Here is a 72,089-nt window from a genome sequence, read left to right as displayed (position 1 = left end):
TACGGCATGAGGATGGCATTAGAGCAGCTAAATTTAATCTGAGCATGTCGAACTTACCTCTAGACATAAGAGAATTGATTATTGAACTTCTTAGGTTCACATTATTCCATAATTTCTTTGTTTTTAAGGGGTCTTTCTTCCTGCAGCTCCAGGGGACAGCTATGGAGGCTTCTTTTGCCCCTGCATATGCCAACCTGTTCCTGGGGCTGTGGGAGAGAGACCTCTCCCTGCCGGATCAGTCGTCGCCAATGTGCCGTGTCCTATCTTGGACGCGGTACATCGATGACATTTTACTGATCTGGCAGGGTACATTGGATGGGTTGGAGAGATTTATGCCATCTCTCAATGAAAATGAGTAAAACATCTTTATCACATATAAATACCATCCACGGACCATTGAATTTTTGGATGTTTCAATTTGTAAAGATGATAGAGGTGAAGTGCAGACAAGCATTTTCAGAAAACCAACATCGACCAATATGCTACTACATGCCACCTCATCTCACCCTGGCCACATGATTCAATCCATTCCCATAGGCCAGTTCTTACGATTACGTAGATTATGCTCTACAGAGGAGGAGTTTTTCAAACAAGCGGAAGATCTGAGCGATGGATTGAAAGAACGTGGTTATAGTAACCGCATGATTAAGAAAGCCTTTAATAGGGCTAAATATTCATCTTGGAATAGCCTTCTTTATGATAATAAATGGAGAGGAGAGTCAAATATTGTAAGGTTTGTAATGGATTTTCATTCACAATTCGCACAAATGAGGAAAATTATGAATAAATCGTGGCATATTTTAAAGGCGGACTCTGCGATTTCTAAATTTATCCCTGAGAGAGCTGCCATCTCGGCTAGAAGATCAAGAAATTTAAGGGATAGGTTGGTACATAGTCACTACACACTGTGCCAACATTGATCGGGCTGACTCATTTCTTAGTCAAGATGGCTCCCGCGAATTTAAAATCAAGAAACGCATTCCTTTCGTGAGTAAGAATGTAAAATATTATGCGGTGTGCCCATGCCATAAGATCTACGTTGGCATGACTACTAGGCAACTCAAGATATGTGTCAGAGAACAGACACCAAAGGAAAGACAGCCCCCCACATGTATTGACGGTGAAGCAAGATGAAAACACAAACAAAGGCAGAAAAATAGGCTGAGCAAACGATGGGGCCAAACTAACTTGAAAGGACAGGAAAGGAAAGATACTGTCTGCAATCTGCCAAAAAACCCTACCCAAAATAATGTCCAACACTTCTGATAACAAAATTAACCCTGAAGTCACTAGACTTCTCCCACTATATCAGCACTCTGAAACATTCTGAGACAGAGCAAAAAAGAGGCCAATCCAATAAAGGACAAAAAGGCAAATTGGCAAATACAGATAAATAAGAGTGGAAATTCAGCACAGCCCAGCCGGGCTGGCTGACCACACAAAAACTGAGTTGACCAACAAGAGCAAGTGTGAACATTAACAAAAACAAACTTAACTTGAGAAGACTGGAGCAGAGCAGAAGTCCAAGACCTGAGAAGCAGACTGAATCACCAGCACCAGGATAGGGCGTCGGCTGTCTTATATCCAGTCTGATACTCCAGAGATCCAATCATTATCCTCCTCGTCAGGTGGCAGACCATTACCAATTAAACCAACCTCACTACCTCCTGTCACCACCAGAGGGAGAACGGAAGGAGAACTCCCAGCTGGTGGAGCAGAAAATGAGCTCATAACAGTTCTTGGTATAGAGGCAGCAGCAACCGCCGATGATGTATCATCTTTAGAAACAATCCCCCGCCACTTTAGAAGATATCATAGCTGCGATGGGAGTCTCCTTAGTGTTAGAGGTATTGATATGCTTGAGGCAGGTATATGTGGCGGTTGTGTTTCCAAGAGATTGGCCCAGTTGGAGTCCAGATGTATATGGATACTTGGAATGGTCCATCCATCTGGACTCAATGAAAATAAAAGTTATGCCCCGTTTTTGTAAAATTCCCCATAAAAATTTTCCCATCATGGTTGGTATGATGCTTGTTGCTTATGAGCCTCATTTTTTAACTGTTTTATTTTTAATTTCACTAGTTCATTGCATGACTGTTCTGGCATATCTGAACATTCTACGGCGGAGTCTCCTCTGGCGGCCATGTGTATTACATTGAAGAAGAATTACATGTTTAAAATCATTATGATAATAATTTTGTGATGCCTATGATATGCGATTTATGCATGTGGTTATTAGCGTATATGCTGTGCTTATAATTATATATGCTACGCTTATTGATGTATGTAAAGATACCCTGTATGCATTGCATGTCATTATAAGTAACTGGTCACATGATGCATTTTTTAATGTATTTATGCATTTATACGTGTGTATTGCACATGTTTTTATTTATTCTATGTCTTGTCCATTGTTGTATTGGTCTTTTCCTTTTTTTTTTTCTTTTTCCTTTCTTCTTGCAAGGGAGTGACTCCACCAGTGATTTGAGGGCTTAGTTGTCTGCCTCTTTGATTATACACATGTGTGGAGTCCCTCTGCTGATTAGGAATGTTTATAATCATTTTGTGAACTGTTTTGTTTCATGTCTCTGAGGAAGAACCTGGTGTAAGGTTCGAAACGCGTCAGGCGTGGGGGGTCTGTTTTCCCCTTTATGGTTTTATCATGAAATTATGTGAATAAAACTTATCGTGGATTTTATTAAGTCTCCAGTGCCGGATCTTCCTTCTCTCTTCATGTTTATAATTATATATGCTACGCTTATTGATATATGTAAAGATACCCTGTATGCATTGTATGTCATTATAAGTAACTGGTCACATGATGCATTTTTTATAATGTATTTGTATTATCTGTGTAATACTATTCCATTGATTCTGATTATTAGTGCGCCAATCTTATAGTAATTTTGATAACTCTATGGGTTGATTGCCCCTCGTTAGGTCTAGATAGCACTGGATGGTGTCTTTAGGATTGATTGTTTGGCTGAATGCATGTGTGAGTTAACGTGTCTCTGCGCCTCCCACCCTGTACGCGCATGTTGCTTTGTCACTGCGGTGCCCGCTGGCCCTCGGCATCTGATGCTGCTGACTGGGCCTGCCCTGGCCCCGCCCACAGTGTGATGCCGACGCCCGCCGGCATCACCGCTGCTTGGCAACATAGCACATCACATCCGGGTGGGGGAACGCACTTCCGGTCGCGCGTTATTGTACGCTGTGACCGGGGGATATTTAAACATGGAGACATGATCAGGATAGCAGGCCCCTTGAGAAAGGAGTCCGAAACACGCGTTGGGGCGGACGCGCAGGTCCAGGAAGCGGCAGCACCTTGCATCCCGGTTACCCACTAGGTAAATCTACCATCTATTGTGCTATGTGCGGGCTATTGTAATACTGCGTAATAGGGTGGGTGCCTTTATTGGTGGCGCTTTTCCCTGCACTTAACATGAAGGGTAGCTACTATGTGAGGTAAACATACTCACAAACAGGGTAATTGTTCTACCCATGTGATATAGGCAGGTTGCCTAAGAGGTGATGATATTTAGAGCCAGTTATATATTGAATTAATAAATCTGAGGCTGGACAGGAGGTGTTAATTACCCTATACTACTATGACTGGCAGTTTACACAGGAAATTATATGCGATTGGATATATTAAGGGTATTATTTATTGAGGCCTCCTTATGTAAACATCTGTGGTAGCCTATTTCTTATACACCTTTTCTAATTGTGGATTATTGTGATGGTAGCAGCCGTTCCCGGATCCGGCGTGTCACATGAGTATTGTGAGTGACGAGTGTCTGGTATTATGCTATCCTATTAATGTTTGTCAGTATTATTTTAACACTGTTGCTCTAATAAAAATTATTATTTTTCATAATATTATTGCCTTTTGATCATCGTTTTTTCTATGATGCTATATGTGCCCACATTGCAGAATTGAAGCAGATTTTTCCTTAGCAAATCCGCACCCCCTTGCCTGGAAAAACGCATGCAGATTTGATGCATTTTGGCGCGTTTTTGACTAGTTTTTCATGCGTTTTTCATGCATTTTTTTCTAAGCTTTTTTTTAAGCGTTTTTGAGCACAAATACAGTTAGGTAAAAAAAAAAAAAAGCTCCTATGAGCTGATTTTGCATCAGGGGTCCCCATTTTTATGATCCCATTTTCCATTGACAGGACCCAAACTGTGTGTGACAGCTGCCAAACATAAAAACCCGCTATAAATAGTAAATTAAACCCCCCTTTATCACCCCCTTAGTTAGGGAAAAATAAAATAAAAAAAATTTTATTTCCATTTTCCCTTTAGGACTAGGATTAGGGCTAGTGTTAGGGTTAGGGCTAGGGTTAGGGCTAAGGTTAGTGTTAGGGGTGTGTTGGGGTTAGGGTTGAAGTTAGAATTGGGGGCTTTCCACTGTTCAGGCACATCAGGGGCTCTCCAAACGCGACATGGCGTCTGATCTCAATTCCAGCCAACTCTGTGTTGAAAAAGTCAAACGGTGCTCCTTCCCTTCCGTGCTGTGCCATGTGCCCAAACAGTGGTTTACCCCTACATATGGGGTATCAGCATACTCAGGTTAAACTGCCCAACAACTTTTGAGGTCCAATTTTTCCTGTTACCCTTGGGAAAATAAGACAATTGGGGCAAAAAGATCATTTTTGTGGAAAAAAATATGACTTTTTTATTTTTGATGGCTACGTTAAAAACTTCTGTTAAGCATATATTATCTTAAGCATATACTCAATTTTTTTTAGAAAAAATGACCACAAACAGTTTTACTAATAAATCTTATTTTATAAATATTACATACAGTATGTAGCTAACATATAAACCAAACCTTCATATAAACCAAACGACTTATATATATAATTATATAAATTAATTTTTGCTGACAAACATTGTCAAAACTGCTGGTACTCCAGCTCATACCCATACCCCGAGAACATGTCTTGATGGACAATTGTTGAAGGGGCTGGTGGGTGGCCATAATTGTAGGCATCAGCAAAGTGGGGCCTGTATGCTGCCGCCTGCCCAAAACGCTGCGATGCAGCTGCTGGTGGTGGTGGAGGCACAATTTGTTGATTAAATAAATTAATTATTCTCATCATTATGGCTGGTGATGGGGGTATAGGGGATGGGGCGTCAACAGCCATTAGCAGAACGTTGGCTGCTGACATGTATATGTTCTGCCTATCCGGCGGCATGGACCTTAGGCGGCCGGCTAACCATGAGCCGAATTTGTCGAGCTCATCTTGTTTTGATGAGTTATCGATCAGACGGATGGTTCGACTAGTGAGTGTTTCAATCGCACTAGTAGAAACCTCTTTCTTTTTTCCCTTCTTGGGTGCCGCCCTTCTCAATGCCTAGGGACGGGCAGAACCAGCCCACATTCCAATGGGCCTTGACATGCCATCAGCAGAGCTAGACACAGCACCAGACGCAGGAGCAGCATCAGTAGACCCCGACGCCACTTCCACAGCAGCCCGAACCTCCATCGGCACAGGACGATGCCGAATCAGCTTCAGAAATACCGGAAGAAGGACTGGCATCCAGAGGATCTGGCGAGGAGCAGAAGGAAAAGTCCTCTAACTTCTCTCCTAGTCCATGCTCTGGGCTGTTGCCATCATGGATGTAGATGTTTCTCGATCTACAATGTATAAGATTACAAGTCAAAAAATTTAGTAAAAAAATTGTGGATTCAAAATTCAAAATATTATATCGTTCTATATATACTGTAAATTTACACAGATATATACATATATATATATACACACACACATACTTAAACACACACGCAAAACCGATGTAGATATGTATGAATCCGTGTAGACATTCGCGCACACACACACAACCCTCCCCCCCACACGGCTCTTTCAACAGAATCTCCAGTACGAGTCATGATGAAATTTTCGACACATACCGGAGACACTGATAAACACATAACCAACACATAACGGCCAGACACGACGCACAAAGCAACATTTTTTTGTCCGTTGAGAAATTATCTTTTTGACCCCGATTTTTCCCAAGGGTAATAGGAGAAATTGGACCCCAAAAGTTGTTGTGCAATTTGTCCTGATTACGCTGATACCCCATATGTGGGGGTAAATCACTGTTTGGTCGCATGGCAGAACTTGGAAGGGAAGGAGCACCATTTGACTTTTTCAACGCAGAATTGGCTGGAATTGAGATCAGACACCATGTCGCGTTTGCACCCCCCTAATTCTAACTCCAAACCTAACCTCAACACACTCCTAACCCTAATCCCATCCCTAACCCTAGCCATAACCCTAGCCCTAACCCTAACCCTAGCCCAAAAATCATTACAGAACCCGACATGATATGACATATGGTTTACATACAGTCAAAGCGATTTATTTATGTCAGTGTTTAATCAATTTAGTAGCTTGTGTTATCAAAAATTAGGAACTCTAGGGGTTAAATTTAAGGCTATAATCATGTAAAAAAATTGTGTGGGCTCCCACGCAATTTTCTCTGCCAGAGAGGGAAAGCCAGTGAGGGCAGAAATTAATAGCTTAGAGACGGACCATTGTTTTTGCCCCCCCCGGCTAAAAAAAATCTGCCCCCAGCCACCCCAGAAAAGGTGCATCTGTAAGATACGCCAATTCTGGCACTTGCCTGCTCTCTTCCCACTGCTGTGTAGTGGTGGCATATGGGGTAATAAAGGGTTAATGTCACCTTGCTATTGAAAGGTGACATTAAGCCGGGTTAATAATGGAGAGGTGTCAATAAGACACCTCTCCATTATTAATCCCATAGAAAAAAAAGGGTTAAAAAATACTCACAGACATTAATTAAAAATTATTTTAATGAAATGACAGACACTTTTTGACAAATTTAATAAACAGGCAATCCAACTGAAGCCATCGATCCCCTGTAATAGAAAAAAAAGAAAAAAGCAACAATATCCATACCTCTCCGCAGTACCGTCAGGTCCCATGTCGTAAATCCATCACAAGGGGTTAACTAGTTTACAACCGGGATCAATGCTAATGCGACCGGCCTGGCTGTAAACCACTGTAGAATGAATGTAATCATGTCTACGCAGGCTCCCAGCTGACCGGAGATGAACTGATTAGCGTGGGAAAATTTACCATGCTCCTGAGTTCACCTCAGGTCAGCCGGGGACTCCACGCAGCTGCACTGACTACCGCTGACATCTTCGGGTCCGCAACGAGTTCACCCGAGCAGCATGACCTGCATTTGGGTGAACTCATTATACAATGAGTGGGGTCGCTTTACGGCCCCGTTCATTGTATCGGCGGCGGCGTTTTAGAGCAGCCACATATTATGTGGCTGCTCTAAACTTTAGATCATCGTGGGACACTCAATTTAAATTGATTCAACAGAGGGTAGGTATCTTTTGTGGTTTGTTATTTTTCTTTTTTTTTTCTTCCTTTTCCAATTTTTGTTGAACATTTAAATACAAATAAGAAAGGAGGGGAGTGGGAGGGGTGAAGGGGGAAGGGTAATAACAAGGAGAGGTGTTGTGAGTTCATTCTCTGGTTCACCAGTTGTGAGTTCTCCTTCCAGACTCCCTCTGGTGGTAACAGGAGGTAGTGAGGCTGATTTGATCGGTGGAGATCTGCCACCTGAGAATGAGGATGACGATTGGACCTCAGGAGTCTCAGATTGGATTTAAGACAGCCGACGCCCTATTCAGTTGCTGGTGATTCCTTCTGGTTTGTCAGCTCTTGGTTTTCAGCTCTGTTCCAGTCATCTAAAGCTAAGTTTTTCTGCTAATGTTCACACTTGATTTTGTTGGTCTATTCATTTTTTTGTGTGGTCAGCCAGCCCCGGCTGGGGGCTGTGCTGAATTTCCACTCTTATTTATCAGTATTTTGCCAATTTGCTTTTTGTCCCTTACTAGTTTGGTCTCTTTTTGCTCTGTCTCAGAATATTTCAGAGTGCTGATATAGTGGGAGAAGTCTAGTGACTTCAGGGTTAATTTTGCTATCAGAAGTGTTGGACATTATTTTTGTAGGGTTTTTTGCAGGTTGCAGACAGTGTCTTTCCTTTCCTTTCTAGTTAGTTTGGGCCCCATCGTTTGCTCAGCCTATTTTCCTGCCTGTGTTTGTGCCTTCATCTTGTTTCACCGTCAATACATGTGTGGGGGCTATCTATTCCTTTGGAGTCTGCTCTGGGGCAGTTAGTTTTCCCCTTTTCATGCTTCAGGCTTATCTAGTCCTCCGGCTGTGACGAAGCGTCTAGGAACATCGTAGGTATGCTCCACGGCTGCTGCTAGTTGTGTGGTAAGATCAGTGATCTGCAATCTGCATAGTTACCAACCTCTCTGGTTTTCTGTGACTTAGCTTGTTTTGCTTTTTTCTCCTCGGTGACCCATTCATAACAGAGAGGACCACAAGGTCCGAACAGACTCTATATAGCGTCTACATTAAACATATAATCATATAGTCATACAATCATACAAACATGTAATCAGATGGTTTGAAATCGGTTTGTGCACATTAATAATTATTTTCCTTTTTTTAAGGTGAACGAGGGTTTCGGGGAATTAGGTGTCTAGGTGAGTATATGCTATATATATTTTTTTATTTTATTTTAGGTGGCGATCGGTGGGGACAGGTAATTATAATTTATTTCCACAGGTAACCACTGGCCACCAATGAAATTTATTTTTGGGGACAAATTAAAAAAATATATATATATATAATGTATATTGTGTTTTTTTACAGCAGGAACAGTTCGATGGAAAATACTGCTCTCATCGAGCTGCTCCTGCTGCCACTAGTGAATGGGGAACAGACATAGGCCGATGGGAGTAGTTGTCTCATCAGCCTATGTCTGACAACACACATACACCCCAAATACACCACACACATAGACAGTCACACACACACAGACACACATATAGACACTTACCACACTTATCATGAACGGCACATCCAGGTCCATGCGGTCACACCATTCCATGTTAGCAACCATCATCCATGAAGACGGGAATGATCTGGGATTTTCATCTTCCTGGATTATGGGAGGCTCACGGGATGGCAGGAATGCCTCCCATGATGTCACTTCCCGTTTGCTGCGATTTTGATTTACAAAATCGCAGCAAATGCGCTTGAAATCCGCAAACATTTTTCCTATTTGCGGACTTCAAGCCTATGGCGGCGGATTCTCCACGATTCCTCAAAATTAATGATCATGCTGCGTATTTTACCGCAATGCGATTCCGCTGTGGAAAAATACGCAGCATGGGCACTGCAATTGCGGAACGTAAATAAAATTAATGGGATGCGTTTTGTAAGTGGTTTTTAAGTGTTTCTGCAGCGGCAAAACCGCTGTGGAAACGCTTAAAAAACGCAACGTGGGCACACAGCCTTACTGTTGCATATGGTGTTACTTATACCACTCGTGCGACTGACACTACTGTGTCTACTCTGACTCTGATGTTGTTGTCTGTTCTGATGCTGCTGCTCCATAACCACAATGGAAAGGAGAGCCAGAGCAAGGAAGGAAAGCAGAGCCCACACCTTTCCGGGCACATGACAGCTGCTATATACAGCTGACATGTGCCCGCAATAGCCATGGGAGGAATCACAATCCACCCGCAGCATTGCTAATACCGCCCATCGGTGATCCCATCACGTGATCGCGGGTCACCAATGGGTCAGTATGACAACCAGAAGTCTGCAGCAGACATCTGTGGTAGTCGTTGCCAGATTGCTATGAGCGTCGCCCCGTAGTCGGCGCTCATAGCAAGTGAGCATTTCTGCTACACACAGGCAATCTGATTATCGCCTGTGTGCAGCAGAGGCGATCAAAGTATTGCAGCTTCTAGTCTCTCATGGAGGCTATTGAGGAATGCAAAAAGTAAAAAAAAAGTTTTAAAAAATATAAAAAAATTAAAGAAATATAAAAGTTCAAATCACCCCCTTTCATCCCATTCATAATAAAACACTAAAAAAATCAAATATATATATTTGGTATCGCCAAGTTCAGAATCGCCTGATCTATCAATATAAAAAAAGAATTAACCCTATCGCTAAACAGCGCAACAAGAAAAAATTTGAAACGCAAGAATTACGTTTTTTGGTCACCGCTACATTGCAATAAAATAACAATACTGATCCCATAGTAAATATACCACATGTAGATCAAGAAGTGTTATATAGATTGAAAAGTATTTAAAACAGGTTATTTTATTTCAATAGCTTTAAAACATACACAGATTAATTAAAAAAAAAACCAGAGTGCCTCAAACCGTAGAACACACACAAGGAGGTTGGCTGGAGCAGTATGCGTTTACACACAGGAACACGTGTATGCATGGCCAAATATATCATATCAATTAATATAGATAGATAACATTCTGAAATGATTTGCAGCTATGGTACATCAACTGTTCTAAACAACAAGGATACAATGAACATGATATATCTGCACAGAAAAAAATCAATAAATATAATGTTATTTCTTTACACACCACCATATGAATAGTAGAGCTTTGTGTATGCGAAACTGAGGCCAGGGCGGTAGTCATGGCTGATGGTGGCAGTACTGGCACACCCTGGCTCCCAGCCACATTAACACATTGTAGTCCACTCATTTGCAAGTCAGGGTCCGTTCCAAACTGCTGGGGCTCCTTTTCTCTTAGCACCACACAATGATAGTCAGAGTCCAAGTTCACTTTCAGAAAAACAATTTTACTCAGCTCGTCCAGTTTAGTCACAGAAACAGCACAAGATTCTTCGCAGAATATAACCATTCCTTTCCTTGTACTGTCCCTCACTTCTCCAAGAATATCACATTTCCGTACCGTATCCGCCGGTACCGCAGCTTCCTGACTGGTCAGACTAACCCACTTCAGGAGTTCCTCTCCCGCTTCCCGCTCCGAAGTTGAAGTTAAAGGATGGCTCTTCCATTCCTTTCACGGCCGTAGGCCTCAGACGTTAAGGGTTGTTCCCACGAAGTTAGCTGCTACCATTCTTGTGCTTCCCTAATATTCCTCCACCACCATGTGACTGTCAGCTCTTAGGCCCTGGACTGCTGGGCTCCTCTGCTTAAACGTTCCCCCGGACACGACTACACTGTCCTTGCTCCCGGCTCACACTAACTAACTCCAGGAAGCTCCCCCAACTACTCTTTCTTAGCCCCTCCTAACTAGACAAATCCTATTGGTCTAACTAATCCCTATCCTATTCTATTGTGCCCCCCCTACTGGTCTAAGTTCTACCCTATCCCAATATCTTCACAACACATAAACATAGGTACAATGCAATACACAATATATCAACATTACACAACATATGGAATATACCGCTTTTACCAGGAACATATGCAAGGAGTGTAGGGCATTAAACTAGCCCCCTGTACCCCTTACACATGAGCACAGGATATACCTGTAACTATATAGACAATAAGGTGACCTGCAGTGTTAAAGTGCGTGTGCAAGGGGACGTGAATTTTACAAATAGACCAGGGGTCAGGAGTGATAGCGTGCCACTTGGCATCCTACTCGTGGAGGCAGCGCAGACCCAGGTAAAATGTATTGGGCTCGGGGTATTGGTCTTTTGTTATAAAATGTTGCTAGTATGGGTACACTGACAGCAATTGCTATCATATTGTTCTATATGTAAACACAGGTCTATTTGTAAAATTACTGTCTCCCTGCACACACACTTTAACACTGCAGACCACCTTATTGTCTATATAGTTACAGGTATATCCTGTGCTAATACACAAAGCTCTACTATTCATATGGTGGTGTAGAAAGGAATAACATTCTATTATTATTTTTTTTCTGTGCAGATATACCGTGTTGATTGTATCCTTGTTGTTTAGAACAGTTGACGTACCATAGCTGCATATCATTTCAGTATGCTTATTTATTATGTGAAGTGTTGCCCACTCCTTGTTTAAGGAAAATGGGCATGGGTAGTATGTTTACCATTGCAATAAAATGCAATAACAAGTGATCAAAAGATTGTATCTACAACAAAATGGTATCAATAAAAATGTCAGCTCAGCAAGCAAAAAATAAGCCATCACTCAGCCCCAGATCATGAAAAATGGAGATGCTACAGGTCTCGGTATATGGTGCCATTTTTTATTTTTAACAAATTTTGAATTTTTTTTTCACCACTCAAACAACAAAGAACCTATACATGTTTGGTGTCTGTGAGCTCGTAATGACCTGGAGAATCAAAATGGCAGGTGAGTTTTAGCACTTAGTGAACAAGATAAAAAAAAAAAGTGTGCATTTTTTTTTTGCAATTTCACCGCACTTAGAATTTGCATGAATGGAAAAAAAAATAAAAATGCAGATTTTGCTTTTTATTTTCTCTACCATGTCTACAAATTATATGTACCCTAAAATGCCACCAATAGAAACTACAAGTCAAACTGTAAAAAAAATCCCCCTAATATAAGCTACTTTAGAGGAAATGTAAAAAGGTTGAGTATTGTTTTGTTACATGTTGTAAATTGTGCAAAGTAAAAAAAAAATACTAAAAAAAATATAAACAAAGTAACATAGTTATTAAGGTTGAAGGAAAACTTTAAGTCCACCTAGTTCAACCCATAATAATAATAACCTTTATTTTTATATAGCGCTAACATATTCCGTAGCGCTTTACACACATTATCATCACTGTCCCCGATGAGGCTCACAATCTAAATTCCCTATGAGTATGTCTTTGGAATGTGGGAGGAAACCGGAGTACCCGGAGGAAACCCACGCAAACACGGGGTGGGATTCGAACTCAGGACTCCAGTGCTGCAAGGCTGCAGTGATATCCACTGAGCCACCGTGCTGCCACTGTGCTGCCCCTACCCATATCCTATCCTAACTTGCCCTAACATGTTGATCCAGAGGAAGGCAAAAAAAACCCCATGTGGCAAATAGTAAGCTTCACATTGGGGAAAAAAATTCCTTCCCGACTCCACATAGGGCAATCAGACTAGCTCCCTGGATCAACGCAATATCAAGGAAACTAGTGTATATACCCTGTAATATTATACTTTTCAAGAAAGGCATCCAGGCCCTTCTTAAATTTTAGTAGGGAATCACTCATTACAACATCACATGGCAGAGAGTTCCATGGTCTCACTGCTCTTACAGTAAAGAATCCGCGTCTGTGAGTATGCTTAAACCTTCTTTCCTCTAGACGTAGAGGATGCCCCCTTGTCCCCGTCACAGGTCTAAGAGTAAAAAGATCATTAGAAAGGTTTTTGTACTGTCCCCGCATATATTTATACATTGTAATAAGATCACCCCTAAGCCTTCGATTCTCCAAACTAAATAACCCCAAGTGTAATAACCTGTCTTGGTATTGCAGACCCCCAGTTCCCTAATAACCTTGGTCGCTCTTCTCTGCACCCGCTCCAGTTCAGCTATGTCTTTCTTATACACCAGAGACCAGAACTGTACACAGTATTCTAAGTGTGGTCGCACTAGTGACTAATATAGAGGTAAAATTATGTTCTCGTCATGAGCATCTATGCCTCTTTTAATGCATCCCATTATTTTATTTGCCTTTGCAGCAGGTGCCTGACACTGGCCACTAAATGCGAGTTTGTCGTCCACCCATACACCCAGGTCTTTTTCAGTGACTGTTTTGCCCAGTGTTTTACAATTAAGCACATAATTATACATCTTGTTCGTTCTACCCAAGTGCATGACCTTACATTTATCCCCATTAAAGCTCATTTGCCATTTATCAGCCCAAGCTTCTATTTTACATAAATCCTCCTGTAATATAAAATTGTCCTCCTCTGTATTGATTACCCTGCAGAGTTTAGTGTCATCTGCAAATATTGAAATTCTACTCTTTAGGCCCTTTACAAGGTCATTAATGGTAAAAAGAAGCAGGCCCAATACTGACCCCTGCGGTACCCCACTGCAAACGATGACCCAGTCCGAGTGTGCTCTGTTAATAACCACCCTTTATTTCCTATCCCTGAGCCAGCTCTTAACCCACTTACACATATTTTCCCCTATCCCCATTGTTCTCATTTTATGTATCAACCTTTTGTGTTGCACCGAATCAAAAGCTGTTGAAAAGTCCATGTACACCACGTCCACTGCATTCCCTTGGTCCAGTCCGGAACTTACCTCTTCATAAAAGCTTATCAGATTAGTCTGACAGGAACGGTCCCTTGTAAACCCATGTTGATATTGGGTCATGAGATTATTCTTCTCCAGAAACTCCAGTACAGTATCTCTTAGAAAACCCTCCAGGATTTTACCCACAGTAGAGGTTAAACTCACTGGCCTATAATTTCCAAGTTCAGTTTTTGCCCCCTTTCTGAATATTGGCACCACATTTGCTATACGCCAGTCCTGTGGTACAGACCTTGCTACTATGGAATCTTTAAAGAATTAAAAATAATGGTCTATCTATGACTGTACTTAATTCCTGCAGTACTCAGGGGTGTATCCCATCCGGGCCCGGGGATTTGTCAATTTTAGTGATTTTTAGACACCGCCATACCTGCTGGGTTAAGCAGGTGACATTTAATGGAGATTTTTTTTTTATCACTGATCATGTTATCCGTCATGGGAATTTCTTGTGTAAATACTGTTGAAAAAGAGGCATTTAGCATATTGGCTTTTTCCCCATTCTCATCCACCATCTCACCCAGACAATTTTTAAGGGGGCCAACACTATCATTTTTTAGCTTCTTAGTTCTTACTATTTATGTAGTTAAACTTAAACTGTAAAGCGCTGCGGAATATGTTGGCGCTATATAAATAAAGATGATTATTATTAATAAAGAATATTTTGGGATTATTTTTACTTTCTCTGGCAGTGACTCTCTCTGTCTCAATCTTTGCTGTCTTGATTTGCTTTTTACAGAATTTATTTAATTTTCTGTATTTATTTAATGCCTCATCACTACCTACTTGCTTTAATCCTCTAAATGCTTTATTTTTGTCACTTACTGTGCCCGTTACAGCTCTTTTAATCATAGCGGTTTCCTCCTATTTCTAGCATGTTTATTCCCACAGGTGCACAGGTCCTATTCAGGATGCTAATAAACGTCTCCCATTTTCTTTGTGTATTTTTATGTCTCAGGATATCGTCCCAGTTAATTGCACCAAGATCATCTCGCATCCATTGGAAATTTGCTTTCCTGAAGTTTAGTGTCCTTGTAACCCCTCTACTACACATCTTATTAAAGGATACATGAAAACTTATTATTTTGTGATCACTATTACCCAAGTGACCCTCAACCCTTACATTTGATATGCGGTCTGGCCTGTTGGTTAATATTAGGTCTAGCAGTGCCCCCCCTCTTGTTGGGTCCTGAACCAGTTGTGAAAGGTAATTGTCTCTCATAGTTATCAGAAACCTATTACCTTTGCTGGAACTGCAGGTTTTGGTTCCCCAATGTATTTCAGGGTAGTTGAAGTCCCCCATAAAAATGACTTCTCCTTGAGTTCCAGCTTCATCTACTTGCTTTATGCTGTTGCTTCCATTATTTTTGGAGACTTATAACAAACCCCTATCAGTAATTTTTTATTTTTTCCCCCTCCCCTTATCTCCATAAACAGGGACTCTACATTTTCATTAGATTCACATACAGTATATTATCACGCAGGATGGGTTTTAAGGATGATTTTACATATAGACACACGCCTCCCCCTCGCTTATTTGTATGGTCATTTCTGAAAAGATTATAGCCCTGTAAATTAACAGACCGGTTATGGCTCTCGTCCAGCCATGTCTCAGATATCCCAACCATGTCATAATTATGTTCCAACAAAATTACCGTATATACTTGTGTATAAAGCGAGATTTTCAGCCCATTTTTTTGGGCTGAAAGTTCCCCTCTCGGCTTATACGCGAGTCAAATACCGGGGGGTCGGCGGGGGAGGGGGATCAGGGGTGTCAGAGACCATACTCACCCACTCCTGGCACGTCTCTGCAGCCCCTGCTTCTCCCTCGGTAATCTGCTTCCTGCGTTCATCCTTCACGTGGTACCGCTCATTAAACTCATGAATACGCGCATATTTATGAGTTTAATGAGTGGTACCAAGTGACCACTGAATGCAGGAAGCAGACGACCGACGAAGAAGCAGGGGCTGCAGAGAAGATGAGTATAACGGGGGCAGAGCAATATTCACCTGTCCCCGTTCCATCGCCGTGCACCGCTGTGTCTCTGTGTCCTCCTGCTGTGACATTCAGGTCAGAGGGTGTGATGACGTAGTCAGTGCGCACCCCCTGCTGAACGTCACTGCAGAGACCCGGGAGACACAGCGGTGGACGGCGATGGAACAGAGACCGGTAAATATCGCCGGTGCCGGGGGCTCAGGACACCGGAACCTGGCCCCCAGCGATGGAGAGGTGAGTATGTCATTTTTTTAATTGCAGCAGCAGTGGCAGCAGCAAATAAGGGGTATTTATGGAGCATCTTATGGGGCAGCATTAACCCTTGTGCAGCAGCAAATAAGGAGTATTTATGGAGCATCTTATGGGGCAACATTAAACCTTGTGCAGCAGCATATTATGGGGGGTATTTATGGAGCATCTTATGGGGCAGCATTAACCCTTGTGCAGCAGCAAATAAGGAGTATTTATGGAGCATCTTATGGGGCAGCATTAACCCTTGTGCAGCAGCATATTATGGGGGGTATTTATGGAGCATCTTATGGGGCAGCATTAACCCTTGTGCAGCAGCAAATAAGGAGTATTTATGGAGCATCTTATGGGGCAGCATTAACCCTTGTGCAGCAGCATATTATGGGGGGTATTTATGGAGCATCTTATGGGGCAGCATTAAACCTTGTGCAGCAGCATATGGGGGGTATTTATGGAGCATCTAACGGGGCAGCATTAACCCTTGTGCAGCAGCATATTATGGGGTATTTATGGAGCATCTTATGGGGCAGCATAAACCCTTGTGCAGCAGCATATGGGAGTATTTATGGAGCATCTTATGGGGCAGCATTAACCCTTGTGCAGCAGCATATGGGGGTATTTATGGTGCATCTTATGGGGCAGCATTAACCCTTGTGCAGCAGCATATTATGGGGGGTATTTATGGAGCATCTTATGGGGCAGCATCATATGGGGGGTATTTATGGAGCATCTTACGGGGCAGCATTAACCCTTGTGCAGCAGCATATTATGGGGGTATTTATGGAGCATCTTATGGGGCAGCATAAACCCTTGTGCAGCAGCATATGGGGGTATTTATGGAGCATCTTATGGAGCAGCATTAACCGGTGTGCAGCAGCATATGGGGGGTATTTATGGTGCATCTTATGGGGCAGCATTAACCCTTGTGCAGCAGCATATGGGGGTATTTATGGAACATTTTATGGGGCAGCATTAACCCTTGTGCAGCAGCATATGTGGGGTATTTATGGAGCATCTACTTAAGCCAGCATTAACCCTTGTGCAGCAGCATATAGGGGAGTTTTATCTATGGAGCATCTTCTTGGACCACCATTAACCCTAGGCTTATACGCGAGTCAATATGTTTTTCCAGTTTTTGTGGCAAAATTAGGGGGTCGGCTTATACACGAGTATATACAGTAATTCTAATTCCTCCATTTTGTTGGCGAGGCTGCTGGCAATAGTATACATGCACTTTATGTATCTCTCTAATCTTTCTTAAATTAACTGTTTTAATCCCACCCCCCATGCCACCCCCAATTTCATTATTTGTGCCCAGGTCTCTGTCTGCACTGTCTTCCCCTCCTATAAAATGAATACCCTAGCCCCCAGTCCCTAGTTTAAACACTCCTCCAACCTGCTAGCCATTTTCTCCCCCAGCACAGCTGCACCCTCCCCATTGAGGTGCAGCCCGTCCCTAGCGTAGAACCTGTAGCCAACTGAGAAGTCGGCCCAGTTCTCCAGGAACTCAAACCCCTCCTTCCTACACCAATTCTTGAGCAACTTATTATCCTCCCTAATCTCCCGTTGCCTCTCTGGCGTGGTACAGGCAGTAGTTCAGAAAATACCACCTTGGAGGTTCTTGGTTTAAGCTTGCAGCTAATACCCTGAAATCATCTTTAAGGACCTTCCACCTACCTCTAACTTTGCAATTTGTGCCAATGTGCTCCATGACCGCTGGGTCCTCACCAGGCCCTCCCAGTAATCTGTCAACCCTATCAGCGATGTGTCGGACTTGAGCGCCAGGTAGGCAGCACACCAATCGACAATCCCTGTGTGACAGATTGCCCTATCTGTTCTCCTAATAATTGTGTCCCCCACTACTGTGAGCAGCAGACTCCTTTCAATATTCTCTATGGATCTCAGTGTTGCCAGCTGCACATTTAGATCCAGTATCTGGGCTTCCAAATGCACAATGTGCTCCCATCTCGCACAGCAGTATGCACCCTCGACCGGCTGTTCAAGGATTGCATACATATGGAAAATATACACTGGATGGCATTGGCAATAGTGGAGCACATCCTAATGATCCTAAAGATAAGTAAAAATAAATAAAAAGTATTAATAAAATATAAAAGCAATTCAATAATACCTTCCTTGGAAATTCCGAGAACCCAAAGTCACTGAATCACAAGTCACACACTTACCACTGTTCGCACTTACGCTCCGGTCACACTCGCTAAAGCAGAAGATTTAAAGAGATTTTTTTTCCCTTCACCAGCAAACCACCATGCTGCTCAATGTACTTCCAAAATGCACTGCATACAAGCTCAAAGAATATAGCTAGCTTGAGCGGAAATAAAAATTATAACTGTTTGAATGCAAGGATGAAAAAAAAAATACATAGCCAAGATGTGGCACTGCATGGGCTTGAGAATCCCAAGAGGAGCCTATGAGGAGTGCTGGACAACAAAGTTCTCACTGTCCTAGACTGGATGCCACAAGGTCCCAAAGTGGATACTGCACCAAAATACTGCAAATCCTTTTGCTCATGTCTACAAAACAATGGAAAATGTCAAAAACTTGATTCCAGCTCACCCAGTTGCTCTATGCTCATCCACCTGGGGCTCAGACACCGGCCTTGCCCTGGCCTCACATCAAGGATATAGAAAAAATTGGAGTCCAGCTCAACAGGACTTAATTTTTCTTTTCTTTTTCAAAAGAAAATATAGTGCGTACAAAAGAAATTTTCATGGTCGACATGACCCAGTCAACGCGTTTCGACTGCACTAAGCAGTCTTACTCATGACATGAGTCAAGTTTCCTGAACCTCCTATGGCAGCTCACAAAAGGGACTTAGAAAGGGAGGGTTAACGTTTAGCAGCTTCAGCTTCACTATTTTTTTTTATTTACGAAGATGCAATGTTGAGCCTGTAATGTTTTACAAATGTAGACAATGAAGACCATATGACTGCTTTGCAGATTTGCTCTGGAATAATATCACTTTTTCCACCCAGGATGTAGCCATAGATCTTGTTACATAATCACGCACATTCACTGGAGAGTCTAGGCCTTCTAGTAAGTAACATTATCCATTGTCGGATTGGGGTTCCTAGGGCCCACCAGTAACATTGACTTTGGAGGGGGAGGCCCACTTTTCACCTGCATACAAATATTACACGACCCTCGTTCACAAATTTACCTACATCGCTACATAATAATAAACTGTATAGTTTGGTTAATGAATGATGAGATGCTGCTTTTTCCTGTACAGAGTGAATCAAGTGAATTATGCCAAGTATTGCCCATACAGTGGTATTGGGGGCCCAGGTCTGCACAGGGGAATTCCCCTGTTACCCTATGGGCCAGTCCGAGCCTGACAGTATCTAATGACTTCTTTCAGCCAAAGAAAGAGAGCCTTCACTAACTTTGCTATTGTTTCGTCCTTGAAATTGCAGAAAAAGCAACTTCAATTTTCAAAGAGAGCTGGTATTAGGTACTCGAGAAAAGTTCTCCTAACTTTCAATTTCAGGTGGAGATCTTTCTTAGGATGAGGATTATGGTATGATAGAATAACAGGTAAGGACATTTCCTGATTTACATAGGACAAGAAAGGTACTTTTTTCAGGAGCCCTGCATGAGAAGACTGAAATACCAGCATTCTGAAGCAGTTAAAATGGTGAGTGAAAGATATGTTTCAGGACCATGGAAGGTACTGGACTATATGTAGACTGCAGCTTCATGACTGCTCTGAAGGGTGCCTCTAGTGGTCACCTACAATCCACACTGGAGGTGCTAAGAGGAGCTGCACGGAAATTACAACCTTTACTAAAAAAGATGCCCGATTACAATCCATATTTCCAGACCCCCACTGCTGTGTTTTAGGTAGCCCCCTAATCTAAGAAGCATCATTGTCAGAAGCTCCCTGTCCTCCCCAACAGCTGCAGGAACCTTTCCTTGCAACCAGAAAAAATGTAAAACCTGTCCATTTATAATGACCATGGACAAGATAAAGATCCCCAACTCACATCAGGACTACAAGATCCCAGGTACTTTCACCTGCATCACATCTAATGTGGTGTACTTAATTATTTGTACTAAATGTTCATCTGGGGGTCTGTATGTGGGGGAGACCGGGCAAAAACTGAGAACAAGGATGAATTTTCATCGTCACACAATAAGAGAAAAAAGAATGGATCTACCTGTGGCAAAACATTTTCGTATCCCCGTCATAGCATGATGGACATTAAATTACTTCAAGTCTCAGAGAGAAAGAAGAATCTCAGAGTACAAATTTATGAACACTTTGCAAACATTCAGTGCAGGAATGAATGTGTCGCATGGATTTATGTCTTTTTACATCAATTAAGGAATTTGCTTATGACTCCCCCATAATGACTATTCCACTTCACATCACTTGTCTTAGCTATTGGGTTATTTCTGTGCTGTCTTTTGCATAAATATGTTATCCTTCAGATTTTGTATTAGTCAATCCTGATGAAGAGACCTGAGTAGTCTCAAAAGCTTGCAACTTGTTACCATATTTTCAGTTAGCCATTAACCCCTTTCTGCTATTAGACGTACTATCCCGTCCATGTGCCCTGGGACTTAATTCCCAGGGACGGGATAGTACGTCTAATGCGATCAGCGGCGCCCACGTGGTGAGCGCCGCTGATCGCGGCCGGGTGTCAGCTGATTATCACAGCTGACACCCGGCACAATGTGTCAGGGGCGGTCACTGACCGCCCCCGACATGTTAACCTCTTGTACACCGCGATCAAACACGATCGCGGTGTACTGGGGGTTAAAGGGAAGCATCGGCAGGGAGGGGGCTCCCTCCGTGCTTCCCTGAGCCCCCCACGGCAGCGCAATGTGCAGCGCTGCTGCGGGGGACTCCTTCCCTACAGGCCCCCGGATCCAAGATGGCGACGGGGGCCTTCGGAGGCCTGTAGGGAGCTGACTTCCTCACTGCCTGCAAAGCGCAGGCATGAGGAAGTCTGCAGAACTGCCTGTGATGCAAAAACTATTTTTACAATAAAAAGCGTCTTTTAGCGTGCGACAGCCGCCAAACATAAAACCCGCCATAAATAGTAAATCAAACCCCCCATTATCACCCCCTTAGTTAGGGAAAAATAATAAAACTAAAAGAAAATGTATTTATTTCCATTTTCCCATTAGGGTTAGGGCTAGGGTTAGGGCTAGGGTTAGGGCTGAGATTAGGGTTAGGGGTGTGTTGGGGTTAGGGTTGGAGTTATAATTGGGGGGTTTCCACTGTTTGGGCACATCAGGTGCTCTCCAAATGCAACATGGCGTCTGATCTCAATTCCAGCCAATTCTGCGTTGAAAAAGTCAAATGGTGCTCCTTCCCTTCCAAGCTCTGCCATGCGCCCAAACAGTGTTTTACCCCCACATATGGGGTATCAGCCTACTCAGGACAAATTACAAAACAACTTTTGGGGTCCAATTTCTCCCTTACCCTTAGGAAAATAAAAAACTGGGGGCAAAAATATCATTTTTGTGGAAAAAAATGATTTTTTATTTTCACACCCAGGCGTTATAAACTTCTGTGAAGCACTTAGGGGTTCAAAGTGCTCACCACACATCTAGATAAGTTCCGTGGGGGGTCTAGTTTCCAAAATGGGGTCACTTGTGGGGAGTTTCAATAGTTTAGGTACATCAGGGGCTCTCCAAACGCACATGACACCCGCAGACCAATCCATCAAAGTCTGCATTCCAAAACGTCACTACTTCCCTTCCGAGGCCCGACGTGTGCCCATACAGTAGTTTTCTCCCACATATGAGGTATCAGCGTACTCAGGACAAATTGGATAACAACTTTTGGGGTCCAATTTCTCCTGTTACCCTTGGGAAAATAAAAAAATTGGAGACTAATTGATCATGTTTGTGGAAAAAATATGATTTTTTTATTTTCATGCCTGGGCATTATAAACTTCTGTGAAGCCCTTGGGGGTTCAAATTGCTCATCACACATCTAGATAAGTTCCTTAGGGGGTCTAGTTTCCAAAATGGGGTCATTTGTGGGGGGTTTCCACTGTTTAGGTACATTAGGGGCTCTCCAAAAGCAACATGACACCCGCAGACCATTCCATCAAAGTCTGCATTTCAAAACGTCACTACTTCCCTTCCGAGCCCCGACGTGTGCCCATACAGTAGTTTTCTCCCACATATGGGGTGTCAGCGTACTCAGGACAAATTGGACAACAACTTTTGGGGACCAATTTCTCCTGTTACCCTTGGGAAAATAAAAAAAATGGGGACTAAAAGATGATGTTTGTTGAAAAAATACGATATTTTTATTTTCACGCCCGGTCGTTCTAAACTTCTGTGAAGCACTGGGGGGTTCAAAGTGCTCACCACACATCTAGATAAGTTCCTTAGGGGGTCTAGTTTCCAAAATGGGGTCATTTGTGGGGGGTTTCCACTGTTTAGGTACATTAGGGGCTCTCCAAAAGCAACATGACACCCGCAGACCATTCCATCAAAGTCTGCATTTCAAAACGTCACTACTTCCCTTCCGAGCCCCGACGTGTGCCCATACAGTAGTTTTCTCCCACATATGGGGTGTCAGCGTACTCAGGACAAATTGGACAACAACTTTTGGGGACCAATTTCTCCTGTTACCCTTGGGAAAATAAAAAAAATGGGGACTAAAAGATGATGTTTGTTGAAAAAATACGATATTTTTATTTTCACGCCCGGTCGTTCTAAACTTCTGTGAAGCACTGGGGGGTTCAAAGTGCTCACCACACATCTAGATAAGTTCCTTAGGGGGTCTAGTTTCCAAAATGAGGTCACTTGAGGGGGGTTTCCACTGTTTAGGTACATCAGGGGCTCTCCAAAAGCAACATGACACCCGCAGACGATGCCATCAAAGTCTGCATTCCAAAACGTCACTACTTCCCTTCCGAGCCCCGACGTGTGCCCATACAGTAGTTTTCTCCCACATATGAAATATCAGCGTACTCAGGATAAATTGGATAACAACTTTTGGGGTCCAATTTCTCCTGTTACCCTTGGGAAAATAAAAAAATTGGAGACTAATTGATCATGTTTGTGGAAAAAATATGATTTTTTTATTTTCATGCCTGGGCATTATAAACTTCTGTGAAGCCCTTGGGGGTTCAAATTGCTCATCACACATCTAGATAAGTTCCTTAGGGGGTCTAGTTTCCAAAATGGGGTCATTTGTGGGGGGTTTCCACTGTTTAGGTACATCAGGGGCTCTCCAAAAGCAACATGACACCCGCAGACCATTCCATCAAAGTCTGCATTTCAAAACGTCACTACTTCCCTTCCGAGCCCCGACGTGTGCCCATACAGTAGTTTTCTCCCACATATGGGGTGTCAGCGTACTCAGGACAAATTGAACAACAACTTTTGGGGTCTAATTTCTCCTGGTACCCTTGTGAAAATGAAAAAATTGGTGACTAAAAGATCATGTTTGTGGAAAAAATACGATTTTTTTATTTTCACGCCCGGGCGTTATAAACTTCTGTGAAGCACTGCGGGGTTCAAAGTGCTCACCACACATCTAGATAAGTTCCTTGGGGGGTCTAGTTTACAAAATGGTGTCATTTGTGGGGGGTTTCTACTGTTTTGGTACATCAGGGGCTTTCCAAACGCGACATGGTGTCCGATCTCAATACCAGCCCAAAACGTCAAATGGCACTGCTTCCCTTCCGAGCTCTGCCATGCGCCCAAATAGTGGTTTACCCCCACATGTGGGGTATCAGCGCACTCAGGACAAATTGCACAATATCTTTTAGGGTCCTGTTACTCTTGGAAAAATAAGAATTGAGGGTGAAAGGATCATTTTTGTGGAAAAAATATGATTTTTTTAATTGTACGGCGGTATGTTATAAACTTCTGTGAAGCCCTTGGGGGTTCAAAGTTCTCACCACACATCTAGATAAGTTCCTTGGGGGGTCCAGTTTCCAAAATTGTGTCATTTGTGGGGGGTTTCCACTGTTTTGGTACATCAGGGGTTTTCCAGTCGCGACATGGTGTCTGATCTCAATTCCAGCCAAAAACGTCAAATGGCGCTGCTTCCCTTCTGAGCTCTGCCATGCTCCCAAATAGTCATTTACACCCACATATGGGGTAACAGCGTACTCAGGACAAATTGCACAATAACTTTTAGGGTCCTGTTACCCTTGGAAAAATAAAAATTGGGGGTGAAAAGATCATTTTTGTGGAAAAAATATGATTTTTTAATTGTACCGCTGTACGTTATAAACTTCTGTGAAGCCCTTGTGGGTTCAAAGTTCTCACCACATATCTAGATAAGTTCCTTGGGGGGTCTAGTTTCCAAAATTGTGTCATTTGTGGGGGGTTTCCACTGTTTTGGTACATCAGGGGTTTTCCAGTCGCGACATGGTGTCCGATCTCAATTCCAGCCAAAAACGTCAAATGGCGCTGCTTCCCTTCTGAGCTCTGCCATGCTCCCAAATAGTCATTTACACCCACATATGGGGTAACAGCGTACTCAGGACAAATTGCACAATAACTTTTAGGGTCCTGTTACCCTTGGAAAAATAAAAATTGGGGGTGAAAAGATCATTTTTGTGGAAAAAATATGATTTTTTAATTGTACCGCTGTACGTTATAAACTTCTGTGAAGCCCTTGTGGGTTCAAAGTTCTCACCACATATCTAGATAAGTTCCTTGGGGGGTCTAGTTTCCAAAATGGGGTCACTTGGGGGGGTTTCCACTGTTTAGGTACATCAGGGGCTCTCCAAACGCGACATGGCGTCCGATCTGAATTCCAGCCAATTTTGCATTGAAAAAGTCAAACAGCGCTCCTTCCCTGCTGAGGTCTGCCATGCGCCGAAACAGTGGTTCCCCCCCCACATATCAGGTATCTGCGTACTCAGGACAAATTGCACAATAACTTTTGCAGTTCATTTTCTCCTGTTACCCTTGGTAAAATAAAAAAATTGAACCTGAAGTATTTTTTTAGTGAAAAAAAGTTAAATGTTCATTTTTTTTAAATATTCAAAAAATTCCTGTGATGCACCTAAAGGGTTAATAAACTTCTTGACTGTGGTTTTGAGCACCTTAAGGGGTGCAGTTTTTAGAATGGTGTCAGTTTGGGGTACTTTCTATCATATAGACCCCTCAAAGTGGCTTCAAATGTGATGTGGTCCGTAAAAATAAAATGGTGTTGCAAAAATGAGAAATCGCTGGTCAATTTTTAACCCTTTTAACTTCCTAACAAAAAAAATTTTGGTTCCAAAATTGTGCTGATGTAAAGTAAACATGTGGGAAATGTTATTTATTAAGTTTTTTGTGTGCCGTATCTCTGTGATTTAAGGGCATAAAAATTCAAAGTTGGAAAATTGCGAAATTTTCAAAATTTTCGCCAAATTTCCACTTTTTTCACAAATAAACGCAAGTTATTTGAATGAAATTTTACCACTAACATGAAGTACAATATGTCACAAGAAAACAAAGTCAGAATCACCGGGATCCATGGAAGCGTTTCAGAGTTATGACCTCACAAAGGGACAGTGGTCAGAATTGTAAAAATTGGCCTGGTCATTAACGTGCAAACCACCCTTGGGGCTTAAGGGGTTAAAAGGTATCAACCACTGAGGACTCTCAATTCTAAATATTCTTCTATCTACTGGCTAACACGGTACAAATATATATATCTTTCCTGAATAATCTGAAGATTTAGGCATTGTTACAATATTTTCCTCCAAAACAAGCATTGATGTTCATCAAGTGAACCTTCAAGGTATTGAGCTTGAGACCTTTTTGGAAGCCTTTTTAGAGAAATTGCCAATTGGTGCAAACATTGCATTGACTTCAGTAATTAACATTGCACCAATTACGAAAAATCTTCCAAATATAAGAATTAACCTTAGCTGTGTGCTTTTTTGGAGGCCAACAAGGTTTGAGCAAGCTCTTCAGTCAATGCTTTGTTTCCTACACCTTGCTACTCATCTTCCAGACTGTTAGGTGCAGTATGTTCATGCTAGAGTGATAAACACTTTTCTGGAGAATATCTTCCCTGCTTAGAGGTTTCCAAAATTTGTCATTCGAAAGACTCAATGAGAGAGGAAATCAAGCCCTTCTGGCTCAGTGAGGTAAAATTGCAAACGCTTCTGCTTAATTGTTTCTTATCTTCTTTGGGAGAAATTAGAGATATTGGTGGGAAAAACGTAAACAAAGAATTTTCTCGAATTGAAGGAGAGGCTGTATGCATCAAATGCACGATCTGTCTTCTTTACAGAGAAGAATGTCTTGAGTTTGGTATTTTCTGCCGTTGCCATGACCAAATTTGGGCTGCTCATTTTTCTTGGTGACCTGAAAAAAGACATCTGGTTCAAGCCCCATGAAGCAGGAAAATAGTACAATTGTTCTTCAATTGGCTTGTGGCTCTTATCTCTCAGTCTCAAGAGTGCTTTTCACAGCTTTAATGAGCTTAGAGGTAATAGCCTTTTGCAGAAACATCATCAGAGTCATTTGAGCATTCACCCTCAGTCAGAAAAACATTAAAAGAGGAACAGGATGGCTGAGGAGAAGAAGCTTTCCTTTTTTTTTTTAAGAAAATAGAGCTGACACTGAAATGTTTCTGACTGTTCTTCTTCTATCAAGACAAAAACACCTTGCTTCAACTTAGAATGGTGGATCCTCAGAAGGTAAGTATGCAGCACAATTCGATTCCCATTGTCCTGTTAATGGTTGTTGGCAACCCTAAGGAGATGGGCATGTGGCGTATGTGCAGACTGAATACACCTGAAAAAGGGCTGCAAAAGCGCCCCATAATATTAACATAGAACACAGCAATGTCCAAACAACTTTGCTGTGCACACTATCCATCTCGTCACTTCTTTTTTTTTGCTAGTAAGCCACACACTCTGTGCTTGAAAGTATAGCGTAAAAGACGCTAATGGTGGAGCCACCGCAAGAACGAAAGTGAAATCACAGGAGAAGCCGTTTCAGGAAAACGACCTCTGGCAGTTTTCTAAAGCAGCTTTGCCTGGGAAAGATTGGTGTGTGCAAGTAACCAAACAGATAATATACCTAATGTTTCTCTTCTTTTGCCTTGAAGTATAGTACTCTACATCTATACATAAAATGCACATTGTAAATACATAAGAGAAGGAGACAGGTTAGTGACATCACACACTGTAAGTGGTGTCAGAGAGCAAACTACCTTAGCACTAGCAGGATCTGGCTGCCTAGAACAGTGTAGCGTCTCCACTGAACCGCTGAGCTGTTAAACATTCTATTCTGCAAGAATAAAAAATCCTGTGGATGCTCATAACGCAGAACAGAAGTGAGATCTCTCATAAATACTGTGGTAGATCGACTCTCTCGAATGCTCATAAAGTTAGAAACAGGAATGCTGTCCCTTTAAATTTTCCCCTAGTTTATTTAGGCACAGCATAAACTAGGGCAGGATTTGCAACATAAACGTGGACTTTCTGGCCTAATGGGAAAACAAAACAAAAACAGTCCGTGTTGCTGCAGGGACCTGCTCGTTCAGGAGATAAACATAGGGAACAAAAAGGTCCAACTTTCCTTTAGCTTCACAAACAGCTCTGGCGTTCACATCTCCAGGCACACCCAACACCAAATGACTCAGCAGGCTGAAGATTTACCTCTTAGGCCTGTTTCACACTTCAGTTTTTTCTTGTCAGTTAAAATCCGCCAAAATGGCGGAAAGCGGATCCGTTGGTAACTGAAGTCAACGGATGCCAGTGGACTGGTTTTTTGACGGATCCGTTGGCTGAAGAATTTTAAAGGAACCGCAGTCGAGAGAGAGAGAGATTTTTTTACCGTCCGCCAGAAATGATTTCAGGGTTAAATTTCCGACTGAGATCATTCCTCCGGGCATGCGCAGTACAAAAATGCGGATCCTTCAGCCAAAAAAACGTTACAAGCTCTGTCCGGGCATGTCGGCGGATGCAAAAAAATTGGCGGATCCGCAAAAAAAACGGATCCGACGGATGGCCATCCGTCAAGATCCGCCAGTAATGCAAGTCAATGGGAAAAAAAACGGATCCGCCTAACAAAATGGCGGATCCGTTTTTTTAGTAAAACGGCGGATTTTGACTGATGGAAAAAAACTGAAGTGTGAAACAGGTCTTAAACCACACCCTGGAATGGAAATATGATGAACAGCCTCCCATCCACTCTACAGCTGTTCACTAAACCTGGCCCTAAACATGGCCAAATAACCTCTATCAGCACTTAGTGCGCTGAAGCATTTTTCTAGGTTCATATCGCTGAAGCTAACAACCTTAGTGATACATATCCCCCTCCAGCACTTTGCCAGTGACTTTGTCGCAATACTCACAGACGGGAACCATGTTGGTATACCTTCAAATACAGGATACAGGACTAAGCACCTGCACGTTGCAGGGAACAGCAATACAGCCACCGTTTTCCATTATACAGCGCGGGATTAGAATAACACTATCCTAAACATCCTTGGATCAATCCAGTTAGCGATGGACAGGAGCAGCGGAACAGTCTTGCCACTTGACAGTGATATTATAACCACAAGGTGGATAAAATTATCAGAAAAGCTGAGGGACTAAGTAAACCCTTAATATTCAGCCTATTGTTAGGTAAGGCAGCCTTAGGAACAGGGCAAACACCCTGTATAAGGGGGCTGGACATGAAGAAACAGTATACAGTACATGAGTGTTCATTTATCTAGCATCTTTGAGGGTATTTAGTCATATGGGAAGCAATATATAATTGGTTAATTGTTTATTGCTAAATAAATGTGTCTCTTCTGTCAGAGCAGATGAAGTATCTTAACCCTTTCATTCAAGTCTCTGTTCACACTATCCCTAACAGGGTGACGAATCATTGGTACAACAGATTTGCCATTTAATGTATTTTAATGGGCAGCACGTTGGCTCAGTGCTGCAGCGCTGGGGTCCTGTGTTCAAATCCCACCAAAGACAACATCTGCAAGGATTTTGCATGGGTCTCCTCTGGGTACTCTGGTTTCATCCTACAATCCAAAGACACACTGATAGGGAATCTAGATTGTCAGCCCCAATGGGGACAGTGCTGATAATGTCTGTAAAGTGCTGTGGAATTATTGATGCTATATAAATGAGTGAAATAAATAATGTACCATATTATTCGGACTATAAGATGCACCAGACCATAAGACGCACCTAGGTTTGAGAAGAGGAGGAAATTAGGAAACAAAATGTGGTAAATTCTGTACTTAATCTCCCTTATCCTGGTAAATATGGTCCCCTCATCCCCATCCGGATACACATAGCCCCCCTCATCCCTATCCTGGGATGCATGGCCCACTCATCTCTACCCTGGTAGGCATGGCCCCCTCATCCCTATCCTGGTGTCCATGGCCACAAAAAGGAGGGGTCTCACCCAATTCAGAGGAAGATGTATGCTTTTTCCATCATGACGGCAACTTATTCAGCGACATGGTGGCATTTATCCCAAAATACTCCCCTGAAGAACATTGACGAAGCTCGTCAGGAGAATGGGGAGATGGTCCACTGCTGAACTCTGGAAAAAGCATACATCTTCCTCTGAATTGGGTGAGACCCCTCCTTTTTGTGTGATTTACCATAGAATGTCGTACTGATCCCTTAAAGGGAAAATGTCACCAGATTTGGCCGATACGAGTTACGGTCACCACCTTTCAGGGCTGATATACAGTATTCTATAATGCTGTAAATAAGCCCCCGATCCGACCTGCAAGAGAAGAAAATTAACTTTTATTATATTCACCTGCGGGGCGGTCTGGTCTGATGGGTGCCGCAGGTCTTGGTCCGGAGCCTCCCATCTTCTTGTGATGTCACCCTCCTGCTTGCTTCATGTGGATGACGTGTCCCTGTGTAATATGCAGGTGCTGGGATGCGGTAACACAAATGCTGTAGAGCAGAGATTAACTATATTTAATTGTTCAACAGCAATGATCTCCTCGCAAGGAGATAACAGGGAAAAGGGATGCAAAAACTAAACCGTATAACTACTTGTTTAACTAGGCAGTCTTTTGTTAACAGATTCACCTATCGTGGCTCCGCAGCCCGTCACACTCTGAAGATCCAGTGTGTAGTAGAATGCCGGCGGAGGGTGTAGCGTCTTCAGGTGTCCCCGTTCAACACACGGTCCTGCTTCTGGCGGCAGTGGGCGGCCTCTGGTCTTGCCCGCTAACCCCCTAGTCCATTTAACTGGGGTATAGCTCTCCACAAGGTTCCACTTGGCACGTGTCTCTCTGAACAGCCGCCGTCACCTGAATGGCTGTGCTGTAATGCTCTGCCCGTCGTGCACCTCTCTGTGTGTCAGCCGACACCTGGATGTCCGTACTGTGATGCTCTGTTTGCCGCACGTTCCCCTGCGCACCCGCTGATACGGGTGAGTCTCTCACGCTGCCACCCTGTCTCTGCACGCTGTGGCCTATCTCTTCTCTCACTGCAGCCGCGGTCCACACCTACATTCTGGCGGGAGGCCCTCTTACATTCCCGCGCAACCCCTTTTCTTTTACTCTCCCTGGCCACGCCCCTTCACCTAAGTTACTGGCTCACTCCACCTGCAGTCTCAGTCTCTCCAGCAACAATTTTGGCCCCAGCAGTTCTGGACACGGTGTTTCAGCTGCCCTTGCAGCCCACTCCTCTCTTCTACACCTGCATCATTAGCACAGGCTCCCCGGCATCGTGCTCCTGCGCAGGCGTACTTGTACAGTACAGTGCAGAGCAAAGTACTGCAGTGCGCAGGCATCGGGAAAGGTCAGAGAGGCCTGGCACCTGCGCACTGCAGGAATTTGCGCTGCCCTCAACACATAAGTACGCCTGCGCAGGAGCACGATGCTGGGGAGCATGTGAAGCAAGCAGGAGGACGGCATTTCAAGAAGATGGGAGGCGCCGGACCAAGACCTGCGACACCCCTTGGACCAGACTGGCCCGCAGGTGAATATAATAAAAATTATTTTTCTTCTCTTGCAAGTCGGAACGGGGGCTTATCTACAGCATTATAGAATGCCCACTGGCAACACCCATCCCTCCCACTAAGCCCATATTTAGGGCTTCGGAAGTGCCCAAATACAGAAGATCAGTGCGGGTCCCTAAACCTGCCCACCAGACCCTGGCATTTCTGTTCTTAGTCAGGCTGAGGAGGCTAGGAGCCTCTCCAGTTGAACCAACCCATATGCGACGGGAGGCGGGGACAAGGACTGATGGATCACAAAACCAAGGGAACATCATTAGAGAGACTTTGTCTAAAGGGCCTGTCACACTAAGAGATATCGCTAGCAATATCGCTATAACTTGTGACGTTATAGCGATATTGCTAGCGATATCGCTGTGTCTGATACTTACCAGCGACACGCTCCCCCACTGGTTATCGCTGATCGCGCGAGAACGTCCTGGACCGTTTCTCATCGTCAGCTTCCTGCGGCGCTTCCTGCTGTGACGACGAGCGACGTGTGGAGCCGGGCGGGAGGACGCAGGATTGCCTGGTGTGACAGGTAAGTAGCGACCCCCGTCCCCTGCTATGTCGCTGGGGAGATTTGCCTGTGTGGCAGCTCACTAGCGACCACTTAGCGATGTACCAGCGATCCTGACCGCGTCATATCGCTGGTCAGGATCGCTGGTGCATCGCTAAGTGTGACAGTACCTTTAGGCTAGGGTCACACTTAGCGATGCACCAGCGATCCTGACCAGTGATATGACGCGGTCAGGATTGCTGGTACATCGCTAAGTGGTCGCTAGTGAGCTGCCACACAGGCAGATCTCACCAGCGACATCGCAGGGGTCGGGGGTCGCTACTAACCTGTCACACTAGGCGATCCTGCGTCCCCCCGCCCGGCTCCATGCTGATCTCTCCACAGGAAGCGCCGCAGCAAGCTGACGATGAGAAACAGTCCTGGACGTTCTCGCGCGATCAGCGATGGACAGCGGGGGAGCGGTCGGAGGTAAGTATCAGACACAGCGATGTCGCTAGCAATATCGCTATAACGTCACAAGTTATAGCGATATTGCTAGCGATATCGCTTAGTGTGATAGTACCTTTAGGCTGGGGTCACACTTGCGAGAAACTCGCATGAGTCTCGCATCTTAGTACCTGGCACTGCCGCCGACACTTGGATCGTAGCACTCAGCTGCATAGAAATACATGCTGCCGCACACTCCGTTCCTGAGTGCCGGCGGCAGTGCCGGGTATTGAGATGCGAGATTCGTGCAAGTTTCTCGCAAGTTTGACCCTGGCTTTAATTTGTATGCTGCACCCATGTGTAAATGAATTGCACAGTAAAGTTGAACCTGTTGACCCAGCCCCTAGGTCTTCTGTCTTGTTTGTACCCGGAACCGGTCCAATGGGCGGTGAGGTAACGAGGGCTCCCAAAGAAAAAGTGGGTAAAGAACGCACTCCACCACACCACACACTCCACCCAGACATCTATTTAGAAGAGGGGCTGCGGGGTAATCAGAACTCAGCTGTGGCCCACTGCAGACGCAAACACGCATGCCAAGACCCCGCTTCACTGGCACAAATGAATGACCACTATTAGGCTACCTCACTCACATTTCCCTCAGACCGAGTTATGTCTGAAAGAAATAGGAGAAAAGCAGTCCAGTAGCAGCCGTGAATGGTTGCAGCGCTCACATGACATAACATTAGTGATGAGCGAGTGTGCTCCTTGCTCGGGTGATCTGAGTATTTGGCGTGCTCGGAGATTTCATTTCTGTTGCCGCAGCTGCATGATTTGCGACTGCTAGACAGCCTGAACACATGCAAGGATTGCCTGTTTGTTAGGAAATATCCACATGTATTCAGGCTGTCTAGCAGCCGCGGCAACAGAAACTAAATCTCCGAGCACATCCAAATACTCGGCGATCACCTCTTCTTTGCTGCCTGACGTGGCTCCGGCGCCTGCGCACTGCAGGACTCTGTTCTGCCCTCACCAGGGCAGCCACGATGGGAAGCAAGGAAGAGGACGTCACTGTTAGAAGATGGGAGGCGCCGGACCGCAACACCCATCGGACCGGACCCCCGGGTGAGTATAATCTAACTCTTTTTTCTTATCTTTCAGGTTACATCGGGGGCTTATCTACAGCATTACAGAATGCTATAGATAAGCCCCTGATGGCGGTGCCGGCAGCTCATAGGCCAAAAATGGGGTGACAGATTCCCTTTAATGGAGGCACAGCCTGGCCAGGTAAAGGTACTGGTGGATTTGTCTTCGTAAGAGCTACATGCATATGATAGATTCCCTTTATAACGGTATATAAGACCCTCATTGGGGAACGCACGTGGCTGAGGGCACCCTGATGTGGCCTTTTTACATGGACTTTTTTTTTTTCCATTCTTTGCGATCAAAGCTCTGTACATTCCACGTGATGGGTTTCATAGGTTATTTAGTATCATCCTAACCTGCCATGTATAACGTGGTACTGGACACCTCTTGGGGGTGGATTTTGGGGGGAACACATGCACACTCTACAAGATGGAGCATGCATGTGGGTCCAGAAGAAAATAATGTGCAGCTTGATGTGGATGGTCAATGTGTAATGTGGATGGTTAGTGTGTACATCTGTACTCCTGTGGGTAGGAGATCTCACCACCCCCGGGTCATTCTCACTAAGGGGGGCTAACCCGGGGGTGGTGAGATCTCAAAGCCCCGGTGTTGTGTGTCATGCGTTGGGGCAAACAGCTTTTTATTTCCCTGACCCCCATCCTCAACACATAGCCTGGAAGAACACAGACCAGGCCTTCCTGCTGGAGGGCTGCGCTCGACATTACAGTTTCCCACTACTGACCGTGGCCCCCATGTGCACACATGAGCCCCGCAGTCCGGCAATGCTCGGGCCCCTCAGGTGTAGCTACGCCGTGTGAACGCGCACGCAGACGAGAGCAGCAGACGTGCGCGCCCCCCGCCGCCGTAGCACAGAAGGGAGGGGGAGTGTGAGTGAGTGCGGCGTGTGTAGGAATGTGAGAGCGGAGGCTCTCGTACTAGAAGCGCCGAGCAGTAGGCCCTGTCCGCTCCGCTGGACGCCGCTCTGACTGCGAGGTGAGTGCCCGGTGCGTGTAGCACAACGGCGGGGACGTGTGGCCGATGTTTGGCGACAGCAGGAAACTTTTACTCGTGAGCGCGGCTGCGGAGTCTAGGCCAAGTTTGCCTGAGCCCCTTGTTGTGCCCCGCGCTGGGTGTACGTGCTGCATGGAGCTGTGCGCTCCTCACTGCTGGCTGTGCCATGGTCGCTGTCCGCTGCTGGAGAGCGCCGGGAAAGGCGCTGTCCAGGGCTGATCTCGGCCCCGACTCCCAGCCTAACACTGGGTGTGACCCTGGGGGGGAGGCCGCCTGCATCTGCGGGGACCCTAAGGGACGGAGTCAGGGCCGAGGGTCTCCTGCCCCCGCCCGTAGTGCTGATCTGCCCCGGGATGTCGCCTGCCGCTCCCTCCTCCTCTGGTGCTGGAGCGTCAGGAAAGTTAGGAATATGGCGCCCCATCCCCGCCCCTCCGAAGTTGTAGGCACACTGTGCGGGGCTGTAAACATGGCCACTTCCTCTGTACGTGCCATAAAGCAGCCTCCGCCAGAGAGTGGTAAAGTTTACCGACTGCAGAGGAGACTACATGATGGCTGCAGAGTCTCCACTCATGTAATCTCCAGTGTCTGCTGCTCCCTCCCCCCCGTGTAATTTCCACCGTGTCTGCTCCCCTCCTCCCCGTGTAATTTCCACCGTGTCTGCTGCTCCCTCCCCCCCGTGTAACTTCCACAGTGTCTGCTCCCCTCCTCCCCGTGTAACTTCCACAGTGTCTGCTCCCCTCCTCCCCGTGTAATTTCCACAGTGTCTGCTCGTCTGCTCCCCGTGTAATTTCCACAGTGTCTGCTCCCCGTGTAATTTCCACAGTGTCTGCTCCCCGTGTAATTTCCACAGTGTCTGCTCCCCGTGTAATTTCCACAGTGTCTGCTCCCCGTGTAATTTCCACAGTGTCTGCTCCCCGTGTAATTTCCACAGTGTCTGCTCCCCGTGTAATTTCCACAGTGTCTGCTCCCCTCCTCCCCGTGTAATGTCCATAGCCTGTCCCTCTTGGCCGAGTGCCTCCACTTCCTATTTGGTAACAGGGTCCCGCTCATCCCCCTGTTGACTGTCTAATATACTGATGCTGCGGAGTCTTCCGAATGACTACCCCTTATACGGGGGCTGCTGGTCTTGCTAGTTCTAAAAGGGAGTTTCCAGGATTAGTACAGTGTTCAGTTTAAAGGGAATCTGTGACCTCCGGGACGTGTATGACCTATTAACATAGACATACAGGTAATATGTCACACTAGTCCTACCTGTATGTCTCATATTAATGGTCCTGTTGCTGAGAAATGTTATATTCTAACTTTGTTAATGATTTCTTCCAGGGCGTGCGGTGCTTGGACGAAATCCCTACCTCCTCTCCTCATTACAATACTACCCCATTCCCATGCACGGCAGTTATGGCTCTGGGATCCCGCGCCTGCGCTCTGCACTCTCTCAGAAATACATACCTCACCCTACCTTCTATGGGCAATGTATTCAGGGATCTTCTGCGCAGGCGACTTCCACTCCAGTGACCTCTGATGTGCACGCCGATAAGGTGCTCTCCCCACTTCCTCCCTGCATAGTCACTGTTACGCCTACCCCAAGATGAGACTGTACAGTACTTTCCACACGGCCCCATTTTTACATGGCCGTAGCCTTCATGCACCCCTGATGTAGAACAACATTTTGTATTTCCGGTAGTTTTAGAATGTTGGTACAATGTGCCAGTTTTAGTATCTGGTCATTTTGTGTGCAGGTGATTGTAGAACAGACACTAGATGGTTTATGAATATTTAATTAAGATCTATCCATTGCCATCCTGGAAAGTAACCTGATCTCGTTTCTAGACACCCATCCCATAAGCTGTCCAGATTGGACAATGAAGTATTTGCAGGAGGATATTTACATGATTACATGTGTATGAGGACTTTTTTAGTTGCCAATTATTTATTTATTTTTCATCCGTGTCTAATGTTTATCAATCACAGTTACTGTAAAACAAGGTTCTGTTCACTTTAGCTTTGTTATTCTCTTCTAATGGGAGCCATGACACACTGGCATATTCTTTGCCGGTAATTTGGTCCATCTTCAATTAGTAAATCTGAACTCCTAATACAATGCACAACTAGAAGTTCACTATAGATCTGTCCATAAAGGGTGTTCCCTGGAAGGAGGTTACCAAGGGCTGTGTGGGGACAACAAGAAGGGAATATCTTTAAGGCAAATGTGGCTACTTATCAATGGCATACTTGGACAACTCCTTCTCAATCCCCTTTATAAAATAATAACACTTATACTGACCACCGGCGCCGTTCCAGCATTGTTAGCACTGTCTCTTCCGAGATCGTGTAACGCTGTCATGTTACGCGATCCCTGCGGCCAGTCATCGCTGGCTTCACTCTCCCCACTTACTTATGAATCGCATACATCCGGAGGAAATGAAAGAGCTGAAGTTCCATATGTATGTGATTTGTCTGAAGGCGAGGAGTGTGATTGGCAGCAGGGATCATATGACTTCAATGTTAGGCAATCCTCAGGAGAGCCAATATTGCTGGAATGGCGCCGACACTGGAGGTGAGTATAAGTGTCATTAATTTATAATGGGGAAACATGAGGATTAAGAAAGGGTTATCCAAGTTTTTTTCACATGTACAAATGTATCAAATTTTGACACAACATTTTCTTTAATCTTTTACGTTTGAAATCCTCTATCTTGATCAATGCACTTTTGATTAGCTAGTGTAAATACGCCCTATCATGAACTGGTGTTTGAAGCAATGCTCATTTCCTGATAAAAGGTTGACATTTGCCCAACAAATAAAATGCTTGATAGTCTGGTGAAATGATTTGTAAGCTTGTTTTTTGGCAAGACACCATCCTGTTCACACAGACCCTGTGATGCCAAGAACCATGCCACTTTGAATTAAAGGGAATCTGTCACCTATTTTTTGGCCTATAAGATGCGGCCACCGCCATCAGGGGCTTATCTATAGCATTCTGTAATGCTGTAGATAAGCCCCTGATGTAAACTGAAAGATAACAAAAACGAGTTAAGCCCCCGTTACACACTGCGATATCGCTAGCAATATCGCTGTAAAGTCACCGATTTTGTGACGTTGCAGCGATATTGCTAGCGATATCGCTGCATGTGATACTTGCCTCCGACCGGCTCCCCCGCTGGTTATCGCTGATCTCGCGAGAAGCTGCTGGACCATTCCTCGTCGTCCACTTCCTGCGGCGCTTCCTGCTGTGACGACGAGCGACGCGTGGAGCCGGGCGGGAGGACGCAGGATCGCCGCAGCTGACAGGTAAGTAGCGATCCCCGTCCCCAGCGATGTCGCTGGTGAGATCTGCCTGAGTGGCAGCTCACTAGCGACCACCTAGCGATTCACCAGCGATCCTGACCGCGTCATATCGCTGGTCGGGATCGCTGGTGAGTCGCTAGGTGTAACGGTACCCTTAGATTATACTCACCGGGGGGGTGCGGTCCGGTCCGGCGCCTCCCATCTTCTAGCGATGACGTTCTCCTTCTTTTGCCGCGGCTCCTACACAGGCGTACTCTATCTGCCTTGTTGAGGGCAGAGTAAAGTACTGCAGTGTGCAGGCGCCGGACCTCTCTGACCTTTCCTGGCGCCATCGCTAGAAGATGGGAGGCGCTGGACCGAGATACCCATTGGACCGAACCCCGGGGTGAGTATAATCTAACTCGTTTTTCTTATCTTTCAGGTTACATCGGGGGCTTATCTACCGCAGTACAGAATGCTATAGATAAGCCCCTGATGACGGTGGCCACATCTTATAGGTGACGTTACCTTTAAGAAGTGTTCTAATACTTTTGTCTACATAGTGTAATTGCTGGGGGTCCAGCCACTGGTCCAACCCTTGGCTACCTATGTCAGTGCCATAGACCATTTGACGGCAGGATGCATGCTCGACCATTATTCTATTCAAACTTGGGGCTCCAGACCCCCTTCTCATGATTGTAAGGTACTCGATTGTCGGACCCCCAGTAATAGTGCAGCAGGCTGTGCTTTCCTATTCTACAGGAACAAAAAAAGCTATACTGCCATATGTTAGTATGGGTTATGTCATTTTAAATGTACACTGCGAACATGCTGGGTCCTTCGATAACTCACTTGACCCTATTGTCTATGGTACCAGCTTTTGTACTTGACCTGTAAGCTTGAATAGCGAGCTGTGCAAGTGTGCATTTGTGTACAGAGTTTGAGGACATGGACCACAGAAACTTGTAATGTATGTACATTTTTGATCCTTATAGTATATTTCAAAAGACCTTCAACTTGATGTATTTGTGTGAGCCAACGCTGCAGTGAAAAATCTTGCTGTCATGAACAATTTCATGTAGAATCATAAAACCTGTTGCGATGTTGAAACTTGGTTCCTTTCTACAATTTTTCTATATTGCTTGTAGTGGTGTTTTTTACTTATGATACAATTTCCACTGGCTTTTGTTCTCATAATTTTTTTATTTTCCTTTTTAGTGTTCACCATGGCTACTCAAATGGTTAGCCAACCTAGTGGCAGCAACTTATTTTGTAACAGTGGCAACTTTGGTATTGGTGACATGTATGGCTTACATGACCTTTCTAAAGCAGAGATGGCAGCTCCTCGGCTCATCATGCTGGCGAATGTTGCTCTGACCGGAGAAGCTAATAATGGCTGCTGTGATTATTCCATGGATGAGGACAGACAAATGGCTGAATTGACAACTGTTTATGATAATAGCTATTCAGATAGTGATGGGGAAAGGATGGAATCAGAAGAGTCAAACCTAACCGGTGAGTCTGATACGCTTGAGACCATGGATGAGGAACCTTCTGGAGTCCAGGAGAAACCGTGTGACCAACAACCCCCCAGCAGTGAAACTAGGTTGGAAGTGGAACCAGAAAAGAAAAATGAGACCCCTCCTTCCAGAACTGAAGACAAAACAAAATGTGTAAAAAGCAAGCCTTTTAGGTGCAGACCTTGCCAATATAAGGCAGAATCTGAGGAAGAGTTTGTTCATCATATTAAGGACCATAGTGCCAAGAGGTTCATTGATCATGACTCTAACAAGAATGTGCAAGATTCAGGCTCTTGTTCCCCTGAAGAATTGGACTTTTCGAAAGGACCTATCCGATGTGACAGATGTGGCTACAACACCAACCGTCTTGATCACTACTTGGCCCATTTGAAGCATCACAATAAAGCTTCTGACAACGAGCGGGTTTACAAGTGCACCATATGTACCTATACGACAGTTAGCGAATATCACTGGAAGAAACACCTCCGAAATCATTTCCCAAGGATTGTTTATACATGTTCACAGTGCTCTTATTTTTCTGACCGCAAAAACAACTATATTCAGCATATAAGAACACATACAGGTAAATAATTTGAAATGTAGAAGTTGCATAAACCTGTGATTTTAAAGGGGTTTTATGTAAATACAAATCATTCATTGTGCAAGTGCTCCAACTGTTTGATACTTTGTGTTAATTTCCCTCACCATTTTTGGGATATTTGCTTGTTGTTATGGAACAGACCTCTCTTGACAGTATATTTGTTAAAGAATGCGCTAATACTCTTAGGGTCTATTCATATGGAGCCAGGGCAGACATACCATTGGTACAACCTGTGGAGCCACACAGGGGCCCAAGAAGTAAGGGAACCCACTGCCACATCCAAAGCAAGTGGACTTGTGCATTATGATGAGCTATTGGGCTGCAAAATACCCCTTTGGGCTCCTTTGCACATGGGCCCTCTTTTGTCTGTCTACTTTTGTATGGAGCCGTAAAGATATGTTCACATGTTGCAGTTGTGTCATGGTTTTTACATGATATAACCACAACCTTTTAGAATTCCAGAGAGTCTGAGGCACCAAACAATTATTTATTTATTTTTTTTTTTTATGGAAAAACATAACTTTTATACCATCATTAATATGGCATAGCAATAGAAAAACCATTCAACATTTTGAACATATTTGGCCCTTTTCAAGTCAGACTTACAATGGTAAAACTCAGCCAGGGCTGTGGAGACGCTGAGCCAAACCTCAGACTCCCAATTTCCCTGACTCCGACCCCATTGCACTGGTCATGTGCCTAAAGTGCAGCACAGATTCATCTCACCTAAAACCCAGATCCTTAGATCAGGAACAGAACTGACATTTATAGGACATTTCATAACTTTCCCAAATTCTTATGAAAACATTTACAGCACATCCTGCATTGTACTATACCCAATTTATTTTGTATTGTCGGGGTCTGTCTGTTTTATACTGACTCCACCAGAATGGATTCCCGACTCTACAGCCCTAAATACAACTATTGAAATTCTGGCTTGAAAAGGGCCAAATATGGCCAAAACATCGCCTTGTCTTTTTACTGTTGCTGTACTATTTTAAAGATCGAATAAATGTTAAATTTTTTCATATAAGAATCATTGTTTGGTGCCACAGACTCTCTGGAATTCTGCTGTTCTTTGTACCTGGTGGGAGGTCAAACCAAGTAAGCATATAATTCACCAATGGCACATGAGATTCCTTCACTGGAGTAAATAACCACAAGCTTGTGCCACAGTTTCTGAAAAAATGTAATTTGTGAATAAACTCAGAAAGCCACACAGTGGCAAAAATGCCTGTGAATGCTAATTATAAATAATATTTACATGGTCATAAAAATACAGCAAAATAATAAAAAAGGTAAAGTATAGGTGCTCGCTCATATACTGTAATATGAATGTATCAAACTTTTTCTTAGCTGCTCACTTTGACCAAAAAGAGAACACAATAGCTTTAGAGAACGTATGATGTAGAGAGAGATGCATTACAGAAACGCATTTTTTTTCGTGTTTCCGCCGCAGTTTTAAACGCGATTTTGCCGCGAAAAATAAGCATCCCATGCATTCCTATGGGATTCCGCAATGCTGTGCTAATGCTGCGTTTTTTTTACCACGGCGGAATCGCTTCGCGGTAAAAAAAACGCAGCATGCTCATTAATTTAGCGGAATCGTGGCGATCTTGCACCCATAGGATTGCATTGTTCTGCTTACTTCCCGCATGTGGCTGTGCACACCACGCGAAAAGTAAGCACAACATTTGCGGATGGTACCCACGGCCCGGAGGAGAGGAGACTGTTCTCCGGGCTGTGGGTACCATATCCCTGTAAAAAATAGAATTAAAATAAAAAAATATTGTTATTCTTACCTTCCGGCGTCCCGCGCAGCCTTCCCGCCTCTCTCCATGCTCCCGGTCCCAGTAATCCTTTGCGAGAATGACCAATGGCGTCCGTTCTCGCGGGATTGCGACGTCTTGCATAGGCAGCCTCAGTAGTAAAAAGTTGGTCACACTCGTCAAACACTGTTTGACGAGTGTGACCAACCTGTTGATCAGTTCTCCAAGCGATGTTACAGATTGCTTGGAAAACGCTAGCATTCTGCAAGCTAATTACGCTTGCAAAACGCTAGTTTTTCCACGGGAAAATCGCGGGAATTTAAAATGCGATTTTCCTGCGGAATGGAATCCGGTAACTTCCGTGAGTTCCGCTACGTGTGCACGTAGCCTAAAAATAAGGCTCTGTTCACATGTTCGTTTATCCTTTCCATTTGTCTGTTCCCTTTAGAGCAGATCTACAGAATTCACGTCCTTTACAGGCCTATTTCAAACAGAAGCTACTGTACCCCATTGTAAAAAGACACGACAGAAATTAGATGAAATCTATATATCAATGAGCAATATCTGCTTCCATTTCAAACAGGAATCCTAATTCAACTTATCTGTTCCGTTTGTTTGGTCTAAATGGAAAATGCATAAGGTAAGGATAGGCAGCCATGTGACCATAGCCAAAAGTGTGGTTACAGACATAATGCAGTATTTCACAAAAGTGAGTACACCCCTCACATTTTTGTAAATATTTTATCTTTCATGGGGCAACACTGAAGACCTGACGCTTTGATACAATGTAAAATAGGCAGCGTACAGCTTGTCTAACAGTGTAAATTTGGTGTACCCTCTAAATAACAGCACACAGCCATTAATGTCTAAACCTCTGGCAACAAAAGTGAGTGCAGTGAACTTAAAAGCCCCCACTTCCTTTTCAGAACAAATCCGTCAACCCTGCTTGTGTGTCCCAAAACCCAAAGAGGTGTATTAGTAAATAACTAATATTATATATACCTTAGTCTATCACGAGTCTCATTACAAGGACAGACTTTGTCTCTGAATGTAAAAAGAATGTTTGTATTGAATTTCAGAAAATGACAATCTTTTACATGGTGAAGAATGGGAACACAAGGTATTAGAAAGATTTATGGAGATGTTAGGTTGGATTCACATATCTGTGTTTCAAGAGTAGATGGCTATGTAGGCACTGGTCGTGGGTCTCCTGACCTGAGCCCAGCAGCCTTGTACAAATATAGGACTATGAGGCTATCCGGTTCAGGTCAGGAGACCCACAGCTGTGAATAGAGCCTTAGGTTATGTGCACACGTTGCAGATTTGCCTGCAGAATTTTCTGCGTGGAATCTGCATCTCTTGACAGAATCCACAGGTCAAAATCTGCACTTTTTTTGCTGATTTTGTGCGGGTTTACTGCGGAATCTTTGCGGATTGGCATGCGTTTTTACCCCTGTGGATTTCTATGATGGAATGGGTGTCAGAATGCATGCAGATCCGCAAAAAGAATTAACATGCTGAAAAAAAACCACTGCGGATTCCGTGCGGAATTTTCCGCAGCATGTGCACAGCATTTTTTTTTCTCCATTGTTTTACATTCTACTGTAAATCACTTGCGGATCTGCAGTGATTCCGTGAGGAAAATCCGCTGCGGATCCGCAGCAAATCTGCAACGTGTGCACATACCCTTACACTTCTGTTACTTTCCAGTCAATATCTATGAACTATAAGGAATGCTGCCAATATATTGCAGTTTTACTGACGGACACTTTTTCATCCTTTTGGAAAATGGCAATGAGGACTCCCATTCACTGACACACAAATCTTGTAAATGTGAGAAATGCTTACCCCGTTTTAGAACATTGTATAACTTTAATTTTTGCTCTAAGCTTTTTTTTTTTTTTTTTTTTTATATACATCATTTTTAGTGATTTTGCAAAAAGACAAAACTTTTTTTTTTTTTTTTTTTTTTAATAGAAGGTTTGCACCCATAGAAATTACGCCGACCATGTTCATATCAAACACTTAACAAGATCACCGTTAAGACGTATTATGTAACATATTGCTACATGGCTGCTCATTAGCTATCCTCCATCCGGCAGAAAGGTATACAGTATCTCTGTCCAGCAATATGTTGGCTGAAATAAGTCCTGGATAGGAACACAGCTTTTCATATTTACCATATACACTTCTTTTGATAAATATATTGTTCACATATTATAACTGAGTTAACTTTATCAATAAATTCTCTTTTGGCAGGTGTTGTTGTAGGTTGGATCCAGCAACAAGTTATTAGTTTTCGAGCATTTTACAAAAACGCCCAATAGCAGTATTGTCGAATGTGTTTGTCAGTTCCTCCACTTAACCAAGTATAATTGACTTAGGAGCCCTAGATATTTTAATGCGAGATACCTTATCTAATAGGTCCAATATGCTTGTCCAATATCTGAAGTTTTGGACAGGTTCCCCCCCCCCCCCCCCCAACATATGGATCAGATCAACTTGCTCCATGCAGCCTTTGGAACACCTGTCATCTGATCTACAGCCAAGTTTTTCCAGAAAATCTGACGTTCTATAGACCCTGTGTACTGTATAGATTTATAAGTCTTGCACCTTCACCTAAGGATAGCGTCTACTCTGAGCTTTAATTTGCAGAAAACGCAGCTTATTAAAGGCGCAGATTTAACTTTTTAATGCTTATGTATAATCCTATTCATTGTGTCATTATATAATATAGTATTAATCTGCAACTGAATTCTCTATCCTTCATTTTTAGGTGAACGACCTTATCAATGTTTTATGTGTCCTTATTCAAGCTCACAGAAAACTCATTTGACCAGACACATGCGGACTCACTCAGGTTGGTTACAGATAAGGCTTGAATATAATATTTGTGACATAACCAGCAATAGCTACGTGCATGTAACCATCAATATGATTGTATTTACACCATATATGGGACATTCAGATAAGATATGCTTTCTTTAGTACTTTAAAAGAAATTTACATTAAAAAATACTTAAGCGTATATTTGTCAATGCAGTCTAATTCCTAGTCTGTACAAAGTTAGACCAAACAGTCTTAAAAATGGTTTAGAGTGATCATGGTGGTCCACGCTGTGTAATAACTGATGTATGTTAGGCCTACCTAGTTTAAGTTTATACCACCTGTAAGTTGGGCTTTTTTTTGTGTCATAAACTTGCAAAAAATGTTTTGCTCCTTTTTTTTTTTTTTTTTTTTTTTTGATGCGCAGTGTTCACGCCCTACTTTTTAGTAAGGTCATAGCCCTTGTTAACCAAGGTAAGAAAATGTCTGAAACTTGTCGAGAAAGTAAAGGTACTGTCACACTAAGCAATATCGCTATAACTTGTGACGTTATAGCGATATTGCTAGCGACATCGCTGTGTCTGATAATTACCTCCGACCGCTCCCCCGCTGGTTATCGCTGATCGCGCGAGAACGTCCAGGACTGTTTCTCGTCAGCTTCCTGCGGCGCTTCCTGTGGAGAGACGAGCGACGCGTGGACGCTGGCGGGAGGACGCAGGATCGCCTAGTGTGACAGGTAAGTAGCGACCCCCGTCCCCAGCGATGTCGCTGGTGAGACTTGCCTGTGTGGCAGCTCACTAGCGACCACTTAGCGATGTACCAGCGATCCTGACCGCATCATATCGCTGGTCGGGATCGCTGGTACATCGCTAAGTGTGACAGTACCTTTAGTCTCTGAAAATTGTGCCAGAATTGTGGTGCATTGATAAATTAAGCTTCATAAATCTCTCCTAATATATTGAGTATTACATATTGAATAATATTAAAATCTGTAATATTAATATTAAGCCATGCTTTTCAATACAGTATGAATAAGCACTTTCCAAATGTTAGCCTATCAAATGTAAGCCAGAACGGCATGTTTGGTTCCTTGAAACCTATGGTCATAGTTGCAGAACGATTGCCCTTCACACCAAAGTCCTGGCTGCTGCACAATGAGCTCACACAGTGGGTTACGTGATCTGCAAGAGATTTGGTGGTAGTCATTGTAAGCTTGAAGGGAACCTGTCAGCAGTTTTGACCAATATAAGATACGGCCACTGCCTTTCAGGGCTTATCTACAGCATTCTATAATGCTGTAGATAAGCCCCCGATCCAACCTGCAAGATAAGAAAAATAAGTTTTATTATTCTCACCCGGGGGAGCGGGGGGCGGTCCGGTCCGATGGGTGTCACAAGCTCCCCGGCATCGCGCTCCTGCACAGGCGTACTTATCTGCCCTGATGAGGGCAGAGTAAAGTACTGCAGTGCGCAGGCACTGTTCCTCTCTGGCCTTTCCCTGCGCATTGCAGTACTTTGATCTGCCCTCAACAGGGCAGATAAGTATGCAGGAGCGCAATGCCGGGGAGCCTGTGAAGCAAGCAGGAGGACGGCATTGCAAGAAGATGGGAGGCACCGGACCAAGACCTGCGACACCCATCAGACCGGACCGCCCTCCCTGGGTAAGTATAATAAGTTATTTTTCTTATCTTTCAGGTCAGACCGGGGGCTTATCTACAGTATTCTTATAATGTTGTAGATAAGCCCTGAAAGGCGGTGGCCGCATCTTATAGCGGTCAAAACAACTGACAGGTTTGCTTTAACATGGCAGCAACGTGGCCTTCTGTAGGCCATCGACACCCCACGATTGTGGTGGGGGGGGTGCAATGACCGTTTAAACAGGTTAGCCAGCACAGGATAACCAGTAGGGTTCTGAGTAAAGCAATGAGGCAGTACCAGGCACAATTGCATGTAAGCACACACTGTTAATAAAGCATCACTCCAACAGGTAATTAATTGCAGAGCTTGAGTGGTGCGACTTATCTAAGTTCTCTACCCCATGTCTTTTACTTACCAGCCGCCGTCTTCATCTTTTATCAGTGCCGCTCTACAGGGCTGTTGTTGAGTCACTAAGCCAAACCTTCAACTCCTCAGTTTTTCCTGAGCTCTAAGGGTACCGTTACACTTAGCGATGCACCAGCGATCCCGACCACGATATGACCCGGTCAGGATCGCTGGTGCATCGCTAAGTGGTCGCTAGTGAGCTGCCAAACAGGCAGATCTCACCAGCGACATAGCAGCGGTCGGGGGTCGCGGCTTACCTGTCAGACGAGGCGATCCTGACGTGATCAGCGATAATCAGCGGGGGAGCCGGTTGGAGGTAAGTATCAGACATAGCGATATCGCTAGCAATATCATCTGCTGCGTCACAAAACCAGTGACGTTATAGCGATATTGCTAGCGATATCGCTATGTGTGTCGGGACCTTAACTCCACAGCATTGGTCACTACTGAGCTTGTTCATAAAGTGCATCACATATTCATCTCAATTAGCAGCTTACATCCAGAATAGAACAGATATTTATAAGACATTTCATAACTTTCTCAAATTCATATGAAAATATTTATAGCACATCCTGCATTGTACTATTGTGCCCAAATTACTATATATTTTCCTAGTCGGTCCATTTTATACCAACTTCACCAATATGGACACTGACTCCACAGCACTGCCACTCCGGTCAGTCTCCAGTAATATATGACAAGCAAGATGGATGCGGTATTTTCTGGCCAGTCCAGAAGACGCAACTCAATGAGAGCCAGAACAAGCCTCTCAGACTTGCATTTAGAGCTTGTAACCATTACCATTTACTTTCGGTCAGTCAGAAGTTGTGGTCACAAGATAGCAGTGCAGAACTGGAGAGGCGCCGGGAACGGAACAGCTGAACACGACGGGTGGTAAGTGTAATACTAGGGTCAGGGAGCTTAGATTAGTAATACCATTACAGTGCTGAAATTAAAAAACGCAGGAGCGATGCTTTAAGCCTGGACAAGCATTGAGGAGGCTTGAGTGCTGAAGAGACTGCTGCAGCCTGTTTTTCTTTGGACTCTAATGTGTATTCCCAAATTTGCCTATACATATAGGTCTTCTATGACAGTTAACTGTTGGAATCGCTGTATGAGATTTCCACCGTCAAGCATTCCACCCTTAAAATTTCATTTTCTTCTTTTGATTGCTACATTTTATCTCCACACAATTGCTTCACTTAGCATTTCCAGTGTGATAATAGCTTTATGACTAGACCTCAGAGGTGTAAAGAACAGGTAATGAACCTCAATAAGTTATGTATCAATGGTAAGAGAAACTTGATAATCTCAATTTAAAAAAAAAATACTGGCATAATGTATGAAATATTGTGTTGTATATCAAATTATAATGTAATAGTTTGTGATTCCTTATTTTTGGTTCAGCTTTTCGGTAAATATTTCTAAAAAGAACTACATCTTAACAGGTTTCATGCCTACACATTATTGTGCTTTCACATTACGTTTAGTTACATGTTCGTGGGTCCCTTTTGGGGTTTGCATCTGAATAGCCCTCTCCGCAAAACTAGATTCGAACATGTGCACCTACGGGGTGTCATAGACTATAATGCTGACGGCAGAGTGAACGTGCACTCTGCCATGTATCATTTTCGAACTTGTATGCCTACTGGAGTGGACACCCAGATGAAGTCTACTACGTCTGGGTAGGCGTACACACTAGAAAAAGATGCATGACAGAGTGCTGTCCGCTTTGCCGACACCATTATAGTCTAAGGCCCTGTTGGCGGATACATCCAAATCCCATTTTGCAGCGGGTTCGGACGCAAACCCCAAAGGGACCCATGAACATTGTAATTAAATTAAAGTGTGAAGGCACCCTTAGATGAATGAGCGACAACATGTGTTAATATTAACCTGTTTGTTTTTTTTCTTACTTTCTATTTTTCTTAACAATGCTTTCACTGGAACAGTTGGGTATGGATTTTTTATTCCTATCTGATATTGCATGTTTTGTTCATGATGTACTCTTGATTTACTTTTATTTATACTTTTTGTTCCTTTCAACTAAAGGCTATCGCTATTAATGTTTGGTTCAGTTTGATTTTTATAGCTGTAGTCACATCTCTCTGGGAATATTGAAAGTATCTATTGTTCCCAGGACAAGACGATGACTCGCTTCTGTTTTGAGCTGTCCCAGAGAAAACTGTTTGAAGGCAGTGCAAGAATGGCTAACCTGGCTAGAAATCAGTGTAGAAAAGCCTGCCACAAAGCTTTGAGCATAGTCACCTATGTAGCCCTGACCTTAAAGTGATATCATTTAATATTTGATGTGTTGTGTCATCAGTATGTTTTAATGCCTTATTTTATATGAAACTTAAAAAATTATTTTTGTTTTATGTAGGTGAAAAGCCATTTAAATGTGAGCAATGCAGTTACGTTGCATCAAATCAGCACGAAGTGACGCGACATGCCAGACAAGTCCACAATGGACCAAAACCTTTGACATGTCCACACTGTAACTATAAAACTGCCGACCGCAGCAACTTCAAGAAACATGTTGAGCTACATGTTAATCCAAGACAATTCCTGTGTCCCGTTTGTGATTATGCTGCATCAAAGAAGTGTAATTTGCAGTATCACATAAAATCCAGGCACTCTGGCTGCACTGACATAACCATGGATGTTTCTAAAGTCAAACTGAGAACAAAAAAAGGAGATGCCACAGGTTCAGATGTTGATTCAAGTAAACCAGAAGAAAAGGAAAACTCTGATGTGAAAAGTGAGCCTCCAGAAAAGAAATCTGATGTGAAATCTAAAGTGGATAAGGAGAAAGGTGTAAAGGTGAAGCAAGCTGCCAGTCCTCCTGTTGGGCAGATCACCACACGAAGCCACAAGTTCACGTCTAGGACTGAAGAAGATAAAAGCCCTGATAAGGGTAAAGGTGCCAAAAGGAAGTCAAGTGTGGTATCTGAAAAGCCTCTTCAGATGAATGAAACACAAAATAGCAATGTAAAGAAGAGGAGGTTGATGCAGAAAAATAAGCATACTCCCAATGTTTCCAAAAAAACAAACCGAGCTGGAAAATCTGAGAAACAGACAGTGCCTTTGAAGAAAACTTCCAACAAGAAACCTTTAAAAAGTAAACACAAGAAGATGACTATATCAAACAAAACTGCTACTTCAAAAAATAAATCTGGCAAGTCAACAAGCCAGAAGAAGGATTCTGAGACTGTTGAGATCCAGAACACTATTGATGAAGCAAACAGTATACCACTAGCAGAAAGTGGTCTTAAATCTGCTACAAACCCTACACAGGTGGAAGTCCAAACAATCACAAAAGCAACAGAGGGTGCTGTCCTGGGTACACAAAGTAAAGCTGATTTAAGTGCAGATAGTGAAGGATCTGTTTCTTATACCAACATGGAATCGACTTCATCTGCCTTGGAAAGTACACCTGAGTCCCATAAATTGCTCTTAGTTAATGAGCTTGAATCCAACTCTGAAATAAGCACAGTTTCTGCTAATGAGCTTGATCCCAACTCTTTAATAAGCCCAGCTACTGAACAGGAGCTTGATCCCAACTCTGTAGCAAGCCCAGCTACTGAAAAGGAGCTTAATCCCAATTCTGTAGTAAGCCCAGCTACTGAAAAGGAACTTGATCCCAACTCTGTAGCAAGCCCAGCTACTGAAAAGGAGCTTGATCCCAACTCTGTAGCAAGCCCAGCTACTGAAAAGGAGCTTGATCCCAACTCTGTAGCAAGCCCAGCTACTGAAAAGGAGCTTGATCCCAACTCTGTAGTAAGCCCAGATACTGAAAAGGAGCTTGATCCCAACTCTATAGTAAGCCCAGTTACTGAAAATGAGCTTGATACCAACTCTGTAATAAGCCCAGTTACTGAAAATGAGCTTGATCCCAACTCTGTAGCAAGCCCAGCTACTGAAAAGGAGCTTAATCCCAATTCTGTAGTAAGCCCAGCTACTGAAAAGGAGCTTGATCCCAACTCTGTAGCAAGCCCAGCTACTGAAAAGGAGCTTGATCCCAACTCTGTAGTAAGCCCAGCTACTGAAAAGGAGCTTGATCTCAACTCTGTAGTAAGCCCAGTTACTGAAAAGGAGCTTGATCCCAACTCTGTAGTAAGCCCAGTTACTGAAAATGAGCTTGATCCCAATTTTGTAGTAAGCCCAGTTACTGAAAATGAGCTTGATTCCAACTCTGTAGTAAGCCCAGCTACTGAAAATGAGCTTGATTCCAACTCTGCAATAAGCCCAGTTACTGAAAATGAGCTTGATCCCAACTCTGTAGTATGCCCAGTTACTGAAAATGAGCTTGATCCCAACTCTGTAGTATGCCCAGTTACTGAAAATGAGCTTGATCCCAACTCTGTAGTATGCCCAGCTACTGAAAATGAGCTTGATCCCAACTCTGTAGTAAGCCCAGCTACTGAAAATGAGCTTGATCCCAACTCTGTAATAAGCCCAGTTACTGATAATGAGCTTGAACTCGACTCTATAACAAGCTCAGTTAATGATAAAGCTAATGACTTAGTACCTAACTCTGTAATAAGCCCAGTTGCTGACAAAGATAATGATCTTGAACGTAGCTCTATAATAAGCTCAGTTCCTGACAAAAATAATGAGCTTGAACCCAGTTCTATAATGAGCTTGGTTGCTGATCAAGGAACTGAGCCTGATCCCAACTCTGTAATAAGCTCAGTTACTGATATATCAGTTGTAGAGACACACAGTGCTCCTGATTTACAGCCCTCAACCATTGCTTCTCCTGCAGAAAACTTTGAAACCATTCCTGAAGAGGGCTGCAGCCATGAGATGAGCACCTTACATTGTAGAGGAACTATAAATGAGGAATCGGAAAATGTCAATGAATCTGAATCAAATAGTAGTTTAGAAAAGCACAAAGAACCTGGGAAGACAACCCCAAGAGACACAGAACAAGTTCTTTCCCCAAAAATTACACAAGATATAAATAATTGTGACCCAAAGCAAACTGTGCATACACAATGTGGGGCTACTAGTCATGCACCTTTGGACATTGATGAGGACGAGGGAATCCATAGCCATGAAGGCAGTGAGATCAGTGATAATATTTCAGAAAGGAGTGATGACTCTGGCCTAAACAGTTTACTGTCCCCTCAAGAGACCCTAGAATCACAGCCTCTTCTTGAAGTGCCTACTGTCTCGACCAGTGTCTCTAATGAAAGTTTTGTGTGTATTTTTTGTGATCGCGTATTCAAGAAAGCAGAAGAATATACAAAGCATCTGAAACGTCATTTGGTCAATGTTTATTATCTTGAGAAAGCAGCACAAAATAGATGATAAAATAAGAGGGAAAAAAAGAATCCAGATGGACATGTTGCATACAACTATATATTTAATGTGGTTCTTCCTGAACGTTATGGAGTATTGCAGGATAACTTTAAAATGACATGGTATTCCCTTGTGGCAAAGGACATGTACCAGTTAGATGCTTGTTTTGCTTTCTTTCCAGTATTCCATGTAAGCTTTTGACAGTTCTTTTCCGCATAAGGGCTGTTAGAATATATATATTTTATCTAGCATTAAAACTCCTAGCAATACAGTGAAATATTGGAGGGTGTTACTTTACAAACCTAAATCATGCAGTTGTCACTGAAAGAGAGGAAAATATTGTTTTGCTCAGTTCCCAGTTTTGTTTGCTACATAAAATGTAAAATATATGACGTATTTTTTTTTTTTTTTTCTTGGGGAGGAGGGGAAAGTGGTGTGCATTCAATGATAAAGTGTAGCAGCCTTTCAGAAAATACGTACTGGCTATAAAAAAAAAAAAAAAAATATAAAGGTTTATACCATTTTATTTATAGTTTTCCAGCTCTGACACGTATGTTTGATGTGCAGGCCTAATTCTCGTGATTTTTTTTTTTTTCACATAAAAGTTAGAAGGAAACTAATAAGCGAATTGTTCACGTTTTCACTGATATCCGTTGTTTCTTTTTCACCAACAAAGTACCCTAAATTATCATCAGATGTCCTGAAGTAGCTTGGCATGGAACATTGCTCAATGTGAGACTAAAAGGCCAATGTCCTGCTGCATAGGTTGAATAGATACCACATATGTTTGGATATTTCATTTTATTTGGTAAGGAATCTGCTTTCGACCCTCTTATCTATGAGCAGGTGCTTATTGAAGTGCGCATGGTTGGAGTTTCCCTCTAATTCTTGGTACTTCTGTTTTGTCTTGGATTGTACAATGAAGAGATTGTAGATAGTTGGCAGTATTGTGAGCTAGACAGCTGTGTAAGGGTACGTTTATATGGACCAAGCCGCGGCACTAAATCACCGCAGATTAGTAAACTGTAACTGATCTCAGATCGCATTTGATGCACACTGAATGATCTGTATTACATTGCTTAGTGCGCCCAGGTTGCCACAGGGCTGCACAAAAGATTAATTCACCCAATGACCAAGTATTTTGTTTAATTAGGTGATCAGCAGCCTGTTTACACTAAACTTTTATCATGAAACCAGCGTTCTTAAATGGAATGTCTCAGCAGGTTTTTGCTATGTAGTTTGAGAATGCCATAATGTAGGAGCAGATACCCTGATTGCAGCGTTGTCACTTACTGAGCTGTGTTTTGATGTTTCAATACATTGTGTCTTGTCAACAGGAGATTATCACTACAGGACAACTGGCCTTGTGCCTCCTAGTCCAAACACGTTCCCAGCACTGATTTAGCAGCTCTCTAACGATACATGGTACACAGAAAACTGCCATGTGAGCAGGATTAAACGCAGATGAACTGAGCTCTGCTAGATCTGCAGACAAAATATCTTTGACTATCTGCCCATGTTGCGGAAATGTCCGCAGCATTTCCGCAACTCCCTACCGCGGGTAAAACGCATGCAGAGTTCACATGCATTTTCCCACAAAACACAAGCATTTTGCAATCATTTTTGCAAGTGTGACCAACTTTTCAGCATCAATAGTAAAAGCTAGAATGTTAAAAATAATTAAAAAAAAAAAGAGTAATACCCTCCGTCGGCCCCCGGAATCCTCCTGCCCCTCATTGGCGCTGTCGGCATCTTCTGTTCCCATGGATGCATTGTGCGAATGACCTCTGATGTAGCGGTCTCTAAATTTTTTTTTTTTTTTTTTTTTTTTTTTTTCTTTTGTTATTTTTAACAAGAATATGGTACCCAGTGCATGGAGGAGAGTCTCCTCCAGACCCTGGGTACCATCCGCACATGAAGCGCTCACTTCACGCATGGTGGGCATAGCCGCATGCGTAAAGTGAGCGTTTCAATGCAATCCTATGGTAGCAGAATAGCCGCGATTCCACAGAAATAATGAACATGCTGTGGATTTTACCGCTATGCGGTTCCGCAGCGAATTGCATGGGGATGCGTTTTATTAGAGCTTTTAAGCGTTTCCGCTGCTGTAAAAACTCGGCGGAAACGCATAAACGCAACATGGGCACACAGCCTCATAGTTGCTGCACCCAGGAAACTCAAGTGATATATTGCTAGAATCGGGGTCTCTGTCCCTTCCTCGTGTTGCTGTTAGATTACATTGAAAAAACTGCTGACGATTGATTCCCTTTAAGAACGCTCATTTACAGTAATTTTTCAGTGTAAATGCAGCTTGTCACTTACGGGTACAGTCAGGCCATTTCCAGTCCTACCCCAAGGCTACGTTTACCCTGGTAAGATTTTCATATTGCAAATCCATTACTTATTTATCATTGGATTTCTGTCACGGACGTATAGTAGAAATGGGAGTTCTCATGATGATTAAACCTATTGTTATATATTAGGGATATGGTAAACCAAAATAATAATTCCTGGATAACCTTTAAGGAGAGCTAATTATTGGCTTTTCCATGAGGACTACACAAACTAGCATGCTTCTTATTACTGTAGGGTATCTTTGTATTGTGACAAAACACACACCATTTTCTGTTACATATACTCTTCACATTCATGTGATATTTTGGCACAGAAGTCATGACAAAATCCTGTCCGAATCTGACCCCGGTGAACATACCTTAAAGCAGATGTGGAGAACCTCAGGCCCACAGGCGTTTACTGCTCTTGGTGACCTTTTATTTGGCCCCCTGGGAAGATTCCCGGGGACCCCGGTGCTTGGGCCAGCAGCTGTATCTTTGCCGGCCCATTAATTTCTTGCTCTGTGAGCACGCGCATGTAGTGTTCACTACGGGAAAACTGAGGCGCGTGCAATGAAAGATTACGTACGGACACCCGTGCCAGCGTCAGTGCTGATGTTTTAGGTCTGACGCCTGTGTTGTACGAGTGGATTGCTGCCAGCCTTGTCATGGCTGTCGCGTACATTTCTTCACTAGCCCAATCACTTTTCAGTTGATTGTACATAGAATAAATCGTATGATTTCAGAATAATGTTTGATATTTAGTAATGGATGGCCTGATAAATGTTGCTTTTTTTCATCATTAGATTTTATGCTAAATTTAAGATGCATTGTATTTGAAAACTACCCAAACCTGCACTCTAATCATGGACTATCGGTAATGTATTTGGATACACACATTCAGTAGTTAGGCTTGGCCTAGTTGGCTAGCGCTGATGGTCGAGATCTACTAGGATGATGCTGCACTGATGTACAATGATTGCAGATTTGGAGCAGATGTTCTGGAGTCTATAAACCTGTCATTTTGTGGCTACTTGGCATAACAGTCTGGAAATATAAATTGCTTGAGTGTTTTTCCCCCTTTTGCACTTTTCTACATTTATTACATATCCATCATAGAATCTGCATTTGTTCACATTTACTAATATCCAATATAAGGGTTTGTCGCTTAAGGAGGTTGTCCACGTAAAACAAGATGGCTGATAATTTGCTGATCCCACAGTTGGGACCCTCTCTGATTGGCAGACTGGGGAATTTTTATCCCCGACGGGGAACATTTTATAATTTTGTACAAAATGGTTCTGCTGGTTGGACACCAAACCGCTGCTTTATTCATTCTCTGTGGGGCTATTGGAACATGCCCGGCGCAACACTAATAAGCCGCGTAGAGAATGAATGGAGCCGTGCTCGAGCATGCGCACTGCCGCACCATTCTAATGGGGATAAAAGTTGCCGGTTGTGCAAATGGGTGCAGATCCCAGTGATTAGACCTCCTCCGATCAAGTTATCCTGTGCATAGATGATAACTTGTTTTAATTACAGCCCCTTTAAGGTAATGCGTTTGTCATAGTTTAATTCAGAAATATTCTTTGCAATGCTTTAAGGGTATATAATGTTGCACATTACTGTTTAACTTTACCTATGCAGTTTGTACAGATATACTAGTCGTTGCGTGTTTAGCTCACTGAGGCCAAAGTCCTTCTATTGTTCAGTTTAATCTGCTCTGCTGTTTGTATGTATGTGTGTATTATATATTAAAATGTAGGGGCACATTCTCCACTTTCGCCACACGGGGCATCGCAAAAGTTCATTTTTTAAATATTTTTTGTAAATATTGACTGAGGAATCTGACTTGTGTATTAAAGTAATAGACCCAGTTTAAATCTGCACACCATTAATATAAAACACAACTAGTGATCTGCATTTTCTGCTTTTAGTTTTGAATATGTAGCATACATATATAGTATTTTAAACGGTAGCTGTACTTTCAAGTAACTTTTCAGAATAAGCTGTAATGTGTGAGTACATGATGAATAACACTATCTGGCCATCATATGAATGGAATTCTGCATTTCACCAGTTTTCTCCTCTGCAAGCTTCTCTTAAAGATAACCTGTCACCAGTTTTGGCCGATGTAAGTTACAGCCACCGTCCTTCAGGGCTGATATGCAGTATTCTATAATGCTGTATTATCTGCCCCCAGCCCAACCTGTAAGAGAAGAAAAAGACCTTTTATTATACTTGCCTGCGGGGCGGTCCAATCCAAGGGGTGTCTCTCTTCTTGGTCCGGCGCCTCCCATCTTCTTGCAATGCCGCCCTCTTGCTTCGTGTGGATGACGCATCCCTGCATCATCCACAGTTTCCTCAGCACTGCCCTGTTGAGGGCAGAGCAAAGTACTGCAGTGCGCAGGCACTGGGCCTCTGACATTTCCCAGCACCTGCGCACTGCAGTACTTTGCTCTGCCCTCAACAAAGCAGACAAGTATGCGCAGGATCGCGGTGCCTAGGAGTCTTTGTGGATGATGCAGGGACGCGTCATCCACACGAAGCAAGCAGGATGGCAGCATCACAAGAAGATGGGATGCGCTGGAGCAAGACCAACAACACCCATTGGATTGGACTGCCACGCAGGTGAGTGTTATTTTTCTTGTCTTACAGGTTGGGTTAGGGGCAGATATACAGCATTATAGAATGCTGTATATCAGCCCTGAAAGGTGATGCCCGTAACTTATGTCGGCCAAAACTGGTGACAGATTCCCTTTTAATTTGGAATCCATTTTGAACTGGTAGTACAAGCCTGGCTTCTAGATCTCCCATACACAGTTCTGCCCTCAGGGATGAGTATCTGCTCATTATTCCATTTATTTTTAGCACAGAGGGCAGCAGAATGGAGGACAATGTACAGCAGTGTAGATGTGAATCCAGCTCTGATGCATGAGCTTTTTTCCTCACTCTGCTCCCCACTCCATAGAGTATAATGGGTATTATGTAACCTTTCACCACAGTGAGCCTGCAGTCATGGGAAGGGGAAGAAGTAGCTGGAGGTGAAGGAAGTTGATTTCTCTGATTGGGATATATGTTTGTTATATTCACCTGTACTATTGATTTATGCAAAGTGTTGAAAGTATAGTTAACATTTTAAGGAATAATGTAGGCCAAAAATAGACATACTACATTATTTATTTTACCTGAAATAACCTGTTAAATCTTTTGTGCAATTTTTATTAATGCAGCTAGATCTTTAAGCTGACTTTCTGGTCCAAAATCCTTCATAGTATCTCTTCATTTACAATTCATATTACTTGTAGGAATTGGAGAAATATTACTTTTTTAATGTTTGTGTGGGAAAAAAATACTTTTTTTCTATATAAGTTAGTGGTGAGCAGCTCCTCCCTTCATCCTTAACATAATTAGCAAATTATGCTTAGCCATTAACATTTGTAAGTGGGGACAGTCACTGCAGACAGTATTTCGTGGCTATGTATCTTCTTATTGTGGGTTTTTGTTAAATAGTCTTGCTCAGACAATCATTGCATGCCTAAACTTTGGGAACCTTATCAATTTCAGTGGTTAAGTTGGTGCAGATATATATATTTACATTTGTAAAGATCAGTTAAAGGAAACTTGCCAAATAATTCTTGCTACCACAACATCAGGCAGCAATGAACTATAAACCTGCTCCTGCTTTATAAACCTGTATGTTTTACTCTGAAAAAGTTGGTTGAAGTTGTGGCCGGGATTGAGATGATTAATCCAAAACGATAATACCCACCATTTTTTTTTTTTTCCCCCTTCTGCCTTCCTAAGTGTATTCGTAGTGACGTATAAGTCTAGCTGAGCGGGTGGGAAAAAGCTGGCTAGTCGCTTTGTCCTTGGCTGTACCTTCAACTGTTTTGCCTTGATATCCCACGGCATTTTGTAGTAAGTCTTTTATGTTTTATGTAACGAGGCAGTTTCTGATTCATTTTGCCAGTTGATTTTAGCACTACTATGTGGCAGCTTTCCTTTAACACACAGAAAATGTATATAGGATAAGGTATGCAGACTCCTGAAGTGGCAATCTAAGCGAAACTCCTGAACATAGCACTCAGTAGCATAGCTTTTTGTTTGTCACTAAATTTTTCCCAGTAGATAGCTGTTTGTGCACTTTTGCTTAATGTTTCAGGCACTTCTTCCATTTCAGGTAAAAGCTTTGCTTCTTTGTGCTACCTGAAATTGTGTATAGGACAATGACTCCTTCAGACTGGCACTTTTATGTTTCGGAAGTGCTTCCCCCAGAGTAAATGTAATAAAATATGCTTCATGCACAACGGATGTGTTGGGTATAGATTAGTTTGTAGCAATGCCAGCTGCTGTCATAGTTTGTGGCTGTTCTCCGCTTTCTGTTGGTTCAGACTTTATCTAACCAAAAGTACCATAGTCCATTATGTGCATTGTATGTATTAGAATTTTAGAAGCAGCTATTTGTGTATTTTTTATTCTGCATATGTATGTTCTGTAAGTTGAGGATTTAAATTACAGATGGCGTTTAATGGTGGATTAAAAATTAATGTTAAGATTTTGCCGCATTTGAGGCTTAATTTTTCCATTCTAACTTTTCAGGTATCACCTTTACTGATCATGCGTAGATTTCTTTTAGGATATTTGTATCTATTTTTTGATACATTTTCTATTGACAAATTCCACTGTATTTTAGAAAATATCCACTTTGTAAAAACCTTGTATGAATCATGTCTACATCCAATCCGGAACTAGTTATTCATAAAACTAGGTACACAGAATGTCTTCCTATAGTTGTGGGGAGGTGACAGGGATTTGCCTTTTGACATTAATTTTTTTTTTTTCAGACATTGATCACTGTGGTGCCACTTTTTTCATTTTGCCTCAATTTCATTGTTCTAGTTGTAGAATCCATTATGCAGCTACTTTTGTAAGTATATTTATTTCTATGCATGCAGATGTTCCATTGTATAGTTTTTTTGTTTTTTTAGTTGTGCATGTTTTTTTCTCTTTTGCTTTGTAAATTATACTGAGTGCAATATATATACTTTTTTTTTTCTTAACAAACCAAAGGTAATTGTACTTTTTAGCAATGTGTGCTAAGCAAATTTTTGGTGCAGTTTGTAATGCTGTCCATGTAATCAGGTTAGGGTAAACACTATTGGCATTAGCAGAGATTGAAGTCATTTTGGTTTCTTGTAGCACAACTGTATAAATGATTTGTGTGCATTTACATAGTCAATAAAAGATTCCTAAAAACAATTGTTTTTGCATTATTTACATGTGAATGTTAATGACTTGCTGCAGTGTTCTAAATGGTGAAAGAAAGCTTTTGGTTTTCCTTTAGTTTCCTTGGTGAAAATACACGGCTCAGCCAGGCCTTACCCACTAAATGGATGTCAGACGATCGTTTTGGCCGACTGCGATCTTAGCCTACCTTCACAGATCAATTGTTTGGCCTAGTGCTCCTGTGTACATATGAGAAAGTCATGCACTTTTGACATCTCTGCCAACCATCAGTCAGCTGACCTAACCTTTGATATCTGCAGGTTCAGTCGACTAAAGTCTGATGTGTATGAGGGCCCTAACAATCTGTAAAGCTTTCTTTTTTTCCCATGATCTTCTTTCTGAAACCCTTTAGTAGAATTAAAGCCACTGCCCAAACCAGTTACCTCACACGTATCTATATATAAATGACAGAATCTTCAAATAATTTAAAAAAAAAAAAATAGAAGACCATTTAAACCTATGTACAGTATGTTCTCCCCGTGTTTGCGTGGATTTCCTCCGGGTACTCCGGTTTCCTCCCACATTCCAAAGACATACCGATAGGGAATCTAGATTGTGAGCCCCATCGGGGACAGTGATAATGTGTGCAAACTGTAAAGCGCTGCGGAATATGTTAGCGCTATATAAAAATAAAGATTATGTATTTCCCCAATGAACATGTAGGTGTCTGTGTGGTTTAGTAATCCTTTTCATGCCACAGCCGGTTTTCGCCTTCGTGATCTGGCCAATTTTTACAACTCTTAAACTGTCACTTTGAGGTTATAACTGCAACGTTTCAACGGAGCCCACTGATTCGAAGACTGTTTTTCGTGACATATTATACTTCATGACAGTGGTAAAATTTTGTTCAATATGACTTGCGTTTATTTCTGAAAATATCAGAAATTTAGAGAAAATTTTCAATCTTTATGTCCTTAAACCAGAAAGTTGTCACACAAAATAGTTAATAACCTTTCCCACATGTCTACCTTACATTAGCACAATTTTTGAAACATGTTTTTTTTGCTACAAAGTTATAAGGGTTTAAAGTTGACCAGCGATTCCTCATTTTTCCATAAAATTTACAAAGCCATTTTTTAGGGACCACTTCACACTTTGAAGTGTCTTTGAGAGGCCCATATGACAGCACCCAAAAGTGAGACCATTCTAAAAACTGCACCCCTCAAGGTGCTCAAAACCACATTCAAGAAGTTTATTAACCCTTCAGGTGCTTCACAAGAATTAATGGAATGTGGAAGGAAAAAAATGAACATTTAACTTTTTCCCACAAAAATGTTACTTTAGTGCCATATTTTCCATTTTCACAAGGGTAAAAGAAGAAAATTCACCATAAAATGTGTTGTGCTATTTCTCCTGAGTACGCCAATCCCACATATGTACAGGAAAACTACTGTTTGGGCACACGTTAGGGCTTGGAAGGGAAGGAGTGCCATTTGACTTTTGGAATACAAAATTGGCTTGAATCAATAACCGACTTAATGTCGCGTTTGAAGAGCCCCTGAAGTGCTTAAACAGTAGAAACCCCAAACAAATTACCCCATTTTGGAAACTAGACCCCTCAAGGACTTTATCTATATGTGTGGTGAGCACTTTGAACCCTCAGGGGCTTCACAGAATTTTATAATGTTGAGACGTGAAAATTTAAAACACATATTTTTCCAACAAAATTGTTTCAGACCCATTTTTTAAAAAAAAAATTCACAATGGTAACAGGAGAAAAGGGATGCTAAGATTTGTTGTGCAATTTCTCTTTCCCGCATGACGGCACCACGGAGAGAGGGGGGATCTGCCCTCAGGGACAGGAAACCTACAGATGAAAAAGGCGGTACCTCTCTCCCACATCAGTTGGTTTCCTGTCCCGGACAGGGAACCTACAGCACATACCTGCAGTCGATGCGGGATTACGGGGACCGAACCAGTCCAGTAATAGGCAGCGGGGCTCCCTGCCTCGGCTAGGTCGAGGCCTTGGGCGGGCTTCCTCCAAAGCCCCACCACCGGGGTCGGTGGGCCTTGAGGGTGAGTGGGGAGAGGCAGTGAAGATCGGAGAAGTCTGCCGATCCCAGAAAGAAGAAAAAAAAAAAAAAAAAAGGGGACTGCCTCCTGCAAGTATAGTGGCGGCGGTCACTACAGGAGAGCCCCCCCGCTGGACGCGGACAGCCTGTGGAAGGTGGCGGCGGCCACCGGGAGCCGCAAGTCACAGCCTGCCGGACCTCGGAGCGGCCTGTGGGGGGTGGCGGCGGCCACCGAGAGCTGCGAGACACTGTCTCTGCAGGGCCTCGGAGCGGGAGGGTGGCGGCGGCCACCGGGAGCCGCGAGCGATGGGGCCGGATACCGGCACCGGGTGCATGCATGACACCAGCAGGACGCGCGCGAACACAGCTCACTTGAAGGGAGGTGTGCACTGCTGGGTAATCCGCAGTGCGCATGCGCGGGCGGCCACTTCCGGCGGGGCGCAGGGATCGCTGGGAAGAGGGCAGCGCGATATTTAAAAAAAAAAAAAAAATGAGATCATGTTTAAAGCCGTCACCATGAGTGGGAAGCCACAGAAAAAGGAGACACGGCAAATGCAGGAACAGCGCCAGCGCGTCTTCCCAGCAGCAGCAGCGGTCATACAGGATCGCGGCGCAGCCAAAGCTCCACCATGGCGGCACAGCCAGAAGTGGATTCAGCAATGGAGATAATCCCTACGCCCGAGACGGTATCTCTCGTTCCACAAGGAGGGTGAGTGATCTCCGTGAATGCCCTCTCGTTAATGTGCGATTATTAATTTTTTTTCTTTTTCAGGGGCGTAAATGCACAACCAAATCCAAACACATGGTATGTGCAATATGCACGGATGAGTTACCCCCTGTGGGGAAAAAAAAGCTCTGTGCGGAGTGCATAGAGCAGACAATACAGGAGGAATCCCCGAGGTTTGCTTTAGACCTCAAAACACTAATAAGGACTGAAGTCGAGGACGCCCTTAAGGGCGTTAGAACCTCAAAGAAAAAGCGTAGGTCCATGCATAGATCTCCAGAGTCCAGCGTTAGTGAGTCAGGATGTGAACTATCTGACTCAAGTAATTCATCATCCTCCCAGTCCTCTTCATCACCCTCAGAAGGGGGCACGCAGCTGCTTCCCCATTGAAGAAACGGACGCCCTGGTGAAAGCTGTGAGGACAACTATGGGGCTGGTAGATGAACGCCCTAAGAAAACGACCCAAGATCTAATGTTCGGTGGGCTAGAGCAAAGAAAGCGGATGGCTTTCCCGGTCAATGAGAAAATCCACTCCCTAATTAAACGAGAATGGAAAAAGCCAGACAAAAAGGTCCTCCTAACACCAAAGAGGAAATACCCCTTTGACGACCCGGCCTGCTCCCTATGGAGTAAAGCACCTAAATTAGACGTAGCAGTTGCAAAACCTCTAAAAAATTTGCCCTGCCCTTCGAAGACATGGACACCCTGAAGGACCCAATGGATAAAAAAGCAGAAACTTTTTAAAAAAATGCTTGGGAGGCGGCAGGAGGGGGGCTAAAGCCAGCCATAGCAGTCACGTGCACGGCACGTGCCCTAATGGTCTGGCTGGACCACTTAGATTCACAAATAAAGGAAAAAGCCCCAAGAGAAACAATACAAATCAGTTTCTGTAATGAAGGGAGCAGCAGCTTTCCTGGCGGATGTGTCAGTAGACTCGACCAGGCTGGCAGCCAGGACAGCAGCCTTCTCGAATGCGGCGCCTTATGGCTGAAATGCTGGCCGGGAGACTTGCAGACAAAAAGCAAATTGTACGCAATCCCATGCGAGGGGGAATTCTTATTTGGCCCAACGCTATATGACATCTTGGACAAGGCAGGGGACAAGAAAAAAAATCCTTTCCCGGGTTCCCTAGTCAGTCATACAAACGGCCTTTTCGGACAGAAAGTTTGTGACGAAAGCCCCCAAAAGGGAACAAAGAAGGATGGGAGGATAGAAGGAACAAAAATAAAGGCTTCATGTTGAACAAACCCCCCGACAACAAGAAGCCACAATGAAGGTACTCCCTGGGTTGGGGGAAGATTATCCTACTTTCTCCAGGCCTGGGAAAAAATATCTGCGAGTTCATGGATACTGAGCATAGTAAAGGAAGATTTGAGGCTAAAATTCAATACCCTCCCAAGCAATTCTTTTGTGATAACGCCCCAAAGGACATCACACGACCAGCTGGCTCTGCAACAAGAAATCGTGAATCTAAGGGAGAAGAACGTATTACCAGAAGTCCCCTCCCAAGACAGAGGCAAAAGCTTCTACTCCCTTCTCTTCCTTCGCAGGAAGCCAGATGGATCGTACAGGGCGATCATAAATCTAAAAAGACTGAACAAGTTCCTGGAAATTCAGCACTTCAAAATGGAGACAATAAAATCTTGTGTAAAAATGCTTCGCCTATCTTGTTTCATGGCTGTATTAGACTTGAGAGACGCATATTACCATGTGCCTAGTCACAGACTACAGGAAATACCTCAGGGTGGCGGTGACGATCCAGGGGGAGATAAAACCTCATCAGTTCAGAGCCCTCCCCTTCGGGCTAGCTATTGCTCCAAGGGTATTTACAAAGATAATGTCAGAAGTAATGGCCCACATAAGAGAGCAAAACACCCTGATAGTCCCATACCTGGACGATCTCTTAATAATAGGTGTCACCTAGGCTTTCACCACTGCAAACAACAATTGGACATGGTCATGAGATCTCTACTGAGTCTAGGATGGATGCTGAATTTGCCCAAATCAAGACTTGTACCAAGTCAGGTGTAAGAGTACTTGGGGATAATACTGGACTCAACTGAACAAAAATGCTATCTTCCGCAGACGAAGATTCAAAAGATGACACAGATGGTGTCACAAATGATAGCTTCCCCAATCACTACCCTGAGAAAAGCAATGTCTCTATTGGGGTCAATGACAGCCTGCATACCAGCAGTTCAGTGGGCACAAAGCCATACTCGAGACTGAGTGGGAAATATTAGACGCAGACGTTTCCCTACACAGGAATTTAGACAGGCAATTGGACATCTAACCAAGCACAATAAATTCCTTAACGTGGGTGGATCCAGTCAATCTAACAAAGGGAACCAGCGACAAAGATCTGGACTACGGACGCAAGCCCCTGGGGGTGGGGTGCACATCTAGGCGACCAGGTGGCGCAAGGGCCCTGGACTCAGGGAAGAGAGTCAGCTTCCTCAAATATGAAGGAGCTACTGGCAGTAAAGCTAGCTCTCGTTCATTTTCTAGATTAACTTCGCTCCCATAATACAAGGGTCTTCTCGGACAACCAGGTAGTGGTAGCATATCTAAACCACCAGGGGGCACCAGATCTCGAGCGCTGATGAAGGTGACAAAATCCATCTTTCACCTAGCAGAATACAATCTAGAATCCCTGACAGCCCTTAACATAAAAGGTTTGGAAAACCGAACAGTGGACTTCTTAAGCAGAACACGCCTAAAACGGGGAGTGGGAACTAAACCAGTCAGTCTTCAGCCAAATTGTGAAACTCTGGGGCCGACCAGAAATAGACTTATTTGCGAACAGTCAGAACCGGAAGTTGGAAATGTTCTGCTCGATCGATCCCGGGGGGGCCCAGTAGCTCTAGACGCCTTCACGATCCCCTGGGATTATCATCTGGCTTACGCCTTCCCTCCAATATCTCTCATCCCTTTTAGTACTGAGGAAAATACGGGGGGACAAGGCGACGGTAGTGGTTATAGCGCCCTTCTGGCCACGGAGAATGATTCCCTTGGCTAAGAAGAATGTCCGTAACAGATCCCTGGGTTCTACTAGAAGCTCCAGACTTATCCCAGGGACCAGTATATCACCCCCAAATATTGTCCCTTAAGACCTCCCTTCTCGTAGCCTTAACTTCTGCCCGCCGCAAGCTTTGCCCACTCACCCTTCACGCAAGTACAGGATGATAGGATAATTCTTAGAACTGACCCAGCATATCTCCCCAAGGTATCGTCACAGTTTCATATGACCCAGGAAATCTCCCTACCCTCCTTCTGTCCCAATCCCAAGAACAAAACAGAAGAGGTATTACACACTTTAGATGTAAAAAGGTGCCTGGTCCAATACTTGTTAACCACAAGGGAGTTTAGGAAGGAAATGGCTCTGTTTGTCTGTTTTCAGGGTCCTCGGAAGGGTCAAAAAGCATCGAAGGCCACACTGGAGAGATGGATGAGAGGTCATCACCCTATCCAACTCCTCCTGCGGGGCGGCCATCCCGGAGGACGTAAGGGCCCATTCAACCAGGGCAGTGGCATCCTGGGCGGAGAAAGCCGGCGCTGCAATAGACCAGATATGTAGAGCTGCCACTTGGTCTTCCCCCTCCTACATTTTTCAAACATTACCGTCTAGACTTGACCTCCTCTTCTTCAGATCTCACCTTTGGGAAAAGGGTTCTGGAGGCAGTGGTCCCTCCCTAGATGTACAATCTTTGTAATTCTCTCCATGGTGCCGTCATGGGGGAAAGAGAATATCGTAGTTACTTACCGATAACGGTATTTCTCTGATCCCATGACGGCACCCGTACATCCCCTCCCTTTCACACACAGGTGTGCACATTAGAGTGAGTTAGTTAGCTTTAGTACTTAGCCACACGGTGCCTCTATTAAGCTTAATTTGATTAATTTTGGATTTTTTACAACCATTTGAGTTGCAGCTGAAAGTTCTGTAAACCAACTGATGTGGGAGAGAGGTACCACCTTTTTCATCTGTAGGTTTCATGTCCCTGAGGGTGGATCCCTCTCTCTCCGTGGTGCCATCATGGGATCAGAGAAATACCGTTATCGGTAAGTAACTACGATTTTTTCCATAGTACGAGGTACTCCATAATTGTTGAAAAACAACTGCTTGGGTGCATTGTAGGGTTGGAAAGCAAATGAGCGCTATTTTGGCAGCAATAGGTTGCGAATACCATGTCACATTTGAAGTGCCCCTGACATGCCAAAACAGCGGAAACCCCCACAGGTGATCCCATTTTGTAAACTACACCTATGTATGTTTCCTCCTCAGGCGATTCACAAACTTGTGTAACATTGGGCTGAGTAAATTAAATATTACTATTTTTTCCACTAAAATGTTGCTTTGACCCCAAGTTTGCAATTTTCAGAAGAGGTAAGGAGAAAATGAATAGTACACTTTGGTGTGCAATGTCTCCTCAGTACATCAATACCTCATAAGTGGTCGAAAACTACTTTTGAGGCACAGTGCAAAGCTCAAAAGGGAAGGAGCGCTATATTACAGTGCAGATTTTGCTGCACTGGTTTGAGGGGGCCATGTCACATAGGCAGAGCCCCTGAGGTGTCAGAACAGCAGAAACTCCCGTAAGTGACCCCCAAGTTACAAACTCTATATGAGTTTATCTAGGGGTGAAGTGATCATATTGACACCACAAGTGGGTCACAGAATTTTATACCATTGGCCAGTGAAGAAAAAATTATTACATTTTTACCACACAAAAAAATTGTTTTAGCCCCAGATTTTACATTTTCACACTGGGAAATTGGGTGAGAATGGTGCCAAAATGTGTCACACAATTTCTGGTGAACTTGGCAATACCCCATATGTGGTTGTACAGTACTGCTTAGCCACACTGTGAGACTTGGGAGGGACTGAGTGCTATTTGATTCTTAGAGAACAAAGTATTATAGAATAGTTTCCGGACTCCATATAAAGAGCCCATAAATGACAGAAAAGCAAAATCCCCCCCTCAAGTGACTGCAGTTTGGAAATTACACCCCTTTGGGAATTTATCTACAGGTATTGGTGATTTTAACTCTAAGTTTTTTTTCCAAAAACAAGCAGGAGTGGATGTTGCTGAGTGAAAATTGCCATTGTAGTGCCCAGCCCGTGATATGGAGACATGCTCCTATAAATTAGGCGGGCTCTCATCACTACAGAAATGCCAAACATGTGGGCGCTAAATGTGGTTTAGACACACTGGGGCTCAGAAGGGAGGGGGCATTTGAAATTGAGAGCACAGAATTTCTTTTAGGGGGATGAGGAGTCATAACGCTTTTCCAGAGCCTTTGTACTAGCAGTAAGGTGGGAGCCCCTATATTTCCATTAACAGATGGCTCACCTGAGTGAGGACTTGCTTTTTTTTTGTGGATTTGAGTTGAAGCTTTTATCGGGAACATTTTACATAACGCTAGGGATCACATCCTGTGCTCTACGCTGAACACTTACTTTGGGATTTCAATCTAAATCTCTGAGTGAAGTGATTTAGATCAGGGTTCCCCAACTCCAGTCCTCAAGGCCCACCAACAGGTCATGTTTTCAGGATTTCCTTTGTATTACACAGGTGAAGCAATTATCACCTGAGCAATACAAAGGAAATCCTGAAAATATGATCTGTTGGTGGGCCTTGAGGACTGGAGTTGGGGAACCCTGATTTAGATGAAACCCCCAATGAATCAATTCACTATAATGAGGCAGCAGCGGCGTCGTTCTCAGAGGTGCGCAAAACTGGTGGACTGTGCTTTTATGTATGACTAAAAATACAGACACCGCCGGATCACAAGTCTTAAGGCGTCCACGGTGCCTCCATCTGAATCATTATAGGGAATCTCTTTTGCCAGGGGTTCCGTATGAATCATGTATTTTTAGTGATTAACATGGAAACCCTGGTGTAAGCGCAGAGTGCAGGATAAATGTGCGCTGCGCATTACTGTGATCTTAGGGAGGCAGAATGAAAAAACAGCAGGTGAAGAATTGATTTTATTTTTTACACCGTTTCTTGTGCGGTTTAACTGATTAGGCTACTTTATTCTTCGGATCAGTGCGATTACAGCGATACCAGATTTATATCTGAGTTTTATGTTTGGTTGCTGTCACACACTAAAAGACGCTTTTTATTGCGAAAACAAGTTTTTGCATCACCATATTTTGAGAGCTATTATTTTTCCATATTTTGGCTGACCGAGTCACGTGAGGGCTTGTTTTTTGCGGGTCGAGCTGACTTTTTTATTGGTACCATTTTCGGGCACATGACATTTTGTTCGCTTTCTATTCTGATTTTTGGGAGGTAGAATGATCAAACACCAGGAATTGTTGTTAGGGTTTTTTTTTTGTTGTTGTTGCCGTTTTGCGTGTGGTAAAATTGATAAAAAAATAAAAATAAAAAAAAAAAGGCAGTTTCATTCTTCAGGTCAGTACGATTAGCGTGATATCACGTTTATATCGGTTTTCGTTTGTTTTTTGTTTTGCCGCTTTTTCACAATAAAAAATGTATAGAAAAAATAATTTTTTTTGTATCGCTTTTATTCTGAGAGCTATAACTTTTTAATTTTCTGACTGTTGGAGCTGTATGGCATCTTGTCTTTTGCAGGACAAGATGATGATTTTCATCGCTACTATTTTTATTTTGATTTGACTTTGATCGTGTTTTATTCTACTTTTTGCTTGGCGGCATGATGAAAAAGCAAAGGTCTTTGCTCCATTTTTTTTTTTTTTACTGTGCACTGAAGGAGTTCTATGCTCAGCTGCACAGAAATACATGCAGCCACGCACTGCGGTCCCGAGTGCTGACGGCAGTGCTGGGTATTAAGATGCGAGACTCGTGCGAGTTTCTTGCAAGTCTGACCCCTGGCCTTATAGGTAGGCTCGTTCCGGACTTGGCGATATACAATATATATATTTTTTTTAATGTTTTTACTTAGTCCCCTGTATGGGACTTCAATTTTTACTTCTCTGATCACTGGTCTCATACAGTGCAATGCACATGATTGCATTGTTTAAGACCTGACTGTTTTTTTCGCTCAGATCACTTGTTAGACTCAGCTGCTGGCTGAGTATAACAAGCCACCATAGCTGGCAGACCCGGAAGGCATCACGTGACCTCCGGCTGCTGGGACAATGAGGGTTTCCCCGTGATGTGATCAGATCTCATCACGGGGGCATCAGAGGGGGAGTATAGCAGTGGTCTCCCTCTGCTATCTTCTAAATGCCGCAATCATGTGGCATCTAGAATATAGCAAAGGGTTAATTAACAACATTGGGACCTAATCCAATCTGGTCCCGATGATGTCACCTGTCAAACCTACCGCTCTGCACAGGAATCGCAGCACTTGCAGGACTCTGGGTCCTGATCGTTGCGAGACCACCGACTGCTCATAAACATCGGCACTGCACGGAGCCCAGCAAGTGCCGACATTTATGCACCATGGCCAGTCGGGAAGCTGTTAAAATAGGTTCCGGTTTCTCATCTCAATTTGAAACTTTATTTTCCATCTCGGTTGATAAAATCAGAACTACTTTTGTTATTCCACTTCAGAGAACAAAGAGGGAAAAGTACATAACAGTGGAATAAAAAAAATCCCTTCTTAAATGCTTAACCATTGTTTCTCTCATGGTTGATTTCACAACCACATAAGTTCTAGGTATATTTGCAAACAGTTTTTGAAGGAACTTGGCAGGAATATTTGAATCGTGAACATCCATAGATCTGTCTCTTCATGTAATTCCATATGGACTTAATGATGAGTTTGGTGCTCTGTGGGGGGGTCATATCAATTCCAGGACTCCTTGCCATTCTTTACACCGGAGTCTTTAATGACATTGGCTTTGTTTGGAGTCGTCTTGTATTGTAAAAAAAAAATTGGAGGTAATCCCAATCCTCCCTGATGGTATTGCGTGATGGATCTGCATCTGCCTGTATATCTCAGCGTTGAGAACACAATTTTGACAAATCCCAAATTCCATTTGTTTTAAATGCAGCCCCAAACTTGCGAGGACCTTCACCATGCTTCACTGTTGGCTGCAGGCACTTATTGTACTGCTCTCAAGCCATTCACTTGCTGCTAGTTCTGCGCAGATGGCACTGCTGGATGTCTTCTGATTTTCAAGGGATGTAAGCATGATATATCTTTCATATCCTGCACTAAGTTTCTTTGGTTGACCAATTCATCTACAGTCAAAAAACGTTTTCCCTTTTTTATTTTTAGTTTTTTTTTGCTTCCAGAAAGCTTGAACAGCACATATTTAAATCCCAATATGCTTTGAAATCTTTACCTGTAGGAGACCTTTCTGATGCTGTATAATTACCTTGTGTCCCATTGATGTGAGCAGTTTTGACATGATGTATAACCTGTGGCATGAATGAAGAACAAAGTCTTGAAAGTGATAATATGGACCCTATGGAGACCTGATATCCACTTCGAGTCTGCCTGAGAATGAAGTGACCGAAGGATTTGCGCAAGCACACCTCAACGGAAGACCTGTTGTTGGTCTTTTAAAGATGTACTAGAACATCCTTTCTGCCAAGTTCCTTCAAAACTTTGTGCAAGTGTACCTAGAAGAATTGATGCTGTTTTAAAGCACCAATTCAGCTTTTGTTTTTCATTTCACCACTGGAGTGGTGCTTCTAATCTAAGGTCCCTGCCCCTACTCTCATACTTGCCTGTCGCCATTTTCCCCTTCTATCGCCACCACCACCGGCAGTTTGTGACCTGTCGGATCGCTCCAGTGATGCGTGAAGTGAGCCGGAGATCACAAGTCAATACAAGTCTGAGAGCCTTGTTCTGGCTCTCATACAGTTGCATTGAGCTCTTGTGACACAACTTCTGACTTTCTGCCAGTCAGAAGTTGCCATCACAAGATGGCTCCGTGAGACCGGAGCTGTGCCAAAAAAACTTAAGATGCCAGAGGGTGAGTGTCAGACTACAGTCAGGGACCTTTAGAATAGAAGCACCACTCCTGTGCTGGGGAAAAAAAAGCTGAAGTGGTGCTTTAAAGAAAAAAGGTGATCACATCAAATATTGATTGTATTTAGCTTTCTCTTTTTTGGCCATTCATTTGTAATTTATCTTATTAAAGCAAAATGATTTAATCACCACTCAACTGAATTCCCTGCTGAAATCTGTTTGCAGCTCACTGAAGAATCCACAAACTCTTGGATTCTTCAATGCTTCCTAGATTACAAGTTCACCTCTCGGTGGGCCTCTGGAATCTGGTACAGTTTCAGGTTGACTTGAACATGAGTAACTCATGCTCTATGACCTGAGTGAGACCTGACAACTCTGAAAACAGGCCTTTATTCTGACACAACAGCTCCCGACATTGCTGTTTCTGTGAACGGGACAAGGTGTTCGCCACCTTAACATCTTTCAAGCAGGCTTTGCTCTTGGCCACCAAACAAGGAGCTTCCATGGGTTCTCTGTCCTGCCATGGTTTAATCAGGTTGACATGGTAAACCTTGTAGGGCTTCCTCTTCCCTGGTTAGTGGACTTTATAGTTGTCTTCACCAATTTTCTCTACCACTTCATATAGTCCTTGTCACTTTGTCAAGAACTTTCTATCCACCGTGGGCACCAGCACAAGTACTTGATCCCTTGGGTTCATACACTTCGTGGATGAATTTCTTAAAGATACCGCCTCTGGGTATTATGTAGCATAATCCAGGACCACCAATATATTTTGATGTCCTGTTGTGGACTTCACCAGGGGCCCCACTAAATCCATCGCTAGGTAACTGAATGGAATCTCAATGGCAGGCAACAGTACTAGGGGACTGTGCAGTGGGCCATTGGGGGGGAGGTGGAGGAGGGGTAAGCTACCATGTGGTGCAGGAACGACAATAGCTCATGATTTCTCTGTAGGACCCAGTCCAGTAGAATCTCCGGAGGATACGTTCCAGGGTCTCCTCTACTCCTAGGTGACAATCCAACAGTGACCAAAACCCAGCAATTTTGGCATTTTTTTAAGGCATTTAAAATAAGGATTGTAAACATATTTAAATGTTTATTCATAAATA

General features: G+C 43.4%; 1 protein-coding gene across 3 annotated transcripts; it reads left to right on the top strand.

The window, feature by feature from the left end:
* The first annotated feature begins 34,080 nt into the window (after window positions 1–34,080).
* Window positions 34,081–59,301, top strand: REST (RE1 silencing transcription factor). Of its 3 annotated transcripts, XM_073543719.1 has the most exons (5): window positions 34,682–35,602; window positions 35,698–35,912; window positions 38,860–39,744; window positions 44,308–44,391; window positions 48,783–59,301. In XM_073543719.1, the coding sequence occupies exons 3-5, from the start codon at window positions 38,868–38,870 to the stop codon at window positions 51,713–51,715; spliced, it is 3,894 nt and encodes a 1,297-aa protein (XP_073399820.1). In that variant the 5' UTR covers window positions 34,682–35,602; window positions 35,698–35,912; window positions 38,860–38,867; the 3' UTR covers window positions 51,716–59,301. The 3 variants fall into 3 exon arrangements, with proteins under 3 accessions (XP_073399812.1, XP_073399820.1, XP_073399828.1); XM_073543711.1 differs by lacking the exons at window positions 34,682–35,602; window positions 35,698–35,912 and adding an exon at window positions 34,081–34,356; XM_073543727.1 differs by lacking the exon at window positions 35,698–35,912.
* Window positions 59,302–72,089: the final 12,788 nt, after the last annotated feature.

Source organism: Dendrobates tinctorius, unplaced genomic scaffold (genome assembly GCF_039654945.1).
Source record: "Dendrobates tinctorius isolate UK_male_01 unplaced genomic scaffold, ASM3965494v1 ptg000011l, whole genome shotgun sequence".
Classification (NCBI taxonomy): Eukaryota; Metazoa; Chordata; class Amphibia; order Anura; family Dendrobatidae; genus Dendrobates; species Dendrobates tinctorius.
This window is presented reverse-complemented; position numbering and strand designations above follow the sequence as displayed.

Excerpts from the sequence above, each read along its gene's own strand:
- REST (XM_073543711.1), top strand. The coding sequence starts at position 38,868 with ATGGCTACTCAAATGGTTAGCCAACCTAGTGGCAGCAACTTATTTTGT. Across the intron at positions 39,745-44,307 it reads GCATATAAGAACACATACAG|GTGAACGACCTTATCAATGT; the intron begins GTAAATAATTTG and ends CTTCATTTTTAG. Across the intron at positions 44,392-48,782 it reads ACACATGCGGACTCACTCAG|GTGAAAAGCCATTTAAATGT; the intron begins GTTGGTTACAGA and ends TGTTTTATGTAG.